The following is a 67,465-nucleotide window of genomic DNA, read 5'->3' on the forward strand; positions in this document are numbered from 1 at the left end:
GGCCTGTTGAGCTCCATAAAGTGGGATCTGTCAGCTCCTGCTCCAGCTGCTTGGGGTCCCTGGCCATGCTGCCATGGCCTGGAACATCACATGGTGGGGCAGAATCTGGGTAGGTGGGGAAGCAGTAGCTCTGCTGGGGGTGTGGGTTCTGCCATCAAAGGAGGCACAGGGACAGGGCTGGGATCAGGGAGCAGGGTGGGATCAGGGAGCAGGGTGGGATCAACGAGGAGGGTGGGATCAGGGAGCAGGCTGGGATCAAGGAGCAGGCTGGGATCAGGGAGCAGGGCTGGGATCAGGGAGCAGGGCTGGGATCAGGGAGCAGGCTGGGATCAGGGAGCAGGGCTGGGATCAGGGAGCAGGGTGGGATCAGGGAGCAGGCTGGGATCAGGGAGCAGGGCTGGGATCAGGGAGCAGGGTGGGATCAGGGAGCAGGGCTGGGATCAGGGAGCAGGCTGGGATCAGGGAGCAGGGCTGGGATCAGGGAGCAGGCTGGGATCAGGGAGCAGGGCTGGGATCAGGGAGCAGGGTGGGATCAGGGAGCAGGGTGGGATCAGGGAGCAGGGTGGGATCAGGGAGCAGGGTGGGACACCCCTTCCTGTAGGGTTGGGGTGGTGACCCTTGGCATCCCCAGCTTTCAGGTAGGGGCTCCATCCAGGCGTCCTGGCGCGTTTTGGGGCATCCTGGTGAATTTTGGGGCGTGCCAGCTCACTGTCCCCCTCACCTCCCGCAGGGCTGCGCTGCGGCAGCGCGCTGTTCCGCCACGAGATCGGCTACGTGCTGGGGCAGCTGCAGGACGAGGCGTGCGTGCCCCAGCTGACGGCGGCGCTGTGCAGCCGCGCCGAGAGCGCCATGGTGCGGCACGAGTGCGCCGAGGCGCTGGGCTCCATCGCCCGGCCCGGCTGCCTGCGCGCCCTGCGCGCCTTCGCGAGCGACGAGGAGCGCGTGGTGCGCGAGAGCTGCCAGGTGGCCCTGGACATGTACGAGTACGAGAACGGCGCCCAGTTCCAGTACGCCGACGGGCTCTGCAAGCTGCAGGCCTCCTCCTGAGCCCGGGCTGGGGGCAGCGAGCTGGGTGTGCCGCCTGCCGCCCCCTCGTGCCGCCGCCGGCGGATCCGTGCCTTGCCGAGCTGCGGGAGGGACCGGGTTTGCTCTCTGGCACAATTACAAGCACCTTTTCCCTCCAAATCCGGGCTGAGCTGCTACTTGCCTCCCCGGCGCTCCTCGCCAGCCGCTGTTTCCTGGATCTGCCCCTTTTCCCTGCCAGGATCGGCGCTGCCCGCCCGCGGCGTGGCTCGGGGCTCGGACCAGGTGGGCTCAGCTTGGCGCGTCGGAGCCTGCTGCGGCCCTGCAGGGCCTGGGCCTGCCCTGGGTTGGTGCTGCCCCGTTGGCAGCTCCGTTCTCCACAGCTGAGCTTTGCTGGGGGCTAGGATGGGCTTTGGGCACCCGCTCTTGTGGGCTGTGGTGTTGGGATGCTTTGAAATTGCTCTCGGTGGTGGTGCCGAGCTGGGGCCCTCCTCACCCGTGCTGTGGGTTTGGCTTCTCCTGTTGGGACAAGCTGGAGCTGAGCCTGTGGCAGCCTCTGCCCCAGGATGGGGGTTGTTTCATGGCAGAGTTGGGAAGATATGGCTGGATTTTTTTCTGCAGGGAAGGGCGCTGCCATTAGGGTGGGCAGGGTGAGGCAGAGCCTGCCTGGGCTTTCCACTGTGTTTAACCAGGGCCAGGAGAGCTGAGGCTGCTGCTGGCACCCAAATCCCTCAGTCAGCCCAGCCTGGGCACTGGGGTTTGGGGTTTGGCAAGGAATAAAGCACTGGCAGAGGAAGCTGGAGTGAATCGAGCTGTGATTTACCTGTGCCCAGGTGTGCAGTGCCCCCACTGCCATGGGGTCAAGCCCTGGGCAGGAGGCTGGGGGCTGCCAAAGTGAAGTCATAGAACCATTGAGATGGGAAAGGACCTTTAAAATCGAGTCCAGCCACATTGGGAGGAACAGGGAGTGGGGTCCCTGATGGCATGAGGTGAAACTCCCAGCCCTGGGGAGGAGGATGATCTGTCTGAAGTGCCCTGGTAGGTCCCACTGCCCTGCAGGGCCTGGCATCCTGCTGGGCATCCCTTTTCCCCTTGTCCAAGGGCTCCCTGTCAGTCACTCCCAGGCTCAATCCTCTTAGTCCCCAAAGCCAGCTCAGCATCCCCAGGGCTCTGGTGCTCAGGGCCACAGCCAAGGGGCAGCCCTGGCCATGGCCCACTCTGACCCAGTTCAAGACCCTGTGGAAAGGGCTCTTAGTCAAGATATGACCAGTTTTGGTCACCTGTACACAGCAAGAGTCAGTGACATGGACCTGAGTGCTGTGGGTAGGGTCACCTGTGTGCCATGTGGAGGGTGACGGGTTCCAGACTGCCCTTCCCCAGCACTGAGGACAAACATCTGATGTTTTCACACTGTTTGGAGTCAGCAGCTGTTATGGGTTGCTTGTCCCCCTTCCCTCACCCTCCGTAGCCCCTGGGTGATGGGCAGGACCCAGGTGGCACTTTGGGGTGTCCCCCCCGTGTCATATCCATGCCCAGCACAGTGAGATAGATGGGTGCCTTCCCCAAGGCCACGTTATCATTCCCACTGTTCCCTTGCTGGCACGTGGGCTCCAGCACCCTGGAGCTTGCCAGGCTCTTCTTTGTCCCCACTTCCCACCTCGGCTGCCCCCACCTTTGCTCCCCAGCTTTGCCACAGTGACTCACTCACACCTTGCAGGGTTGTTTCCCAATCATTCTGTGCCAACATTTGTCTCTGCTCTCCCAACACCTTTTAAGACAAAATCAGAACAAAATGCATTTCTGAGGCTGAGATCTGGGCAGGGGTGCCCTGGTGCAGCAGAGCTGGGAGGTGCTGGGCTGGAGCAGGACTCAGCCTTGAGCCTTGACTCGGGACTGAACTCCACCAGCACCTTCAGCCTCTGCTGGGAGGGTTTGGGATTTCTTCATAGCTGCTGCTGGTCTGGGCTAGAATCTGCACCCTCTTGGTGTGGGGGGAATTGCTTTTGGGGGAAACATGGTCCCCTCTGCAGGCTGCTCTGCCCTGGGGAGGTGACACTGGGTGCTGGGGTGACACTGAGTGACACTGGGTGCTGGGGTGACACTGGGTGCTGGGGTGGCACGTGGCAGCCATCTGGGAAGGTGACAGCTTCTTGCCACGGGCTGCTCCCCTGTACAGCAGAGGGGGCCCCGTGGGAGCTCCTGTGGCTGAGGCATCCCCAAATCCCTGCTCCCGTGGGCTCCAAGGGTGCTGTTTCCTCTGGGATCTCAGCCATCTGCTCCAGGGATCCGGGGCCTGCTGAGGGATTTTACCCAGCCCAGGGGAGGGAGGAAAGGCCTCGGGCATCCCTCCCCATTCCTGACTTTGGGAATTCTCCAGCTGTCCATGACTCCTCACTCCCAGAGGGGCAGGGGTGCCAGCGGTGCTCCCAGAGGAGCGGGATTTGGGGACCCTGACCCACATCAGAGCCCCCTGGTCACCTCCCATGCTGAGGCAGCCCGGCTGTGCCTGGATTAGCAGGTGCTAAGCTCCTCAGCAACGCAGCTCTGCCGCCGGGTGAGTGGCGCTGCCACCAGCTGTAGGGACACCGCTGTCCCCGTGAGCTGCCGGCACCGAGGAGCCTTGTGGACTCTGATGCCACCTCCCCCCCTGCAGTGGCTCGGGGTGGGGCTGCAGGGGTAGCTGGCCATGGCCCTGGCAGGGGGTGTCGGCCTCCCTGGCACCGGGGGGGCACCGGGGCCTCGGCACTTGCTGCAGTCGCCCCCCGAGGAGGACGGGGTGCTGTATGTGGACTACAGGCCCCCTGCCCTGGACAGCATCCACCTGCCCCGCTATGTGCTCTACCTGATGATGGCAGCCACGCTGGTGCTGGTGGTGGCATATGCCATCGTGGGGCACCTTATCAAGGACCTGGTGCACGACTTTGCCGGTGAGTGCTCCCCACAGCGGGGCCGGGCTTTGGGGTGGGCGGGGGCCAGGGGGATCCCCCAGCTGAGGCTGGGCTGTGGCAGGGCTGGGGCTGCTGCCAGCTCCCTCTGTGCCCCTGCAGACTGGGCATTTGGGCCCAAGCCGGAGGAGAAGGCAGAGATGGCCGAAGGCCCCGTGCTGGAGGCAGAGTGGCTGGAGGAGGATGAGGTGCTGGTGGAGCAGAAGGTGGAGGATGAAGGCAGCGGAATCCTGCCCGGCACGGACATCCCGCTGCAGCTGCTCGCTCCCCGCAGCTCCGTCTCCTTTGCTGACCCCCCCAAGAAGAGATTCTTCTAGCTTAGGGGACACCCCTGCCACAGCAGGACCCTGCAACCCTGCCTGGCCATCGCGTCACGGCATGGCCCTGGGTGTAGGCACTGCCCAGCCCTGGCACAGAGCCTCCCCCTCCCTGCCAGCCGTGGCGCTGCTCTCGGGCTCCCCTTGGGCTGTCACACCGATAAAGTGTGGCACCACTTGTCCCAGCCCTGCTCAGCCCTTGGGCTGTCACACCAGTGCAGTGTGGCACCACTTGTCCCAGCCCTGCTCAGCCCTTGGCCCAGCACGGCACGGGGGTGGCAGGGCTGGGGCATCCCAACCTTTGCCTGAGGTAACAGCACTCCTTGGCACAGCCATGCCAGCCCCGGCCATGGGCACGTGGGTGTATAAAGGGGGTGCCCCTCGGTGTGGGGGCACAGCCGATGGTGGCAGGGGGCACGGGTGCACACAGAAACATGGATACCCCTCTGGATGGGCCAAGTCAGCGTGGGCACAGGGGTAGGGACAGACAGATGGACAGCTGGATGCTGAGGCTGGCTGTGCCTCCACCACCCCCTCAGTGCCTTGGCACTGCCAGAGGTGGCCCCAAACCAGTCTTGGGGGACAAAGCACCCTGAAGCCTCACTTGGGTTCTGGGAGAGGGCACTGGGCATGGGGCTGTTTTATGGACCTGCAGCCCCTGACTTAAACCCAGCCTGAGGCTGGATCCCTGTTCCCACCTGGGATTGTCTGGGGGCAGCTGGCTCGTGCCCAGGGGAGGGCTGGGGGTGCCTGGCATTGCCCACCCCTCTGTGCCACCCCATCCCCATGGGATCTGCCCCAGCTCTGCCAGCTGGGATAGGGGAACCGGGCAGGGTGGGCACTTCTCCACCCCATCACCCATCTGTCCTTCCACCTGTGCCCCCACCCACCCACACCTGTCTGTCCCCGCCTCCATCCACCTGCCCACCCTGGCGTGGTCCCCAGCCCTGGGCACAGGGACATGCCTCTCCTTTGCCACGCTGCTCCCGGAGGTGGTGGCTGCTGGGTGTGGTGGGGTGCCAGTGCCTGAGCCAGGGGAGTGGTACCACCTGCCAGGGGTGACAGGAGTCACGTTGCCATGGTGCTTGCAGCCACTTTGTCCTCTTGGGGCCAATAAAGGCACCTGTTGCCCTGGGTGCAGAGTGCAGGCACGATAGCAGCAGGTGACAAAAGCTCAGCTCCAGGAGCAGGCTCCAGACGTTCCCCAGCCTCTGCCCAAAAATGCCGAAGCTCTTGCAGCCCCTGTCGCTCCTGCTCCTGCTCGTCCTCGCTTCCACCGCCCAGGGACAGACTGGTGAGTGCCCCCGTGCCACTCTGTGCCCTGGGGTACCGGGGGAGGTGGCCAGGTCTCCCCTCAAGCATCAGATCAGCTCCTGGGAAACCTGTCCAGTGGGACCAGTCTGTCCCAGTGCTCCAACAGTAACTTTTGGGGGCAGAGCAGGAAGATCTGGAGACACCCACCTGCTGCCCCAGTGCTCCCCACTGCACTGGGGACAGGTGAGCTGTGTCGGGAGTGCCTTCTTTGGTACCCAAGGGACACTGGGGAGCGGGAGCAGTGAGTGTGTGCCAATGTCCCATCCCATGGGGGGTCCCATCCCCTGGAGGATGGAGCTCCCCTGAAGCTGTCCCCATCCTGTCTTTTCCCTTGCCTGTCCCCTGGCCATGCAGGCACGGGCCCCAAGGTGCTGCAGCCGTGGCTCATTGGCCTGACCGCCGTGGTCGTCTTCCTCTTCGTTGTCTTCGTCGTGCTGCTCATTAACCGGCTCTGGAGTCTCAGGAAGAAGAGGTTGGATTGGTGTGGGGGGCAGGGGGTGCTGGCCAGGGGAAACCTGCGTGGAAAGTTGCCATGGGCTGGGGCAGGGCTGTCCCCGGGCACCGTTCAGCCTCTCTCCCCTCGCAGGAAGGAGAACGGCCACCAGGAGACCCTGGAGACTGACAGGTACCACAGCCCGGGTGCGGCGGGGCAGCACCGGGACCCTCCCGCACACCGGGGCCAGGGCGGCGGTGCCGGTGCAGCGCCCGGCTGACCGACGTTCCCTCCCTCCCGCAGGCTGGAGCGCTCCGGCCACGTCAACCCGGCTGCTGAGGACTGGGAAGAGCTGAGGGACGACAGGGAGCAGAGCAAGCCCGTGGCCACGTCGCTCTGAGTGCCCCCGCATCCCCGTGCCCGCTCCGGAGCCCCTCTGATGGGCACCGCGCCCTCCTCCCGTCCGCGGGCCGGGGATCCGCGCCGGGTTTCGGCGACAGCCGCGGCCACCGTGGCACCTCCCGCCCGCGGCCGGCCCGGCTGGGACCAAGACCCGGCGCGGATCCCCGGGAGCTGAACGGGAGGGTGGCGGCAGCGGGGCCTCCCCGTGCCCCCGACCCTGGCCCGGCGGGGTCCCGGCCCGGGGAGACGAGGAGAGCCCCATCCCCAAACGTGCCCACTAAAGGTGTCCCCACCCTACCCCGGCGTCAGGCGTGTCGTGTCCCCGCGCGGGGAGGGGGCTGTCCCGCAGCCCCGGGTGCCACTCGGGCGGGGGACAATGGCCGGTTCCTGGGCAGGGCGGGGCCGGTGTCCAGCCCCCATCGCTGCCAGGCCAGCCCGGAGCGAGGGGTGGGCACCGAGGGGACGCGTGGGGTCCTGGGCAGCACTTGGGCACCGTGGGCACTGTGGGGGTGAAGCGCAGCTTCGGCCAACGCCGATCTACGGGTGACGTCAGTGACGTCACACCACCAGGCGGTGACGTCACGCGCATGAGATGGTGACGTCCCGTGGCCAAGTCTGAGGCACAGGAGGCGGCGGCAGCTCCGAACTCCCGCGTGAGCCGCGGCTGCCCCACCCGTGTCCTGTCACCCGTGTCCTGTCCCCACCCGTGTCCTGTCACCCGTGTCCTGTCACCCGTGTCCTGTCCCCACCCGTGTCCTGTCACCCGTGTCCTGTCACCCGTGTACTGTCCCCACCCGTGTCCTGTCACCCGTGTCCTGTCACCCGTGTCCTGTCCCCACCCGTGTCCTGTCACCCGTGTCCTGTCCCCTGCGGGCTCCCGGCTCCGTCCCCTGCTCTGCCGGGCCAAGGGCGGCCATGGGGGGGTCCCTCCTCTGGGTGCCCCCCCCGGGGCGGGCTCTGCTGCCCCCAGTGCCCCCCGTGCCCCCCTGCCCCGCTGGGACACCCGTGTCCCCCCGCTTGGGCACCGCTTCCCAGTTCCCCCGGGGCAGCGAAGGAAGGGCGGAGGCGAGCTGGAGTTGAAGCATAGCTTGTTTAATTTTTATACATTTTTTTTTTTGTCTTTTTTTTTCGTTTTCATTTTTTAATCTTTTTTTGTGTGTCAGTTTTTTCTTTTTTGTTTTTTTCTTCTTTTTTGTCTCTTTTTTCTCTTTTTTGCATAGGGGAGGGGGGGGGAAACAACAACAACAACAAAAAAAAAAAAAAAGGGAAAAAAACCAAAAACAACAAAACCAAAAACAAAAGAAACAAAACTAAAAAGAAAACCAAAAAAAAAACCCCCAAAATCCGTATCAGGGTCAGTAAGTGTATGTAGGCAGGAGCGGCGCTATCGGTAATGGCTGCGTACAATGGTATAATCAAATATCGTGAAGCACCAGGGAGGCGAGCGGGGGTCGGGGGGTCCATGCGGGGCCGGGGGGCGCGGGGGGCGCGGGGGGCCCGGCCCCGGCCCGCGGCCCTGGTGCGCTCGCGGTGTGTATCGGCTGCGGCAAAGCGAAAGCGAGAATCCGGCGAACGAGTAAAATATAACTGCGGGGAGGGGGCGCCCCCGGCCCGGGGGAGCGGGGACCCCCCGAAAAGGCGGCCGGGGCAGCCGGCGGCGCGGAGGCACTGCGGCGGGATTTTTGGTTTGGGTAAGAGGCGCGGTCCGGCCGGCTGCCGCCTCGGCGCCTTTTTGGGGCGGTTTCTGTCCTTTTGCCGCTCTTTGCCCAGGGGTCGGATGTCCCCCAAGCCCGGCTCTACATCCCGCTGCCCCCGGGCATGGCGCGGGGCGCCCGGCGGGGCACGCGGTACCCAGAGCGGCACCCGTGGACCGGGCACCCCTGGGCATCGCCTGGGGCACCCAGAGGGGCACCCGGAGCGGCGTTGGTGGGTACGGCTCGAGGCACCCTGCGGGGCACCCGTGAGCACCACCCGGGGCACCCAGAGAGGCACCCGTGGGCATCACTTGGAGCACCCAGAGAGGCCCTCGTGGGCATCACTTGGAGCACCCAGAGAGGCCCCCGTGGGCATCACCTGGGGTGCCCAGAGAGCCCCCCGTGGGCATCACCTGGGGCACCCAGAGGGGCATCATCTGGAACACCAATGGGACCCCCACGGGCACCAGGTGGGGCACCCACAGTGATACCCACGGGCACCCAGAGGGTCACCATGGGCCTCTCCCGGGGCACCCATCACCAGGGGCACCATCCCAGCCGGTGGTGGGATACCCGGGGTGGGGCAGAAAGCAGCAAATTCCAAACTCCGAGTACAAAAAAAAAAACCAACCAAAACAAAACAAAAACAGAACCAAACAAAAACTAAAATAAAAAATAAAAAAAAAAAAAAAAAAAGGAAAAAGCCCAAACTCCACCAAACAAGACATATATATATATATACATATACATATATATATATATATATGTATGTATGAGATTTTATATATATATATATTCCTTTGCGATTTAAAGTACCTTAACTGTGTGGGGGCCCGCGCCCCCCCCCCGGCCCTGCAGCCCCATATATATATATGTGGAGATATATATATATATATATATGTACAGGTTATTTGTTTTATTTATAGGTCACAAGAACTATTTTTAATTAATTTTTTTAAGCCGACGAGCCCGACTAAAAACCCTCTAGGAGAGCCTGTAGTGCATGAAACCCCCGCGGTGATTGTCGAGCGGAGCCCCCTCGTATCCCCATCCTGCGGGGGACCCCCAGAGCTTCCCCAGGGATGGGGCGCTCTCCCCCCCGGCTTTGCGCTCACCCCCCGACCGTGGCCATCGAGGCCGCCAGAAGATAAAAAAAAAGAAGGGAGAATGATAAAAAAAATGGCAATAATACAAATGAGCGGTGCCCCCGCCCCCGCGGAGGGCCCGGGGGTGTTGCATATTCCCTTTGGGCAGAGCCGGGGTGCGGCCCCGGGGGTGTCGGGGAGCAGTGCAAAGCCCCGGGGCCACGGGGGGCTCCCCGGCCCCGCAAGGGGAAACCCCGGCACGCCCCCCCCGGTGCCGCCCGACGGGCTGGGGGGCGTCCAGTTGATTCTTTTTTGCCTTTTTGAATTTGGTTTAAGGTGCTTTTCTTGCCGAGGGCGGGTTTTGGTGCAGCCGGCCCGGGGTGGGGAGGCAGCAAAGCGGGGCAGGGGCGGCCCCGGGGGGACAGGGGGGGCTCCGGGGCTTCCTCGGGGCGGGGGTCCAGGCCCGAGAGGCGCCAGCGCCCCTCGCCTCCCCGGGGCTGGCCCAGGGAGCTGCCCCGGTGCCCCCGCTCCCTCCCTCCGCTGTCACTGTCACCGTTTAAAAATGCTTTTTTTATTTTTTTAATATTTTTTGCTTTGAGCTGAGCCTTCTCCAGCCTTAACCCCCCCTTCTTTTTTTTTTTTTTTTTTTTTGTTTTTCTATTTAAAAAACCCTCTCTCTCTTTTTTTAAAATTTTGTCTTCTTTCCCCCCCCCTTTTTTTTTTAATTCTAATATTTCATTCCCCCACCCCCCCAGCTGGACGCCGCCCCCATTCCCTCCTTGCATTGTCCTTGCAGAAATCAATACTGCACCTTGCATCAAGAAGCGTCTCCCAAGGCTCCCCCCAAGGGTCCGGGACCCTCAAACCAGCCTCAACTGTGGGCGAAACCCGGCGGGACACGACCACCCCGTCACCCCCCTTCTAATACTTTTGGACACCAAAAAAAAAAAAAAAAAAAAGAAAGAAAAGAAAAGAAAAAAAAAGAACAAAACCAAAACAAACAAACAAACAAAAATTCAAAACTGTTGACGACGACGTTTCTTCATGCCCGAGCAGCAGCGATGCCGGTGCCACCCGCCCACCGCTGTCACAACCCGCGTCAGTTCTCAGCCCCAGGGAGCTCGGGGGTCTCCAGCCGGCGGAACGCGGGGGTTTTAAGGCAAATTCAGGGGTTTTCGGGGGTGTCGGGCCCCTGCTCGGCAGCGGGGGAGGGGGCAGGAAGGCACCACCTGCCGCTCCTGCCGCACCCGGGCATGGAGCGCTGGGGTGGCGGCTGCGACCCCCCTGTCCCCAGCCCGGGGTGGGGGCTCAGCTACATTCACTCGGTTCCATTCCTGTGCGAGAGCAGCCGGGCTCGGCCCTGCGCCCCGCTGAACACCAATGTAAAACTGGGGGCTCCCCAATGGGGAGCGGGGGGAGCCGTGCCCGGCCCGGGCGGCCCCGCGGCTCCATCCCCGCTCCGAGCCCCGCACGCCCCGCTCGGTCCCGCCCGCACGGACACCGCGACCCCGCTCGGGGTCCCTGCCGCCTCCCGCCTCGCTGCCTTTGGTTGCTGGAAGCAGAAAAAACCAACTCAAAACCCCCCAAAAGGGAAGGAAAACAAAGAAAAGAGAGGCAAAGCAAAGGGGTGGCCGCCCCCCCGGCCGGCCCCCCCACAGCTATTGCATATTCCGGTGTGTTGGCGCAGAGGATGCATCGGTATTACCAACTGGAAGACGTTTCTGAGGGGGAAAATCGGTTAAAAAAGAAGAAGAATAGAGAGAAAAAGGGACTTTTCCGGCCGAGAAGAAGCCATGCAGGAGGCGAGGGGGGGGCATCGGCCCCCGGCCCCCCCGGCCCCCCGGGAGCCCCGGGCATGCAGCGACTCCCTCGCACTGATATCGGGTCCAGTAATACTTAGGCTTCGAAGGCAAGGCACATCATGTGGTATAAAATTTCGTGCAAATTAGGAAAACATGGATTTTTTTTTTTCTTGTGTGTTTTTTTTTTTTTTTTACGGCTGTTTTTTTCTTTTATACAGATTTTTTTGTTTGTTTTTTTCCTCTTTTTTTTTTTTCTCTTTTGCTGAAGGGGAAGGTAGAGCCGGTTAATAAGAGTCTGCCATGCACAGCATCAGCCAGCCGCGGCTGGGTTGAGCCAGGTCACCAGATCCTGTTAAAGCACCATGCAGTTTATTTGTCTTTTTTTTTTTTTTTTTGTCTTTTTGTCTTTTTTTATGTGTTTCTTTTCTCAGATCTTTAAAAAAAAAACAGGTTTCCCTCTCCGCCAAGCGCTTTTTTTGTTGTTTTTTCTTTTTTTTTTCCTTTTTTTTCCTTTTTTTTTTTTTTTTTTTTTTTTGGTGGGTTTTCTCCTTTTCTTGTCCTTTTTTATAATTTTTCTGTCTCCCGGGATTTCCTGCGTCAGCCCTTTCCCCGGTGTCTCGTTGTGCCATCCCGGGGGTGGGAAGCGGGGGGAAGCGGGGGTCGCTGGGATGGGGATGCGGTGCCGCTCGCTGCTCCTCGGGGCGGCGCTGGGGGCCAGGCGGGTGGCGATGGTGGCCTCGGTGATGTCCCCTGGAGCTCCTGGACCTCCGCGGTGGCTTCTCTCCATCAGCACCGTTCGGGTGTCCCCGGGGCCGGAGATGCTTGGGGGATCAGTCTCCTCATCTCGCTGGGACAACGGGCACCTTCGTCCTCTTCCTCCTCCTCGCCTGGGCCGTCGCGGGGGTCGCTCTGCTCTAAGGCACTGCCACGTCCCTGTGTCCCCTTCCCGGCCCCGCTGTCACCGCACGGGACGGGGGCGGCTCCTCCGGGACCCCTCCCCGCCGCAGTTCAGGCACTTGACGCGGGGCCGGGGGCTCCGGGGGGCTCCGGGGGGCTCCGGGGGGCTCCGGGGGGGGCTGGCTCTGCCCTCGCCGTCGCTCGGGCTTCTCTGCTCCATCCTTTTGTATCCAAAAAGAAAAAGAAAAAAAAAAAAAAAAAAAAAAAAAAAAAGCCAAACCCAAAAAAAAACCAAAACCACCAAACCCAAAAACCCCAAACCAGCCGTCCCGGCAAGTCGGTGCCGGGGACTCCACCTCCTCCTCCTCTTCCTCTTCCCCATTTTTTGTGATTTTGTTTTCTGTTCTCTTCTTCTTTTTCCTCCTTTTTTTTTTTCTTTTTTTTTTTTTTTTTTATGATGATTCCCTCTTAAAAGTGCATTTCCTACAAAATGTGCAACACGAGCGCACCCTGCCTCCCCCCCCCGGTACCTGTCCACAGGAATGCATAGCTCAAACACACGGACGCACGGCCCCCTGCCCCGTAACCCCCGGGCGCGGGGACACGGCTGGGGACACGGGGACACGGCTGGGGACACGGCTGGGGACACACGGGCCCGGGCCGGTGCAGGCTTGGGGGAGGAAGGCGACCAGAGAGATGGTGACCGGAGCCTCGGCGCGACCGTGGCCGCCGGGCTGCGACAGTCCCCGTGCCGCGTCCCCGCTGGAACCGGGGTGCCACCGCCGCTGTGACGCGTGGGGCGAGGTGGGAGCGTCCCGACACCGACACCGACACCGTGTCCGAGCGGGAACCGAGGTGCCACCGCCGCCGCGACCATCCCGGCCGTGCCCATGCACCCGCTGGGGTCACAACCCCCCTCCTCCTGCGCCACCCGCTCGATCCACTGTGCCACCGCACGACCGTCACCGCAGCGCGATGTCACCGTGTCACCGCAGCGCGATGTCACCGACCCCGGGGCGCTCGCACAGCACCGAGCGCCACCCGCCCGCCCGGGAGCGCGCCCGCTCTGCCCCGCGGGGCTGCGGCAGCGGGAAGGGTTCCCCGGGAGGGGTTCCCGGGAGGGGCTCCCTGGCCCAGCCCCACGAACCCCCGACAGTCTGGGCCCGGGGGGGTCGGCGGGGGAGGTTTTGATCTTTGTTACTCACATAGAGGCAAGAACGAGAGAGTCAAAGCCGTTTGCATATTCGGCGAGCGGCCGGCGGGGCCGGGAGGCAGCGCTGGCACCGCTCGTGTCAGGTCTCAGCGCGGCGCCGGCCCACGGGGTAAAGAATAGTGTTTTTTCTTTCTTTTTTTTTTTTTTCTTTTTTTCCTGTTTCTTTGTTTTCTGGCGCATCGCCGGGGTGGGGGGAAAGGTCCTCCTGGGAGGGGTTGTTGGTTTGTTTGTTTTTTTGTTTGTGGGTTTTTTTTTTTTTTTTTTTTTTTCTTCCATTTTAAAACAGTTTGACCCTTTTCCTTCTTCCTTTCCCTTGCTCTTTCCTTCGGGTGTGGGTTTTGCTTGTCGTCGTCGTCGTCGTCGTCGTGAGGCCGCGCTCTCCGTCGTCACCGCAAGGCTGGGCCTGGTGCTCGGGGACGGGGATGTTCCTCTGGGGGTGCCTAAAGCAGAGGAGAAGGGAGGCGAAGGGGCGGCACGGCGGCGATTATCCCAGGTACCAGGACTGCCGGAGAGAGGAGAGGAGAGAGGCCGGCGTTAGTGCTCTGCCCCCGGGGCTGCCCCGTCCTCCCGCCGCTCCCAGAGCCCGAGGCAGCCGCCCCTGTGCCGTCCCTGCGCTGTCCCTGTCCTGTCCCCGCGCTGTCCCTGTCCTGTCCCAGCGCTGTCCCTATGCCGTCCCTGCGCTGTCCCTGCGCTGTCCCTGTCCTGTCCCTGCGCTGTCCCTGTCCTGTCCCCGCGCTGTCCCCGCTCGGCGCACGGGGCTCGGTCCCCACTCCTGCGCTGAGTTTGTCCGTCCTCCGCACCGCGGCACCCGCGCTCCCCTGGGTCCCTCTGCACCTTCACGGCAAAGGGAGGCTCTTCCAGGGCCACCTGGGGCCAGGTAGGGGGTGGCACGGTTGGGGACCCCGCGAGGTGCCCCCCTGCCACCCTCCCATTGTTTCCCCCCCAGCCCCAAGTTCAAGTTCATTCCCGATTACCTCATGTCTGGTTTCCGTTGGAAACGAGACAGCTCGGGGCCGCTGCTTCCCTTAACCCTTCCAGGCCCCGCCACACATGACCAGAGCGCGGCAGGTCTCAGCTGCCCCTCTGGGACACCAACTCCTACCCCGTGCCTCAGTTTCCCCAGGCAGAGCATCCTCGAGCCCTGGGGAGCCTCCCTGAGCATGACTGGGGACACCCATTCACAGGGACCCTGGGGGTCCCGGGGCTGCGAGGGGCTCTGACCCCTATCTCTGGACAGGCACTCTGGCCCATGCTCCTCCAAGGCTCTTCTGGTGCTGCCCCAGGTCTCCTCTTTAGGGACTCAAGCCCACCCCATGTGCAGGACTGGGGAAACTGAGGCAGGGTGGGGGGTGTGATCAGAGCCGGGTCCCCCATGTTTTCCCTCTGGAACGGCACAGCACCCTCAGGTGTCCCAGCTCATGGTTCCCAAATCTCACAGCCTGGCACAGCACAGCACGCCCAGGTACCCTGTGTCACTGCTGACAGCCCCCAGTGCCCACCCGGCACAGCACAGCACCCTGAGTACCCCCCCCAAGCAGGGCAGCACCCCAGGGTGCCCCAGCATGGCACTGTCCACACCCCATCCCTCTGTCCTGTCACCTGTGTCACCTGCCAGGCAGGACTGCAGCTGCCCTGCAGGGAATGCTGAGGCCAGACCACTCGTGCCACAAGTGAGGCCAGGAGCTGCCACCCCTGTGCTGGCACCATGGCACTGCCTGCAGCACCAGTGCCAGCTCTGGAACCCAGGACTAATGCAAAGCCCCTGGAAAGGCACACACAACTCCTGCTGCAGCTGGCACAGCCACGGGCACAGCTGAGCGAGAGCAGTGCCTGTGCCCACACTGAGAGGGACCCACAGCCCTGGTGCTGCCCCTTTGGGGATGTCCTGGGCACCTAGGCAGGGTGGTGCCAGGTGGTGCCAGGCAGGACACTGCCAGAGTATGGCAGTGACCTTTCTCTATGACTCGTGGTGGCCCTGAGCCACCAGCAGTGCCTAAAGCCCTGGCACCGGGTGCCCGTAGTGAGGATGTCACGGCAGCAATGCCCAGGGGCCGCAGCGGTGATGCCAAGGCAGTGATGCTCACAGCAGCAAAGCTGGCAGTGGCAGTGCCAGAGCTGCAGTGCCATGGTGGTGATGCCCATGGTGGCACTGCACATGGAAATAACCCCACAGTGGTGACGTTCACAGCAGTGGTGCCCAAAGTGGCATTGCCACAGTAGTAACACCCATGGCAGTGATGCCGTGGCGGGGACGTCCACAACAGCAATGTCTGCAGTGGCCAGGCCGGTGGTGGCAATGCCCACGGTGGTGATGCCACTGCTGTGGTGACACTCCTCATGGCCTCAGACATGGTGGCAAGGCCACAGCAGCGATGGCCACAGAGGTCACATCCACAGCAGCAATGTCCCACAGCAGTGATGCCACAGTGGCGATACCCACGGTAGTGCCCACAGCAGCAATGCCAACAGGAGCAACAAACATGGCAGCAATGCCACGGTGGTGATGCTGTGGTGGCAAGGCCCATGGCAGTGATGCCATGGTGGCAATGCCCTCAGCAGCGATGCCACGGCAGTGATGCCACGGCAGGGGCGCCCACATCAGCAATGTCACGTCAGCGACAGCCACAATGGCAATGCCAGCACTGGCCATGCCCACGGTGATGCCATGGCGAGGGTGCCCGGGGCGAGGGCAGGAGGGTCCCCCCAGCAGCATCCCCGCTCTCACCTGTGCCTGATAGATACTCCCAGGATCCCTTGGTCCTAATCCCACGAAGGAACGGTTCGCAGGGGGCGTGCCTGGTGCAGAGTAGGCTGGGGAACAAACGAGAGCTCATTAACGGGGCTGTGGGTGGCACTGCCATTGTCCCCCCAGGGGCCAGGCCCGGCCCTCTCCCTGGCACTGCTGGGACGGAGCTCCCTGGCACCCGGTGCTGGCGACCAGGCAACGTCCCTGGCTGTGACCTGCTGGCAGGCGGATGGAGCCCAGGGTGCTGCACCCAGGGGTGCTGTGCTCGGACGGTGCCACCCCGAGGCTGGAGGGGCGAGGTGCCCCGGGGTGCAGGCGCAGATGGTGCCCTGGCTGTGCCCGCGCTGCGGCTCCCAGAGCTGAGCTGCCACGGGGAGAACAATGGCAGTGTCCAGTTCCACTTGGCCACGTCACCCTGCTGCCACCTCCATCCCTCAGCTGGGGATCCAGCAGTGGGACCTCCAGCCCTGCTGAGCCTCTGGGTTCAGTCCTGCTGGAAGCAGAGTGCTGCCAAGGGGAATGGGGGATTTGGGGACAGCCAGTGTCCTCCTAACGCGTCCTGCCCTGAGCCTGCAAGAACTTGCACTCCTCTGCCCCTCCCCAAGGCTGTGACCCCATAATCAGCCAGGCCATCCCATGCTGTTCCCTCCAGATTGTCCAGGCTTTGGCTTCTCTGTGCCATGGGATCTCCACACCTGCTGACCAGTTGCTGGCAATCAGCCATGGCCCATTACCCAGGGACAATGACTCGATCAGGCAAGGCTTGACTGTGTGGGGACACAGCAGCCACATGGGGTGCCATGTCTCATGGGTACAGCAGGATGGGAACAGGAACAACCCCTCACAGAATGTGGCGACGGCACAGTGTCCCACCACTGCAGCACACACCCCCATGCCAGGCTGGAGTGACACCAACTCCCCTCTGGCTGTTGGGCCCAGCACCCAAAGCCCTCCTGGCCAAGGCACTTATGGCCCCTGAGGTGGAGGGGAGGCCAAGGAATTTGTCACCATGCTGACAAACCCCCAGGTGCCACCTGCAAAGAGCTCTGGGGACCCACACACAGTCCCTGCTCTGGCACCACTCACACAGTCCCTGCTCTGGTGCCACCTCACATCCCCAGCCAGAGCAGAATCCCCAGTGCCAAGGACCCCCCTGGCAGCAAGAGTCCAACAGCCCACACCACGCACCAGGCACACTGTCCCTAGTCCCAGTGCCACCCGCGTGCCAGCTGCTCCCCGCTCCCGGCAGCACAGCCACCACCACGGTGGGACAAACAGACACGGAGAGACCATGGCCTCCCCCACAGCACTGCCCACACCGAGGGTCTGGGCAGGACACTGCTTTGGAGAGCCCTGCCACGGCTCCACTCATGCTCAGAGGGACAAGGAGCTCGAGCTGGTCCCCGGGACCAGCACACAACCCCTTGGCTCAGCGGCCACGGCGGCCACCGGCCCAAGCCCTGTCCGCTCCGACCTGCCTGAGACCCAGCAAACTCATGGCGTGCCGGCTGCCGCCCTCTCCCCGGCTGCGGGGAGGCCACCTCCGCCAACATCCCCCCAGCCCGGGACAGGGGGACACCCTGGGGGGCTGTGAGAGGAGGGGCCAGCCGGGCCGGGGAGCAGGGGGGCGCCGCGGGTGCTTACTGGGTGATGTCGGCGAGGTCGTCCCTCCCTCGGAAGTTGTCGTGGTGGATTTGGTGTCAGGAGAGACGGCCAAGCGGGGCATGCCGGGGGGAGGTGGCGGCGCCAGCATCTGCGTGGGCAGGTAGTGGCTGGGCACTTTCACTTGACCACTTCCATTTAACTGGGGACAACACAGACAAAAAACAAACAGCACAAGCCATTAGGATGCACGCGCACAGCAGCACGGCCGGGGAGCCCCGGGGACAGCCCCGGCACAGGCACGGGGTGTCCCTCACTGCACATATGAGTTTGGTGGGTCTCAGAGCAGCCCTGAACGGTCGGCGCTGGCAGCAGGCAGGAAATGACGGCGGGACAGGAGGGGTTTGGGGGCTGTGGGGGCCATGCTCCGTGGGGTCATGGCCCAGAGTGGCGCACGCTGCAGCTGGGACCCCTCTCTACAGTGACGGGGGGTCTCTGAAGCACTCCTCGGAGGGGTAGGGGCACCCAGAGCCTCCAAAGGCTCCTGCACCAGTGCTCCGTGCCCAACCTGGCCGTGGGCTGCTCCTGATCTGGTGTCCAACAGCACAGCACGGAGCCACTGCACAGGGGAACAGTGGCCATGCCCCTTACCCTGCCATCAGCCCCTGCTGGAGAGGGGAAAGAGGCAAGTGGGGCTCCCCAAGAACTCTGCATCTGGGAGGACAAAGGGGGACACAGGACAGTATGGGAGCAGGAACACCCCCAGGCTCTGGCTTTGGGTATGAAGGGTGCCCTTCATGGGGTGTGTGGGGTGCTGGGGTGAGGGGTGTGTTGTGTGCTGGGGGGTCTGGGTGTATGGGGTGATGGTTTGGGTGCTGCACTCACTGGGTGCTGTGTGTGTGCACGGTGCTGGTTACAGAGGCTGTTTGGTGATGGGAGCGTGGGCTGTGGGGTGATGGCAGTGTGGGTGTGTGGGGTCCCATGTCTGTGGGGTGCACTGGCTGCATGGGAGTGCAGGACACTGTGGCAAGGGAAGGCCCACAGCAGCACAGTGTGGCTCTGCCACCCCTGTGGGGACACTGGGGACATGGGTACAGCTCCGGAGGAGCTGACAAGTCACCCATGGGCTCTGCAGGTGGATGGGGCACGTCAAGCCCATCACTCTCCAGGACACGCCGGCAGACGGTGACTCCAGGAGATGGTCACACACCCCTGGCACACACCTTGCTCCCCCCAACACCCCAACACCGGCTGACGGCTCAGCCCCAGAGCACCCCAACACCCGCGGTGCCCCGTGCTGGGCAGGGGCACAGCACCTCCATCGCCGCACACACGAGGCGCCAACACGGAGCAGGCGCGGCAGCGCTCCCGAACCAACGCACGGCACGGCTGGAGCTCAGCCCCACAGAACACCCGCCGGTGCCACCGGCACACCCCGACCCCCCCGTGCGGCGGCAGAGGTGACAGCGGCGGCGCCGGTGCAGGGGACTCTCGTCGGGCAGCCCGGCTGGCAGCAGCCCCCGGTGCCCACGGACAAGGCTGCGTCCTTACCGGTCCGGGCTGCTGGTTGGACGGGTCGCAGGCCAGCGAGACGAGATCTTTGAGCGGGTCCTGCGGGTTGAGATGAGGCGGGTACCGGATGGCCGTGTGCGGGAAGTAGGTGGAGGCCGTCTGGGGAAGGATGGAGGTGGTGGGGAAATGCAGCGCAGACGATGGGTGCGGGCTTCGGGCGATACCTGCGGGCGACAGCAAAAGGGGACACGCAGCTGTGTCACTGGCTAGTGGCTGCCCCAGCCCCCCGACCCCTCAGCGCTCTCTCTGTGCCTCGGTGTCCCTGGCAGGACGCTCACCACTGTGCACAGCGATGACGGGACGGTGGTGCTGCGTGAAGCTGCTCAGCCGGGGCGAGGAGTCCTGGGGTGATGGGCTGTTGAAGGGGGACTTGTCCATCTCTGTCTTCTTCACAGTGGGGGAAATGCCTGGGGAAAGCAGGTGCAACATCAGGACCCTAAATCCCCAAATCCCATGGCTGCTGCCATCTCAGTGCAGTGTTGGGGGAGCTCATTCTGGGGGCAGGGGGCATGCCAGGGTCAGGGTGGGCATGGGGAGGGTGGTGGTGTGAGCGTGTGTGTGTGCTGGCAGGAGGGTGGGCACACCTCTGGGGGCACACCTGTGTGCATGAATGAGTGTGCATGTGTGTATGTACAGCACAGCTCCGTACCTGTGTGTGTACTCAGGTGTGTGCTCCTGCAGGTGTGTGTATGTGCGTGCACACAGCTCTGTGTGTGTGTGTCCCACCCTGGTGGCAGAAGTAGGTGCCCTCATGCATGACCCTGCAGCCCCCACATGGCACCCACCTCCCCTGGCACATGGGGCTGGGGGCTACAGGAGCTCCAGGGGAGGCAGAGAGGTGCCAGCAAGGGGGTGACCACCCCAGAGCCCCCTGGCAGCAGTGGCTGCCCAGGTCCCTGAGGCCACCCCAGGGCACAGAGCTGAGCAGGGGGGTTGGCAGCACGTTAATCCCCTGCCTCCGTGGCTTTAGCTCTGGCCATTTGGCCCGGGCCTGGTAATGGGTTTAGCCCTTTCTCAGTCGGGCGTTAGGAGGATTTCCCAGAACATCCCGTACAGGATTGCCAAGCCCCCTCCCCGCCGACAGGGCTGAGCCCCCCCTGCCAGCCACCCTCACCCCTGCCCGGGTCAGGCCACAGATGCCCTGGCACAGCTCCCTCCTGCCTCCATGCACCATTTTGGGGAGGGGGCTGCACTTTCCCCAGGAACCCCCCTGCACCAGCCCCACGGGGCAGGATGGGGTACAGTCCCTGCACACATAGGACATAGTTTGGGGGCTGGACCTGCATCCCCTAAACCTCCTTCCAACAGGATTGGTGCCTCCAGCCCTCCAGCCAGGCACCCCCAGGCTCTGGCAGGGCTGGGGGGCTGCTGTGGAGCCCACCCCGCTGCTGGGGGAGGCAGGAGAAGAGCCAAGGGAGGAGGAAGAGGAGCAGCTTCTTTGCCTGCACCTCGGGGTGTGGGAGCTGCTGTGCCAGCCCTGCAGCATCACTTTAATTAGCCCAGCCCCCCCTTTCTTAATGAACAGCTAATTGGGGCTTGTCTAGACAGGAAAGGGAAAAAAACCGCCAAGCCAGAAAGCTGTCCACAGTGATGTGGGGCTGGGGGAGCTGACTTGGGGCTGGGAGAGGCTGGTGTGGGGTTGCCAGACCAGCCATGGGGCTGGAGGCTGGGTTGGCCCTACAGAGAGAACCCGTGTTAAAGGAGGGATCCCTGTAGTAACACCACAGTCCCCACAGAGCCCTGCCCAAACTGGGGGGCCACATACACACCTGGGCACCTATGGAAAGCCTGTGCCTAAATCAGGGGGGCTTGACAGCAACCCCACAGACCCCATGGAAAAGCAGCAGGAATGTTCTGGGGGATTTGAGGGCGGCACTGCAGCCCCCATGGCTGGTGTGTCCTGACCTTAAGGCCCATAGGGACACTGGGGCACAGACAGGGCCCAGATGGTCACACGGGGTTCTGGCAGTGGTTTGCAGAATGCTGGGAGCAGGATGGGGGCCCCAGGGCACGGGAAGGGCACTGGTAAGGAGCTGGCACCTACCCCCTTCCATGTCTTCTGTCCAGTTGCGGCTGCTGCTGGTGGGGGAGTTGGAGGAGGTGTAGTACTCGCCCCCAGGGCTGGTGTCAATGTCATCCTCCATGGACCCCGACTTGTGCCGTTTGCTCCTGGGGACAGGGAAGGGTCACAGAGTCATGGAGTGGTTTGGGTTGGAAAGAACCTTAAAGCTCATCCCATTCCACCCCTGCCATGAGCAGGGACACCTTCCACTATCCCAGGCTGCTCCAAGCCCTGTCCAATCTGACCTGGGACACTGCCAGGGATCCAGGGGCAGCCACAGCTGCCAAGGCCTCCCTACCCTCCCAGGGAAGTGAACCCATCTAGCCCTGCCCTCTGGCAGTGGGAAGCCATTCCCCCTTGTCCTGGCACTCCATCCCTTGTCCAAGCTTCCTCTCCAGCTCTCTTGGAGCCTCTTTAAGCACTGGAAAAAGCTCTAAGCTCTCCCTGGAGTTTTCTCCAGGCTGAACACTCCCAGCTCTCCCAGCTTGTCATGGGTCAGTGCCAGCCCATGGCAGGACCTGGCTGCCCCTTGCCTTCCCCATGGCCGTGCTGGGGCTGGCCCTGGCACCACCCTGTGGTGGCACAGCCCCGGTGGCACCTACCCGCTGGAGGAGGTGCTGGGCAGTGTCCTCCTCATGCCGGTGCTGGAGGGGTTCAGGTCATAGGCCAGGTGGCCCTGCAGCTCCCCCAGGGAGAAGTTTGGCCCTGTGCCCGTCACCACAGGTGCTGCAGGGAGAGAGGGAGGGGGGTCACTGGGGCTCGGTGGGGAGGGGAGCCCCAGCCCATTGCAGGGTGGGGGGGCTGTTGGGACACTGCTGTGCCCAGGCAGCCAAGGGCTGGGCTGTGGCATCACAGTCACACTCACTTCGGGACACCTGGATGAGCTCGGTGACACTGAACACCCCCGAGGTGACGAAGCTTTCCTGGAAGTCTGTTGAATCTGTGTGAGAGAGAGGAGGGGGTGCTGAGGGGGCAACAGGACCACCCCTGCCACCCTGCATGGCCTTGTAGCGATGCTTGAGGGCATCCCAAATCCCATCTGTCCCCCTCCTCAGCTTCCACTCCACTCCCTGCTCCAGCAAGAGACCACCCCAATTGGTTCTGTCTGCTGAAGATGCCCTGGACCTGCTCGGTGCCTCAGTTTCTTTCCCTGTGGCTAAGAGAGCTGGCAGGGCTTGAGGCTTCACCCTCACCATGGGCGCTCCATGGCAGCTGCTGTCCCCAAGGGCTGTGGCCTCTGTGGGACTCTGCTGGGTGTAGGACAAGGCTAAGGCTATGCCCAGCTCACTCCAGGGGCCAGGCAGTGGCTGGCAGCTTGGCCATATGTCATTGTGTGTGTCCCCCCCCCCCCGCCATGGCAGGGACCCTGGGGACAGTCTGGGGTGTCCCTCGTCCTTTTCCCAAGCGCTGCCCTCTGCACTCACCCAGCGTGATGGGTTTGCTGTCCTCCTGGTCCGAGCCAATGCCTGTCCGGGGGCTGCTGCTCTGCTCTGCATCTGCAAGAGGCAAAGCCCAAGGTGAGCCCCCTGTGCCAGTGACAGCCTCCAGGCTGGTGTGAGCCAGGGGTGCCACCAGCTGACTGCCCTCCCGTTGCCCTGCTGGGGGAAACTGAGGCACAGGCTGCCCAGCAGCTCTCACCACACAGCAGGGCCATCACCAAGCTGGCATGTCCCCAGCCACTGAGGAACAGCCACCAACCAGCCCCTCTTGCCCTCCCTGCCAATGACAGGAGCAGGGACAGTCCCACATGCAGGGTCTGGGCAGTGCCCCCCGCAGGAGGGGAACCCCAGGGCAAGGATGGGTGATGCTCCCCTGGCCCTGCTCTTGCCTCCTCTCCTCTCTCCAGCCACAGCCGTGACCCAGTGCTGCCCCACCAGGCAGTGTCACCGCAGCATGGCACAACCTGTGGCACCTTGTTCTGCCTCTGCCCAGCTCCTGCAGGGCAGCAGGGCTTGGGACAGCACCTGCTCTGACCCCTGGAGCCCTGTCCAGCCCTGCTCCCTCTTTGCTAAAAATATCCTGGCTCAGACGCTGAGCTCAGCAGCCCTGGCACAGCATGGCACAGCCCAGATCCTGCAGTCAGGAGCATCCTTCGTCACCTGGCTGCTCCCAAAGCCCCTCCATGACTTTTGCCATGCATTTCTCCCCCATACTCTTTCTTCTCCCGGTTTCTCCATTCTCCTCCTCCTCCTCCCACCCCTTGGCCTCCAGCATTTCTCTCTGGCAGCCTTGGCAGATGTCAGGAAAGGGCTGAGACAATCCAAAAACACCAACAAAACCACGCAGCTGCAACTGCCAGCACATGTGCCCGCCTTGGGATTTTTCCCTTTCTCCCTGCTTTTCTCCTCCTTTTTCTCCCCTCAAGTCCCTAGCACTCACATGGGGCTCCCAGACTGGCTAGGCAAGTTATCAATGTGGGCCCCATGCCAGCCTCCACCCTGACACCCCTGTGTGCTGCCCACCAGGCAGGTTATCCATGGGGGCGGTGGGACTGCGCCACCTCCCAGCCTGACACCCCGTTGTGCCCACACCCCCGGGACTGCTCAAGGCCGCTGCCAAATCAGCCATTTTGTCTCCCTGCCCAGGTGCCGCCATCCCCTCCAGCCATCCCGTGCCAGCCTGGCACCACGCTGGCAGCGCCATGGCATCCTGCCCTGATGCCGCTCACCGCCACCAGCCCCCCCCCCGTGCCCGCACCCCAGGCTCCCTCCAGGCAGCCATTTTAGGGAGCAGAAACTCCCCCTGGAGACGGGCGCAGGGTTCTTTCCTTCCCTTCCCTCCATTTCTCTTTTTCTAGCCCTATTCCCCCATTTTGAAGCGGCTGCACGCCCAAGTATCGGGGTGTGGGTGGTGGGAGCGAGCGGGGCACAAACCAGCGGGGACGGGGGAGTGGCTGGGGACCCCCCCGCGCATCCACGGGCACCGCGTGGCCGGACACGGCCCCTCCTCGCCTCTAAAAACAACAAATCTGGCGGCAGCTCTGGAAGTGGTTAGCGTGGAGCCCGGCCAAGGCGCGGGACGGAGGCTGGCGGTCACAGCCTGAGGCCGGCCCGGCTCCCCACAGCCCCCAGCGTGGCCTCAGGGCTCCCGGGGACCCCGATGCCTCCCAATGGCCCCACCTGCCCGGCCCGGGGTGCTCGGCCTCTGGGTGCCTCCCCAGGCCGTGCCCTCACCTGGTGCCTCTGAGGGGCCCACGCAACACCCAGGGACCCCCACCACTCGTGCTGAGGTGCCCACACGGAGCTTTGCCCACACCAAACCAGCCCAGCCTGGTCTCTGTTCTCCCAGGGCACTCGGGACGGCATCACAGGCCCTGGGTTCCCCAGGTGGGCCCCACGGCCCTGGACCCCCACACCACCCCACAGCACCGCCCTGACCCGGCACTGCCAGTGCCCCTCACCGACCCCTGCTGCTGAGGGACCCTGGGGAGCTGTCCCCAAACCGAGCACTCGGCTCCCCCGAGCAGCAGCCGGGACTGTCCCGAGCTCGGAGCTCCGGGAGCAGGGCCGGCCCCTCGCTGCCCCCTCAGTCCGGGCTGATGGAGGCGGTGGATGCGAGGCGGGGGCCGGGGCTCGGCACCCCCGGCGCTCCCCGTGGCTGGGCGGGCGAGCTCGCCAGCAGATTTCTGGCTGCCTCCTCGGCGCGGGGCGGCCGGGCCAAGCGCTGTTCTCACCGCCATGTGACGGCCGCCTGCGCCGGCTGGCGCGCTAAAATGGCGAAGGGAGCCCCGGGCTCACGGGCCGCGCTCCCCACAAGGGGTGTTTGGGGGAGACTCCAAACCCAGGGCCCAACAAGTGGCCCCACTGCACCAGAGAGGAGAAAGAAGCCTGTAAAGTTCCCCCATGCCCCCGCTGCTTCGTTGATCCTGCGCCCTCCACTCCCCCTTCGGGAGGCCGGGATGGGGGATGGAGGTGGGGGTGGTCCTGCTGCCAAACTGTGGGGAGCTCAGCGGGGAGGGGGTTCAGTGCCGGGGTCGTCTCCGGCGAGGCAGAGTGCTCAGTGCCCAAACAGGTCGATTCAATCTCTTTTAAAAATAGCCAAGTGTGTGCCCGGGGGGGCGCCTGGGCTGCCTGGGCTCCGGGCCGCGCTGGCAGCCTGGCCCGGTGCCACCCATTGAATTACGGATCCCGCACCCCGGCACCGCTGGCTGGCACGGTGCCCCCGGGCCCCAAGCGACACCCGCCCGCGGTCTCAGCGCGTGGGAACGACCCCCGGGCAGCAGGGCCGGCCCCGGGGGGTGTCACTGCAGGCCGGGTGCCCCCCGGGGCTGGCGCAGCTGCGGGAGAGCCCTGGCTCGGTGCCCGAGCGCTGACGGTAACAGGGCACGGTGTTACCGGCAGCGGCGCGGGCGCAGGCGCAGAGCTGGAGGATGCCGGGGGCTGGGGGAGCTGCTGGCGCCGGTGGGAGCAGTCCCAGCCCCACATCGAGGGCAGCAGCCTTCCCCCTTTTCCCCAGCTCTGCCAGCCGAGGGCAGGGGATGGGGGAGAGTTGAACACTGCTGTCTGCAGGCTTCTGCCCCGTGCCTCAGTTTCCCTTGGTGCTGGCTGGGGGTAAACTGCCCCCCTGCCTCACGTTCCGTGCCACAGCGCCCCAGCACCTCCTCAGGTATCACTGCACTCCTCTGGCTGCCCACGGCGACAGTAAGGCCTGGAGTGAACAGCGTGAGCAGGGTGGAAGAACCCTGGAGACCGGAGGGAGCCAATGTGCCGTGGGGCAGATCCCACTGCAAGGGCTGGGGTGAGCGAGGCTGGGGGAAGGTGTGATTTGGGGGCCCTGCCCTGTCAGACCCCCAGAACTCCTCATCCCAGTCTCGCAGTGACCCCAGGCCCGAGCGGCACCGCCTGTTCCGCTGCCCGTCCCACTGTCCATCCCTCTGCCGCCAGGCTGGGGTGGCCCTTACATAAACCCGGAACAGTCCTGCTTGTGTAACCTCCTTTATATAATACCCTGAACCGCCGCGTGTGCCGGGTAAATCCTGGCTGAGCCGGGCCGGCCGGCGCGCCGGGGCGCGGGACCCCCTCCCGCTCCGTGCCGCGGCCCCCGCCATGCCCGGGGCGCTGCGGGGTGAGGCGGCTCCGCTGGGCCCCGGCCACCAGCGCTGCGGGCGCGGCAGCGCCTCCTCCCCCCGCCGAGCGGAGCCCCGGGGAGGTCCTGGCCGGAGGCATCCCCCGAGGTGGCGGGGCGGTGGCGGGGGGGACGGACGCGCCCCGCTGCCACGTACGCCGGCCGCGGCCAGCTGGCCCGGGCGGGAGCCTGGGAGGCGCGAGCACGTTGGCCGGCGGCTGCGAGCGAGCGGCGCTGGGAGCGAGCGCGTTTGTCCTCGGCCGACCCCGGCCGGCACGGGGAGATGGCAGCGGCCGGGGGGAACCCCCCCAGGAGGGCGGCGCGGCCGCCCCCTCGCTCAGCCCTGCCAGGCCTGGGCTCCATCCAGGGCTGCCGGCGTCCGCGGAGGCGAGCGGGGACAGATGGCAGCGGGGAAAGGGATGGGGAGAGCGGGACAGACAAAGGGAAGGCTGAGCCCCCCTTTCTCCGGGACTCTCCCCTGCGGGGTGCTGGCATCCAGCCCCCGCGCCCTGGGCTGGGGGTACCTGGGGGCGCAGCTGCAGGGAGGGGGTGGGAGAGAGGACAGACGGATGGGAGAAGGAAAGGAGAGAAAGGAAGGGAGGGAGGGAGAAAGGAAGGAAGAAATTAAGGTGGAAAGAAAGGGAAAGGAAAAGGGACAGGGAAATATGCTGCCACTATCTTGCTGCCCCAGCAATTCCAGCCCCGTGGCAGAGCCCCACAGCACAGCCAGCGTCCCCCCCACGTCCGATGTGCCCCCAGCACGGCCCCTCCGATGCTCCCCCAAAAGCAGCCCCTGCACCACCACCACGCAGGGCTGAGGCAGCAGTTTCCAAGCCCTTCCCCAGGACTGGCCGAGACTCCAGTGCAGGGACCAGTGTGACAGGGGACCGTCCCCCGCCCCAACTGGCAGTGCCAACCCTGATCGGGGGTGTAGGGGCACACAGGGGGCTTGCCGGCGTCTGTTCCCCCCCTCCCGCGGCCACGGGCGGGAGGGAGCACCGTGGGCATCTGCCGCCCCAGCTGTCCCTTGCCAGCGCAGCACGAAGCCGGGCACCCGGCCAGGATGGCAACTGCGGCCCCGGGGAGGGCACGGCGCTTGCCAGCGCGGGGGGACGGCGGGTGGCGAGGGCGGGGGACGGCAGGTGCTCGTGAGAGGAGCTCGCTCATCTTTTATTCATCGGGTGCCTAACGGTGCGCGGAACCGCTCTGGCCCCTTGTCCCCTCGGGCGGCACAGGACGTGGCACCCCGTGCCAGGGCCCGGGCAGGCACCGCTCACGCTGCCGGGCCGAGCACGGCCCCGCTCGCTTCGGCGGTGACGCGAGGCCGGGGCTGGCAGCGCGCACTGCGGGGAAGCCGTCCGGCTCCGGCACGCCGCCGGCTCGGCGCACTGCGGGAGAGCCGGGGAAGCCCTGACCTCCCCAAGGTCGCCGGCACATCGATCCTGAGAGCTCGAGCACATGGAAACCGGCCCGGCCGTGCCAGCGCCGGGCTCGCAGCGGGGCCGCGCTCGGCAGCAGCGGCACCTCGGGCAGTGACGCTGCACAAGACGGGGGTGGCACCTGGGGAGCCCCCTCCCATCCCGCTGCTGCAGCACACAGCCGCGGGGCAGGAACGCAGCCCCTGCGGGTTCTCTGGTGTCTCAAACCCTCCTGCCCTTTCTCGGGGTTCTCCTCCTGGACTCGCCTACCCCGTTCCCCTCAACCCCGGCCTCCCTGGCTGTTTGGCTGGGAGTAGGGATACCGGGAACAGGGGAAGGCTTTGCTCGTGTTCATCTGTGTGCTGGGGGGTTCTCCAGCCTGCCTGCCCACCGGTGCCCAGCTCTGCGAATGACAGATCCCAAATATTGTGAACCCCATCAATCTTCTCGTGACCCTGGCGATAAATATTTGCGCGGGGGCTGGCGGAGCGGCGGTGCCCGGGGAAACGCCTGCCCCCTCCATCTGGAGGGGCTGAGCAGACGCTTGGCACGGCCGGCCTGGCACGGCCGCAGCGCGCCTGGGACGAGAGCCCTGGCACGGGCTCCCCGGCAGATTGGTGCCATCTGCCTCGCGCCGCACCCAGCGGTGAGGCTGGTGGGGGGAGATAAGGGGCTGCCAGGCGGTGGGAGACGCAGATGCTGGCACAGCGCGGGGGTCCCTGCCTCCCCCCAGGTGCTGTCCTCTGGCGGCGGCACGGCCGGGGCTGCCAGGAGCTCGATGCCACCCTGGGGCCCACGGCCTGCTTGCCCTGGGCACCCATCTGCTCCCACCCCGCTCGGCCTGGGGGCACTGCCGGGAAAAGCTCACTGCAGGACAGAGCCCCCTGAGCATGGGGGTGCAGAGAGCCTCAGAGGGTGTGAGGGGCCAGCACCGCCCCTGCTCTGCCTCTCGCCGGCTCTGGGAGCCTGGGTGGGAGGGAGTGGGGTCCAAGGATGGGGGCTTCCAGCACGGGGATACAAGGATGCATAGATGGGGCTGCAGGGATGGAGGCAGCATGGTGAGGGCGCAGCAGGGGAGCCCATGGAGGTGGGGGGCACTGGTGGGAGGTACAGGGAGGGGGGCACTGTCCCCCCCACCCCCCAGACTGGCTGCTGCCGTCAGGAGCTGCTCGGAGGAATCTCTCCGTAATGCTCCGAAGGTCCTGGCACCATCGGCTAGGGAGATTGATTACCATTTTACTGCAATGCTTTTGACTTTCACCGGCGACCTCCGAGCTCCCCCAGCCCCCCCGCCCCCCCCCGCCGCACACCCAGCTCTGGGCTGCAGCGCCGTCCCCTCCCCCACTGCGGTGTGCACAGCCCAGCCCTCACCCAGCCCCGCACTCATCCCGCATCCATCCTGCATCCTGCATCCAGCCCTGCTCCCATCCTGCACCCATCCTGCATCCAGCCCTGCTCCCATCCTGCATCCAGCCCTGCTCCCATCCTGCCTCCAGCCCTGCTCCCATCCTGCCTCCAGCCCTGCTCCCGTCCTGCCTCCAGCCCTGCTCCCGTCCTGCCTCCAGCCCTGCTCCCGTCCTGCATCCAGCCCTGCTCCCGTCCTGCACCCAGCCCTGCTCCCATCCTGCTCCCGTCCTGCATCCAGCCCTGCTCCCGTCCTGCATCCAGCCCTGCTCCCGTCCTGCATCCAGCCCTGCTCCCGTCCTGCACCCAGCCCTGCTCCCGTCCTGCACCCAGCCCTGCTCCCGTCCTGCACCCAGCCCTGCTCCCGTCCTGCACCCAGCCCTGCTCCCGTCCTGCACCCAGCCCTGCTCCCGTCCTGCACCCAGCCCTGCTCCCGTCCTGCACCCAGCCCTGCTCCCGTCCTGCACTCATCCTGCACCCAGCCCTGCTCCCGTCCTGCACCCATCCTGATCCCATCCTGCCCCAAAGGTGCCGGGGGTGCTGTCGCAGGGCTGGGTGCAGGATGGGAGCAGGGCCGGTGCTGCTCTGGGAGGACCCAAGCGCCCGGCACTCCCTGCACCCCACGGCCACCTCCGGGGCCAGCAGGGCTGGGACGGAACCTCCCCGCGGCCTGGCACAGCTCCTGCCTCAGTTTGCCCACCCGGGGGCACGGAAAGCCGAGGACAGGGGGAAGAGCCGAGGGGCAGAGCTCGCCTTTGCCACGGGCCCGGGGGGGCCGTCCGGGCGCTCAGCCCCTGCCGAGGCTGCCCCAGCCCGCGGGTGGGGAGCGCAGGGCCGGGGGCTCCTCCATCCCCCCCTCCCCGGCGTTGCCAGAGCAGCGGCTGGGAAATTGTGCTGACACCGGCAAAACCGGGCGGCGGGGGCGGGGGAGCGCGGGCGCACGTGCTCGGGCTGATAACGGCGCTGCGGGGGCTGCGGGGAGCCCGGAGCGCCCGGCCGGGGGGGCTCTGAGCGGGACGGAGCCTCCCAGCCCCGCCTGGGGGGCTGCGGATGCTGCGGGGGAGCGGGCAGGCACAGGGAGCGGGGAGGAGGCAGGAGCAGGCAGGAGGGGGCAGGAAGGAGGGAAGATGCAGAATCGGGCAGGAGGGGGCAGGAAGGAGGGAAGATGCAGAATCGGGCAGGAGGGGGCAGGAAGGAGGGAAGATGCAGAATCGGGCAGGAGGGGGCAGGAAGGAGGGAGGAGGCAGAACCAGGCAGGAGGGGGCAGGTAGGAACGGGCAGTGTGCCGGGCAGGAGCAGGTAGGAGGGAGCAGGAGGACAGCATGTCAGGCAGGGAGAAGCTCCCTGAGCCCACCAGGCTGTGGTACAGAGATCCCCAGCACCCCTCGAGTGCTGTCGGCAGCCTGGCCATGCCATGCACGGTCCCATCGATGTGGTGGCTTCTGTTCTGCCTCAGTTTCCCCACCAAGGTGGGAGGCGGAAACCCCTCCCATCGGCCACAGCCTGACAGAACATGCCCACTGTGGGCTGGGACCAGGCCACGCCGAGCACCCAGCACCCTGCAGCACCCCAGGGGTCCCACGCTATTGCTCCTGGCCCACGCTGGTCCCCCTTAACCAGGGCCAGAGCGACCTTAACAGTGAAAGTGAGAGGCTGCCAGGCCTTATCAGGGAGTATTTACAGCCGCTGTGTTCCCAATTAGACAGTCAGGTGACTGCGGCTGCTGGGGACCCAGACACCGGGGTCAAGGTCGCCGCTGGAGGGGCGGGGGTGGGAGAGGGGCAGCCACCTCCCGGGGACAGCAGCTGGACATGGCACGGCCAGCGAGGCACACCAGGTGGCAATGGGGACCCCGCTGCAGAGGCTGTGGGGGTTCTGCTCCCTGCCTTCAGCTTGGCCACTGTAGGGCTCCCAGTCCAGCATCAGGGTGCCCCCAGTTCAGCCCAGTTCAGGGTGCTCCAGCCCAGTGTGACGCTGCACCTCCAGCTGAGCCAGCACAGCGTGTCCCCAGTCCAGCCCAGTGTGCAGCAGCCCCATCCCAGTGAGTACAGGGTGCCCCCAATTACAGCATGCAGCAGCCCAGCCCAGCACACACACCCCACTCCTGTCTGGGTGCACAGGGCACCCCCAGTCCCAGCCTGCACCCTGGGACCCCCTTCCCAGCAGGGCACCCACCTTTCCCAGTGCCCTGCTGGGTCCCTTGGTGCCACGGTGTGGGCGAGTCACGTGTGTGGGCACAGGTCCTGGCAGCGCACGTGGGCAAGCAGGTCCTGCCGCAACCACGGATGTGCCCCACGCCAGCCCAGGGTCCCAGCTGGGCCCTGGGGCAGGGTCTGGCCCTGGCTATTCCCCGCTGGAGGCTGTGCCCCACCTTTCCCCAAAGCCATGAGGGCCTGGCAGTCCTGCCAAACCCCTTCCCTGGGTGGTGGGGGAGGTCACTTGCCTGCCCTGCCTCAGTTTCCCCAGTGACACCCAGCATATCCCATGGATAGCTGGGCAGAGAGTGTGCCCACCGTGATTCACAACACTGGCACCTGATTTGCTGGCACTGCTGGCACCACAGTGGCCTCTGTGGTGTCACTGTCTGTCCCTGGGCTCTGGCCAGTACCAGGCAAAGAGCCACAGCCCCACATTCCCCCTGCCATGGTGCTGATGAGGGTGAGCTCACAGAGCTGGGGGACATCACCTGGTGCTGTGGGCATGGGCAGGAGGTGCTGCCAGGAGGGGACCAATATCCTGCCACCCCCACACCCCTGGGTAGCTTGGCCTGGCCAGAGGTGGCCACGAGACCCTTGATCACCCCTAGGGCTGCAAGTCCCAGACCCTCCTGTCTGTGAGCCAGCCCCGTGCCACAGCCCAGCCCTCAGCTGGGATCACACAGCAGCTCCCCTGGCCCCTCACACACCTGGGGGTGCTGGAGGATGGCAGGGTGAGTGGGGCAGCTGCTGGCAGGGTGTCTGTGCCAGCATGTCACCAGCCAGGGACAACAAACCTGCCCAGGTAAAATCCCCACATCTGAGCCTCCCCTTCCCAGCATGTGGGGAGGTGATGTGAGCTGGTGGAGAGAACAATGGCTCAGGGATCTGAACTGAGAGACAGAGCTGCTGCCTGCGCTGCACTCCATGACTCAATTTCCCCCTTTGAGAGCAGGTTTGACCCTCCTTGCTGCAATGAAAGCAGCCAGTTCTCCCAGCAAGTCCATGGCACCCCCAGGCTGGTACCACTATCCACAGCAGGAGCTGCCCCCACCATTATTGCTGTGCCCTCCCCAGCCAGCCTCGCTGCCCAGTCCCTGCTCTGGCATCGAGGGGTTGGCACCGTAGTCCATGGCAAATGGGCACTGCTGGACCTCCTCCAGCTCCAGCCCTTGGGGATGCACCAGGAACAGACTGCCCCTTCCCTGCCCACGCTGCCCACCCACTCCGCTCAGCTAGGCACAGGATGTGGGGTTAGCTCTGGGTTTAACCCCCAAAACTCCATGCTGGGAATGCCCAGAGGCAGCAGCATCCTCAGGCACCTTTGTGTGCTGCTCCTGGGCAGCTGGGATCAGCCCTGGCTCGGGGAGAGGGGCCAGGGTGTGGGGCAGTTTGAGAGGGAAGCACTGCGAGGTCTGCAATGGGAAAGGTGTTTGGGAGCGGTGTCCCCAGCTGGAGACGGGGATGGGACAGGTGGGGAGGGACAGCTAAAGCACAGCCAGGCCCTGCCCTGCAGGCACACAGCACCCACCTCTCTCACGGACGAAGTAGGCCAGGTAGAGGTCGAGCTCCTTGACGGAGACGCTGATGTGGTGGGGCTGGACGCAGAGGATGGGGTTGGTGCACTGGCCCGACTTGACCAGGCGCTCGCCGTCGGTGCTCTCCAGCGGGATCCCTTTGAAGAGGATGACCATGACCAGGTCCAGCCGCCACACCTTGTCCGCCTGCCGCAGGCAGTCGATGCGGCGCATCTTGCCCTTCTGGTCGGGGTTGGAGAGGACGCAGCACGAGGGCTTCTTGCCCGTGATGGAGAGCACGAAGTCCTCGCGGCACTCGGGCCGGATGTCCTTGCGCAGCTTGGCCAGGAGGCGCGAGGCCCATTTCTGCTTCACCTCCGGCTTCTCGCTCAGCAGCTCGTCCTTCACCGCCCTCTCCTCATCCTTCGTCATCCTCTTCTCGTGCTTCTTGAAGTACTTGCGCTTGCGGGCCTGCAGGTTGAACCAGGTGTAGGCAAAGGCCCTGACGTGGGGGAGCAGCGCCTCGATGAAGGGGTGGAACTCATCCTGTGGGAGCAGAGGGACAGGGGTCACTCCTGGCCGAGTCCCTCCAAGCTCCCTCCCGAGGTGGCTGTGGAGCCCTGGGGACCTGCCAGGCTCATTCCCACTGCGCTGCATTCCAGTGCAACCAGAAGGAAAAGCTGTGGCAGAGGCACATGCCCACCAGGGTCAGGGATCCTCTCACCGCCCAGCGAGGTTATCCCCATTTCAGCAGACCTCCATAAATCCCACCTGCAATTTTCCCGAGCCAACAACCTGCAGGGAGTGGCTGGGCAGTACAGCAGCCAGTGCCACAGAGACGGGCTCCTGCACAAGGTTGGCCACCTCAGCAGCTCCCAGACCCTCTCCCCATTGCAGGATCTGCTCCCACCAGGTGCAGAAATCCCACCTGGAATCCCAGCTGACACTGTGCCCACCGGAGCCGCTGTGCGGGCGTCAGGTGCTGCCACAGCACAACACCCCAGGGCCGGCTCCCCCACGCCTGCAGCATTCCGGGTGCTCCCACCCGAGCTCTGGGTGCCTTGGACCTCTCCACTCCCTCTGGACCAGTGAGAAACTCCCCCAGTTTGCCCCAGTTGCAGCCAGCCCGGCGGCTGGCGCCTGGCCCGGCACACAAGACGTGCTCTGACTGCCTTTTTCCATTTGGTGAGCGCTGCTGGATGAGTCCAGCCCCAAAAAGAAAACAAGGAAAATGCATCCCCATCCCGGGCCCCTCCTTCTCGCATCCCATTTTTTTTTTTCCAATTTGGAAAATCAGTGCTTCCTGGCTGGGGGCCCACAACCCCACCATGGGATGGAAAGGTGTTGGGAGCCTTCCTGGTGAGGAGCAGCACAGCTTGGAAAGCAGCAGGCAGAGGGTTGGACATCGCTGTGTGGAGCCAGGGCAGCACCAAGCTGGTCCCCAAGGGCAGGATTTGGCCCTTGGGGTCCCTCATGACTGTGGGGAGGAGGAGGAGTAGGAAGGAGCTCAGCTGGATTCCTGCTGAAAGGGGGGTGGCTGGTGACAACTGCCACTGCCGTTCCACAGGGTCATGCCTGGCGAGGGTGCCAAGGGCAAGTGCTGCTCTGAGGTGAGGAGGTGGCCACAGGAAAGGACAGAGCTGTGGCTGTGGGATGGGGTGAGCACTCCAGATCCAGCCCCACTCATCGTAGAGCAGCGATGCCATTCCCTGGCTGAAGCAGCAGTGTCCCAGAGTGACCCTGCCTGGAGGGAACAATGTCCCCTGAAACAGCTCCCGGCAAGGATTGGCCCCATGCAGACCCTGCTACTCCCACTTGTTCCCAAGTCCAGCACAGATCCCATTAACCCTAAATGTGCTCCCCCAGCACAAACCCTGACAACAGCAAGCGTGGCTCCCTGGGTGTCCCCTGAACCAGTGACCCCTGCACAGACCCTGCTGTGAGCTGGCACGGACATCCCAGTGCAGACCCCACTGTCCCTGAACCCAGCACAGACACCGGTAACTGCCCCCCCAACCCTCAGCACAGCCCCACTAACCCCCAAAAAGTCCCTGCACGCACAGATCCTCCCTCATGGGACAGACCCTGCCACCTCTGGGCCTGCCCCTCTCTGGACCCAGAGCTGTGGCCCCACAGGTGTCCCTGCCATGCCCAACAAGGGACAGGGGACTGTCCCCTCACTGGGAGCTCCACAGAGACCCAAATCTGCAGGCAAACCCACCGTAACCCTGGGGACCCTGCCCAGGGGACTCATCCTGCCCGAGGAACCCCTCCTTGCCTGGGGAACCTGTCCCCACCGGCTGCTCCCGGGGCCACCACAGGGTCTGGTTCCCTCTTCCCTCCCCAGCAGCAGCCGCTAATTCAGTGCAGCTGGGCAAGGGCTGGGCATGTGTCTTAAATCAGGGAAGAAGGTCAAAGAAAAGTAAGACAGGAGCCGAAAAAAGCAGCAGTGAGTTCCAAAAACAATACTTGGCCGGGGCGGTGGGCGGCTGATCTTCCTTGGTGGCCGGTTATTCAGACGAGCCCGACAAATTGCTGCCATCCCCTGGCCCCGCCACCCTCCCCAGGCAGCCGGCGGCGGGGCTGGCCCAGGGACACCGCGCCATTGTCCCCATCGCTGCTGTCCCGCTCGGGGACTGCCACCCCTGCAGGGAAGCGGGGCAGGAACCAGGTTATCCGGGCTGGGCTGGGCGAGGCAGCACCCGAGGGTGCCGTGGGGGCCGGGGGCTGCTCTGCCCAGGTTCTGTGCCCTCCCCCGCCACCGTGCCAAGAATTCACAGCTCCCACTTGGAGCCACAACTGAGACCCTCCAAAAACCCCTCTGCGTGCAGAAACCCCCGCAGCCCTCGGTGCCCCCGAGGCCGTGGCAGCCCCCCCGCCCTGGCCGGGATTAGGGCAGGCCGGGAGCTGCACCCAAAGCCAATCAGCCCCTCGCCAACTTTCCCTCCCGCCCGGCTTAACCCGCGCCGCGATGCCGCCGCTAAGCGGCTTTAGCAGGGCAGGCGAGGGCGGCTGGGGGGCATCGGGACAAGCACAGGGGAACGGCGGCGGCTGCGGGGCCGAGGGGACGCGCTGAGGGACGGGGGGACCGTGCAGCAGCGAGCCCCGCAGCCGGGCACACCATCCCCGCTGGCACCGGCCGGCTTCACACTCGGGAAGGCAGAGGCAGGGATGCGCTGTCTGCCTGTCCGTCCCAGTCCCAGTTTCCCAGACCCTGCTGTGAGCTGGCACAGACATCCCAGTGCAGACCCCGCTGTCCCTGAACCCAGCACCGACACCGGTAACTGCCAGCCCCAACCCCCAGCACGGCCCCACTAACGCCCCAAAAGTCCCTGCACGCACAGATCCTCCCTCATGGGACAGACCCTGCCACTCTGGGCCTGCCCCTCTCTGGACCCAGAGCTGTGGCCCCACAGGTGTCCCCCAGCCCAGCAGCCCGAGCGCCGGCAAAAGACTGGTTAAGTGTTTCTCCTGCTGTTTTTCCTTTGCGGGGCTGGGAAGCAGAGACGTGCTGCAATACCCCAGACGAGGCTGCTCCCGGGGCATTTCCGGATGGGAATCTGGCAGCAGAGCCTGCGCTTGGGCCTCATCCAAGCCAGGCTTGTAAAGCCCTGCAACCCAGGCAGGAGCACGCCTGCGCCGGGCGCTGCCGGCCCCGCTCCGGGCCCCCCTGCACCCCCTTGGAGGGGCTGCGGAGCGCTGGCTTCCCATGCCAGCTGCTGTCAGGGGAAACTGAGGCACGGGTCAATCGGGCTCTGTCCTGCGGTGGAGCGGGGAGAGGAAGGAGGGATACTCTGTGTGGAGCTGGGCATGCCATGGAGGATTAACTCCTCCGCAGCCCAGGGTTTGGGAAGGGGCACAGCTGAGGCGCTGCCTCTCCCCGTGCTCCTGCCACCGGCTCGGCAGCACTGGGGACGCTCTGGGGACAGGGGGATGCTCCGTGCCACGCAGGGACACGGCAGCTGGCACGGGCACCGCGGCATGGGCTGGCCACCCTCCGAGCATCCTCTGCTCCAGCGCCTTGTCCAAACAGGTCGGGCTCAGTGAAACAGCCTGAATTTTCCAATGAAAAAAAAAAAAAAAAAAAAAAAACCAACCAAAAAAACCCACGTTTCCTCAGGAAATTCCCGAGCAGTTTTCACGGGGGAGGCGCTGGGGTGAGGGGCGGAGGAGGAGGAGCGGGACGGGAGGGGTCAGACACCTCGGCAGTTGGTTTTGCTCTCCCACCAGCCCGGCCTGGGATGCGGGACAGCCCTGCAGGGACCACACAGGGCTCGCTCCATGCAAGGATGCTCAGCCGCACGCCTCCGAAGCGCTGCCGGCTCCTGCCAGGTCCCCGCGGCCCTGCGAGCCCGGGCAGGGGCTGGCAAGTCGGGCCCCCTTGGGAAGCCTTGGCGTGGTGGCAGCGGAGGGGGGGATGCGGCTACAGAGGTTCCGGTAACCCTGAAAATCCCGGTACCTTTAAAGGGCACGGCGGGGACTTGCTTTCTCCTCACCAGAGCCCACAGATACCCTCAGCACGGACCGGAGCCTCCGGTAGCCGCTTATAACTGTTCGCCGAAGCGGCTCTGGGTAATGAGTTAACCTGGTAATGAGACCTGTTGCCGAGACAGATGCAAATGATTGGGAAGTGCTCATTAGAGGGGATGGAAGGAGGCACTTAGGCCCTGAAAGGCACCCAGCCCTTCCCGGGGCCGCCCTGCACCCTATTAGAGCCCATTTTGCAATAATTGCTCCAGAAGAGGAAATCTATTTGGATTCATCATAAAGTATTTATTAACAAGAGCTTATTCATAATTTTTGCTGCTCGCCGGTGTGGCGCGGCCGGGCGTCCCGGCCTGCTCTGCATCGGAACGCGTGTCCCGGCCCGGGACAGAGAGAGAGCGGCAGGGCTGGGGCGGGGCAGGAGGGGCACGGGGGCACCGAGGCTCCCGGGGCAGGTACGGGCTGTGCGGGCCTTGCTGCGCTCACCCGGCCCCACGATACATCTGCCGTGGGGCAGAACACTCTGTTACAGCCGCGTTCTCCCCCAGCTCCTGGCTGACCCAGCCCCTCGCTTGCAAAACCCCTCCTCGGCCCACGCCGGGGCACAGAGCCGGCGCCCAGGGCACCTGGCTGGCACCCCCGGCACAGGTGGAGGTGAAGGCAGGACACTGTGCAGCCTCCTCGCAGTTTCTCTCTCCAGATCCTGCGGTTCATTTCCCCCCGGAGCCAAGAGCATCCCCCAGCCAACACCCACACACGGCTGGGGGCTGTGGGTGGGCTGGACCGTTCCCACTGCGGGTTCTGGCGGAAGGGTGAGCACAAATGGCGCAGAGAGAGAGGCTCAGCCCCTGGTGCTCACCACGCACCCCTCACTGAGCCGCCCTGGGGTCCCCACACCTGGCGCTGCCCAAACCCCCAGCCGGTGCCGTGAGCCCCCCGGAGCGGGCAGGTCCCGCCGCCCCCGGGCCGGGCCGGTGCCCACCTGCCCGCGCCGACGTGCCGGGGCGGGAGCGGAGCCGGCGCTCGCCCTCGCAGGTGCTGCGGCTGCGAGCGGGGGCGCGGGGAGCGCGCCGAGGCCGCGGGTCACGGGAGGCCGCGGCGGCACAGAACCCGCCAGTTGCTTTGGAAAACAGCAGGAAGAAAAGCAGCTCTCTTGGCAGCCCCGGGCTCCGGTGCCAGCGCTGCCTGGGCCCCCGCCAGCCTGCGCAGCCCGCCCCGCAGCCGGCAGCCGGGGGTGGCCCAGGTGGGATGGAGCCGCGGGGGGCTCGCGGTACGTGCCCCGACACCGTGCCCAGCACCGCCTCTGGTCTGCCCGCGTGCACCCCCGCCCCAGCAACAACTGGCACTGCCGGTCCCCGCTTTCCTGAATGCGCCCCAAAGTGGGGAGCAGCGTGCCCAGCGTGCAGGGAGGGGCACGGATGCCCCAGGGATGCACCCGGGCTAGCGCTGGGTGGTGGAGGGGCCAGGAGGGTTCTGCTGAGGGAGACTCGACAGTGTGAGAGCCCAAAGCCACTCGCTGCCTTCCTGGAGAATCACTTCCCACGTGCCTCGGTTTCCCCAGGTGCCGTCTCTGCGCGTCCCCTTTGGGGTTTGGGAGCCGACGGCTCAGCCACTTTCCCAGGGTGACCCCACCTGCCCCCAGGGTGAGGCGCTGCCTTTCCAAAAATAAGGAAACTGAGGCACGTCACCTGCCAGGCCAGTCCACAGAAGAGGCGGGATGCGACGGTGACTGCTGAGCTCTGGAGAGGCCTGGAAGCGGCACTGGGGGCCCCAGCCCGTGGCCACGGAGATGTCCCCTCGTCCTGGGAAGCATCCCGTGGCCAGCAGCACCAGAGCCACGTGGCTTCCCAGCCGAAACCCCCCCGGGGCTCCAAGAAAGGGAAATGTTTTATGGAACTGGGAAAAAAAAAAAAAAAAAAAAAAAAAAAAAAAAAAAAAAAAAAAAAAAAAGCGCTTTGCCAACGGGTCCTGGCGCTGCTGCTCCTCCGCCCTGCCCTGTGCCAGCGCGGGGCCCTGGGGGTGGCCTGTCCCCCATCCCCGCTCCTGGCACACGAGGGGCTGCAGTGTCCCAGACCCAGAGCTTTGCCCATCCCAGAGCCCAGGGTCAGCCTGGGAGCTGCCAGGATGTGACCTGGGGACGGAATTTGTTCCCAGCAGCACAGAGGGAAACTGAGGCAGGAGATGTGCTGGCAGCACTCTGTTCGCTCTGGGGAGGGGGCACCACCACAAACGGTGCCCCCAGCCCCCCCATGCAAGCCCAGGGCTCTGAGCCCGGCTTTAGCCCCTGACGCAGGAGGTTTTATTTCCCTCCCAACATATTTTTAGCCCTGCCTGCTTTGTCCTGGCCTTTCCGAGGGGGATTAATGGTGCACCATTAAGTGTGGGGGTGCAGAGAGGTGTCCCCAGCTCCCTCCTGGGGGGGTGTTGGTGCTGGGGGTGTCTCTGCACCCCATGATGGACAGTGCTGTGATGGGTTTATGGGGCTCACTGCTGCAAATCCAATCCCGGGAGCAAGTCCGTGGTTAAAAATAGCCCCGGCCTTTTCGGCGACCTCGCAGGAGGATCGGCCACCCCGGCGCCCTGGAGGTGAGGAGTTCACGGCCCCCCCGGCCCAGCTGTGCCTTTGCTGTGCCACGGATGTGCCAAAGGCTCAGCCCCTCCTGCAGCATCTCATCGGGACAACCTGCCAGGACCCTCCACAGAGAGAGGAGAAACTGAGGCACGGGTGGGGCCTGGAGATCAAAGGGGCCGGAGAGGGTCAGCTCCGAGCCTGGCCACAGCCTGCGCTGAAGGACGGGACTGGTTCAGCGGGGTGGAAGGGGAATGTTCATCCGCTTTCGGCAGCTCAGCACAGCCTTCCTGGGCAGATTCAAAGGCTGAGCCCGGCCGGGTCCTATTTCGGGAGGGTTTTGGACGCCTCCCAAGTGACAGAAGTGGGTGGGGGCTGACCTGCACAAAGGGACTCTGTTCGGGCCTGGGCTCGGCGGTGCCCGGCGCGGGGCCGGGGCTGTGCCGGTCCCTTGGCTGCCCCCGGGCCGGGTCCGCAGCCCGGGCTGGGCCGGGCCGGGCCGAGCGCCCTCCTCCCGTGCCGGTGCCGGTGCCGGTGCCCACCTGGCTGTAAACTGAGGCGCGGGGCGGGACTGCCCTTGCCTCCGGGTGCTGCTGTAACCGCTAAGTGACACTGCCATACCGCGGGGACGGCCGTGCCAACCTGCCTCGTGACGTGGGCTCAACAGCCACCCGCCCTGGGCTACCTGCCCAGGCTGGCCCCCAGCCATCCCCTAGGGGAGTCCAAGGTCCTGCCGTGGGGTCGGCGCTCTGGGAGCCAATCCCCCTGTCACAGCTCCACGAGGGAACAGGAAAAACCCCCGGACAGGCCGGATCCCAGCGGCTCCGCGCCACCACAGCGCACACCGGGGCACCAGCACCGCTGGCCCTGGGACTGGGAGCCCTCCTGCATCACCTCACCCTGACCCCGCTCAGGGGGGCTCCAGAGAGCTCCGGGGCCGCCGTGCCACCACCGAGCCGAGCACATTGTCACTGTGCCTGCCAGCAGGGCTGGGAGCGCCCACGGGCACCGGCAGCACAGAGCCGGGATGGGGCTGAGTCCTCACCAAGGTCATGCTGGGCAAGCTCCCGTCCCTGTCCCCACATGGGACGCAGCAGCTGCGGCTCGGCCCCGGCTGCCGCTAGTGACTCCTCTCTCCAACCAATTCCCCACCGCAAGGCGAGGAAGCTGCTGAGCGCGTCCCGGTTCCCTCCGGCGGTACCTCAGGATGCGATGCAGTCATCGTTAATGCATCTGGACTCATTTATGGGGATGAGAAAATGTTTCCAGGTTTCCCACAAAGTCCCATTAAGATCCCAGTCCCTCTCTATTTTTAGTGCCCTCATCAACAACGCCTTTCCCAGCCACCCCGGCGCTCTGGAGCCCCATGGGGCCGGCAGGGGCACCCTGGGCACACACCCTGGGCACACACTTGCCTGGCTCTGAGGGGAGATGAACTGCACCCAGACCGGGCAGCTGGAGGGGCAAACCCTCGCCCTGCACTCCTGACCCAGCAGCTTTGCACCCATGGGTGTGCCCTGGGGGTGCCCCAGCCTGGCATTTGCCTGGGAGCACAGAAAGAAAGAAACGTGGTGAGAAGCAACAGAAAAAGCCACCCCAGGTCACAGCATCAGTGGAGGCTGCAGGACCCCACGGAGGATGGAGAGCAGCTGGGTCTGAGCATCGCTGCAGGTGTGGGGTCAGGCCCTGCAGCACCAGATTGTCACCTGGCCATGGCCAGTGGCTGTCGCAGCCAACCCGTCCCTCAGCAACCCCCGGCGCCCTGGCAGCGTCTCCTCGCAGGCCGCGGGTGCCCACAGGGCTCTCGGTGCAGCTGGCAAGGGCGCCTGGATCCTGCCCTCGGCGCTGCGCCCTCCCGGGCTATCTATAGCCATGACCTCAGCGGGAACCGGGGCAGGACCCGGCCGCGCATCGTCCCTTCTTGGCAGGGCCACCGCCTCAGCCCCCGCCCGGCACAGAACCGCCGCCAAGCCGAGCCTTTTATCCCGTACGTTCGCTAATCCGGCGGGATTCGATGTCAGGGGCTGCCCACGGGAGGCTCACAAAGGCCGTTTCCAGGGGTGCCCAGCCAAGCCATGGAGAACGCCAGCGGGCAGGGCAGGGCAGGCAGCGGTGCCGGCTGTCACCGCGCTGGGTGACGGGCTCTGACCCCGGGGCTGGACGGCAGGGAATGCGTGTGACCCGGCCGCGAAGAGGTCGAGCAGGGGACGTCCTTGCGTAGGCAGGGGTGACATGAGGACACCCCGCAGCTGCGCCCCGCAGGCGTCGGGGTCACAGCCTCCCGCAGAGCCGGGGGTCGTGGGGAGGACCTGCTCGCTGTGCCCCGGGGGAAGCGGGAAAGGGGTGGCCCAGAGGAGGGGAAATTCCCCAGCTTTTTTCTCCAACAAACTCCTTGGCTTGTGCAATTAGAGAAATTTGTTTAACAAACTCCCGGGGGAGCGGAGCGGGAAGGTGGGGTGGCGCGGGGCCAGGGCGCTGCTCACACAGGCCCGCGCCCTCCCCGCCTGCGCCTTTGATCAGCGGCGCACGGCGCAGGGGGACGGGAGCCCTTCCCCGATGTGCCACGGAAATGCCACGGAAATGCCCCGCACCCTGCGGACACGCTGCCCGCGGCACCCTCTGCCACGTGTCCCCTCAGCCGCTGCTTCGCGGCCCCCTCCGCTCGTCACCCCCATTGCCACCTCCCCGGGGCTCGCCGGGGTGGCACGACCCTGGCACCGTGCCACGCTCAGCCTCCGAGCCCGCGGCCGCAGGTGCGCACACGTGTGTGCCCGCCGTGCCCGCGCCCAGCGCAGGCTCCGGGCGCGCACCCCCCGCTCGCTCCCGCTCTCTTTCTCATGCGATGCCATTTCCATCAAAAACTCTTTACTCGGCACTTTTCCCCTCATTGGTATTCACGCCGCGCTCTCGCTGTCCTGGCGCACAGGTTACTAAAGGAGATTTTGCGGCGCAGCGTGGCGGGGGTCACATTTCAGCCTGCGCCGTCTCGCTTTCCCAAATCGCTGGGCAGCAGCCAGGGACGGCGGGAGGGGGTGCAGGATCCGGCACATCGCAGCTCCCGCCCGGCAGCCGTGGCACCGAGCGGCCCCGTCGCCCGTGGCAGCGGGGCGAGGCGGGCTGGCGGCTCTGCGGCACACAGTGATGGGCGGCTCCCTGGGGACAGCCAGCAGGTCACCGGCGCTCGCCGTCCTCCCGGCAGCCCCGCGGGCCTGTGCGGTGTGCGAGCACCTCAGAAAGGGGGTCTGAGCAGAGGCAACTTAGCGTTGCCACCACTCGTCAGCACCCAGATGAGCCCCGGGTGACATCCACCGTGAGACTGTACCCCCAGAATGACATCCTGAGTGTGGGGGGAGCAGTGGTGCCTCTCTTTTTCAGGTCTGGTTTGGAGAAAGGGGAAATGTCTGGGTGGAAAATCAACATTTCTCCCGTATGGGCTTTTTTTTTTTTTTTTTTTCCTTTGAAAGCAAAAATATTTCTTGGTTTTTCGTGATCAGAAACATGTTGGGGGTTTTTTTGGACAACAGCCGGTCAAATACCATTTCCCCGTGAAGGGAATGCAGGGGCCCTTTGCAAGGAGAGCGAAAACCTTCTTAAAAAACAAAGTAAAACCCACAGTTTGAAAAAAAAAATCCACCCGGCTCTGGACTTGAATGAGCTCCCAGGGAAGAGGGGTCAGCAGGAGGGCCGGATCCCAGCGTTCCTGTGCCAGGCAGTGCTGCTGGAGTGCTGCTGGTGCTGGTGGGGAGGGCAACGTCCACGGCAGGCAGCCCAAAGCCCAGACCTGGGGATTTCGCCCAAAACGCTGCCCAGCGCTGGCTGCCGGCCGGGGAAGGAGGATTAATGCGCTTTTAGAGCAGTGGTGAGTTAACCGAGAAATCAATCCTTGGCAGTGGCTGGCCCCAGGTCCCCCAGCGCGTGAGCGCTGCCGCACCTGAGCCACGGGATCCTTTCCCAGCTCCTCTCCAGGACTTGGGAAGCTCCGGGTCTTGGCGGGCGGCGCAGGGCGCTGGGTCCCGGCCAAGCTGGCACAGAGCGCCCGGCCGCGGGGGATGCCCGCCCAGGGCCGACGTGACGGACGGCGGGCGCGGGTGCCAGCCAGGCCCGGCATGCCCGGGGGTACCCTGAGCATCCCCTCCCTGCAGCTGGCACGTCCCAGGGGTCTGCACACCCCCCCTGGAGGGTGAGATCTCAGAGTGCCTGGCTGCCAGGGCAGGGAGGGAGGCTGAGCCAGGCTTTTGCCTGCACCGATTTGTTGCATTCAAAAGCATCTTGGTACCGAAAATCCATGGGTGAAGCTTTGCCCCACTCAGACTCAGCCCCAGCAGCAGTCCTCAGCCATGCCGTGTGGACGTCACCAGTGATGCCACATGATCCTGGCAGGGCTCGGCACCCACTGATGCCCTGGCTGCTCCCATCGCCCTCGCCACCCTGCCTCGACCTGCCCGGCACACCCCAAGGTGCTGTGGGAGAAATCCTCTCCTCATGGGTCCCTAAGGAGCACATCCCCGCCACCCCAGGGCCCTGCCTGCACTTCCCAGCTTGGGTGCAAGGACTGCTGGGGACAGCAGCCCCCCCAGCCCCCTCCCACGGGCTGCCAGCCCCCTCGGAGATGCTCTGTGCTGGCACTGCCATCCCTGCACTGAGGAGCCACAGCACGGCCGGGGGTGGCAGGCAGCGTGCCAGCTTCACAGGGAGGGATTTTACCTCCCCAACAACTCTCCTTCTTCCCTTCAGTGAGGGACTGTGGGGATGCTCCCCACCATCATCCCCATCCTGCCACCAAGGGCTTGGCTTGTGGCTACAACAGGTGCAGGCACAATGGCAGTGATGGGGGGAAAGCGGGCACCCCTTGGGCTGCAGGGACGTGTCCAGGAGCCAGGCACGGGGATGGCTGGCACAGGCACCATCGGGCAAGGAGGGTGGGTGAGCAGACAGGGCAAGCTGTCCCTGTCCCTGGGGCCATTCCCAGAGAGCCCTGCCTGGCAGAGACCTGCCTCCACCTCCAAAGACAGGACACACTGACCCTCCCTTTCCCTGGCAGTACCAAATCCCCACTCAGGCCCTCCTTGCCATGCACAGTCCGGGGTCGGGACGGGTCCCTCGGTGCCACCGTGGCAGCTCTGCCCCGGGCCCTTGAGCTCCCCACTGCAGGGCTGCCCAGGGCTCCTCGGGGAGCCGCCTTTCTCTCTCTTTGCTGTGCCCTGATAAGGGCCAGCTGGGCCAGCCCTTGCCTGGTTCCTCTGCCCAGCGAGCCTTGCCACGCCAGCACCGCCTTGGCCACACCGTCCCCGCCACAGCCACCCCTGCAAGGGGAGAAACCGCCGGGTCCAAACAGGATCAGGCTCCTGGCATCCATGCCCAGCCCTGCCAGGCTCAGGGGAATAGAAAAGGGAGCTATTCCCAACTGCTCCAAGAGCTCCGGGCAGGGCTCCGGGCTCTGGCAGCTGGGCTTTGTTCGGCAGTCTGCAAAGGCGTGCGCACACCCGCAGCGCTGGGATCGCTCCCTGCCCTGGCACACAGGGAACCGTGGGCATGAGGGGCCTGAACCACGGTCAGGGAGGGAACCGCGGGCAGGGCGAAGCTGCCCAGGGAAGGGAGAAATCGGCAGGTACCTGGAGAAAGGGCGGCAGATTTACTGCACGAGGCCCCAGACAAGTTCAAGGTGATGAGGGGGAGAGCGGCACAGCGTGAGCGCCGGCCAGCAGCCCCTCACACAGCTGCCTTCATCCCCTCCCTCCCCGTTCTGGCCCTCCAGCCCAGCATCAGAAGCCCCCTGAACACAGGATCTGCTTCTCCCGGGTGAGGATTTAAGCTGGGACCGGGCAGGAGCAGCGGGCAGGGCTCGCCAGGGCAGGCGGGCACGGCGGGCGCCGCGGGGAAAGCGAGGATCTCCCGAAGGTTGCATTTAAAGAACAGCCTCATTGTTTTTCCCAAACAATACTCAGCAGATGGGAGAATTGAAAGTGTGTTGCAACCTTCCCTCTCTTCCCCCGCCATGCCCGGCTTGCTGCTCCCATCCTTTGGCAGCCGATCTGAGCTCCCGGCTGGAAACCAGTTCTCCGGAGCTACTGGTGGAGGGGGTGAGCACAGGGGCTGAAAAGCCTCGGCGCTTTTGGGAAGGGGGTTTGCCAAAGGATGCCCCACGAGATGTGCCCAGCGGGCAGCTCCCAGCCCCGGCCACAGGCCTGCAGCAGCCCAGGGGGGTGTGGAGCGGGCCGTGGCCGGGGAGAGGTGGGATCCCCTCGGATGTCTGGAGATGTGGCTGTGACCGTGCCACGTGGCTGCAATGCTTCTGGCAGCCCAGCTCCACCCCCCAGGCCCGGAGCTGTGCCCGTTTGCTGGTACCAAGGGTTGTGCCAGGCCAGCTTAGCCAGGCCCTCCCCGATGCCCCTCGGATCCCGAGGCACTAACTGGGCACACACGGGGGGCTGTGCCTGGGCACTGGCTCTCGGTCAGGCAGCGCGGGTGCATCGCCATCCCAGAATCACCTCTGCACCCTGGCATGGAGCCTGGCAGAGGGAGGAGGGTCTCTGACCAGACCCTGCTGGGATGCCCGGCTTCCAACATTGCGGCGGCCTTGGAGGACGGCGCCCATCTCACTTCATTCCCATCCTGCGGGGACCAGGGTGGGGAGCTGCGGGTGTGCTGGGGGCACTGCCAGGTACCAGGCACGAGCCAGAGGTGTAGGAGCATCGCCAGTCAGAAAATGTGCAATATTCCCCCCCAAGAAGTATCCCAAATGTCCCCCAGCGCGGAGCCAAGGATAACTGTTACCGCTTTGGAAATCCCTTCGGCTTCTCGGGAGCAGCTCCCGGGGGACACACGTGCAGGCCCTGGCAGGGGCTCAGCTCCAGGGTTATTTCGGAGCCCGGGCAGCCGGACCCCCCCGGCCCCCGCCCCGCTGCCCGTGGGCAGGGAGAGGCCTCGGCGTGGCGGCGGTTCCGGCGCTGCTTCCCTGCTAATCTCGGCAGCTCCCTCCTGGCTGCCCGGCCCGGCCCCGAGGGGGACAGAGGTGAGCTGCGGAAGCGGGAGGAAGTCCCCAAGCAGGGACACAGAGCGGGGAGGGCACAGAGCCACCCCCAGCCTGGCGGGAGCTGCGGCCGGGGCCGTGGCCAGCAGCGTGTCCCGGGCTCTCAGCCCTTTGCCAGGGCTGTTTTTGTGCCGCCGGGCTGCCCAGCTCGGGCCCGCTCCGGCCGGGAATGTCGCCTGCGGGGTCCCGCGGTGCCAGGGCCGTGCCGGGCTCCGGGGCTGGCGGTGCTGCTGGCGGGGAGATGCGCAAAGGCCAAGGCAGGGCGGCTCCCGCGCACGTTCCAATGTATCCACATCACCATCCGCAGCTCCCGAGCCCGGGCGAGCCAGCCCGGGTGGGATGGGAACGGGAACGGGAACGGGATCGGGATCGGGATCGGGAACGGCTGGGCTGGAGCTGCGGACCAGGGCTGGTCCCAGCCGAGCCGGGCTCGAGGGGGAGACACCAGAGCCTGCCCCGTGCCCGGGCAGAGAGAAAAGCCGGGAGCAGAGCTGGGAACAGCGCGGGTTTGTGAGGAGAGAGGCTCCGGCCAGCCCGGCCCGGGCAGCGGCCGCACGGCTTCCACAGCACACCAGCACCGAGAGCTGGCAACAACCGCGCTGCCAACCCAGCACCAGCCGGACACTCGGGGGGCTGGGACCCCTGAGAGGGATGGAGTCAGGGTGGGAAAGGCGGGTTGGTAAGGAAAAGGAAAAAAAAAAAAAAAAAAGAAAGAAAAAAATGGGAAAAAAAAAAAAAAGAAGAGAAACAGCAAGCAAGAAAGCAAGCAAGAAAGAAAAAAGAAAAAGTACAAATAAAAATAGAAAGAGAAAAAGAAAGAAAAAGAGTTAAAAAAAGAAAAGAAGAAAAGAGAAAGGAAGAAAGAGAAGTAAATAAGCCAGATTGAGGTGTGACCCTTGCCAAGTCAACCACACAACAGGGAGCACCACCTCAGGGTCATCTGAGCAGCCCTGGCACTGCCCACCCCGGCCGTGTCCTCACGCTGCGGCCGGGGGGGGGGCCGGGGCCGGACCCCGCGCTGTCCCCGCAGCCCAGCGGGCCACGAGGGGACCCCCGGACCCCCAGGGACCCCCAGGGACCCGCACGAACCCCCGAGGGCAGCGCAGCCCCAGCCCCGAGGCAGCCCCAGCCCGTGCCGAGGGAGGGGGCCTGGCAGGGCAGGGCAGGGCAGGGCAGGGCGGGGGTCCTGCAGCAGCCCCCCCATCCCCTCCCTGCCCCCCCAGAGCACAGCCGGGGGCGCACACGAGGCCGGGCCCCGAGCGGGCAGCGCTGCCAGCAGGGAACACGTTACGAGGCAGGGAGAGCTGCCTGCTCAATAATTAAATAAATATCGGCGATCAATAAGCGCGATGCAAAGGCAGAGCCGCAGTGGTCGCGCTGTGGGCAGGGCAGGGCAGGCCAGGGGGGGTTCCTGGGTGTCCCCCCCGCTCCTGGGGGCTGCAGGGACGCCCCGCTCGGCGGCACCGCGTGCACCGGACCCCGCCGCGGCCTGCGGTGACATCGGTGTCCCCAAGCCCGGCCGGGGCTGCCCCTCGGCACCGCGACACCCCGGCGGGGGCTGGCATCGCCCCTGCCTGGCACAGCGCGGGTGCCCCCACATCCTGCCGTGCCCGGCCCCCTGCCCTCGGCGCAGCGTGGCACGGCCGGGCGCGCTGGCCCAAACTCGGGGGGTTCTGCACGAAACGCCCGTGCCCCCCCAGCCCCTGCACCCCACCATGTGCGGCCAGGCTGGGGCAGGGAAGGAAAAAGTTTCGCGCTACGCAAGAGGCGGCACGGCCGAGCCCGAGGCTGCAGCCCCGACCCCCCCCGGGCTCCCCGAGCCCACCGGGGACCCCCCGCGCCCCACGGAGCCCCCCAGAACCCGCGGCTTCCCCGCACCACCCACCTCTGGGCGCAGCCACCAAAAAATAAAACCCAAACCACAACGCAATCTTCCAACCCCCCCACGCCCCAAGTGAAAGTGAAGGCTGAAAAAACCCAAAAAGCACCAGAAACACCATAAAAAAAAACCCTGCAAAAGGCGAGGGAGGGGGACAGGAGGGGAACGCGGCTCCTCTGAGCAGCTCTGCACGGCCCCAACCCGCCTTTCTCTGTTATGATTATTTTTAGGGAGGGAGGTGTTGCATTTTCTTGGGTTTTCTCTTTTTTTTTTTTTTTTTTTTTTTTCTTTTTTGTATTGCAACTGCTAAAGTCTGTTGCGGCGAAAGGAGCAAATTGGGGGGAGGGGGACGCGGGGGGGGGGTCCCGGTTACCTGGGTCAGGCAGAGAGGAGACGAATACATCCCGAGCCGTGCTGGGAAAGTGCCTAATTGCAGGGCTGAGACTCGAGGCGTAAAAGTTACTGAGTCATTTCGGAGGCTGGAGCAGTCCGGGCGTTTTTTCTCTCTCTCTCCTCCGGAGCGGCTCTGCGGGGCCCGGGGGGGGGGCAGCCGGGCACGGGGGGGCGGCCCCGCGGGAGGGGGGGCCGAGGAGGAAATAAAAAGATTCCAACTTCCACCCCCCCGCCAAAAAAACTAAAAAAAAAAAAAAAAAAAAAAAAAAAAAAAAAAAAAAACGAAACCAAACCCAAACAAACCAACCTCTAAAAAAAAATTAAAAATAAAAAGCAAAAATCTCCCCCCCCCCCACTTGGAAAATAAAGCGCTTTTTTGTTGTTGTTGTTTGTTTGGGGTTTTGGGGGGGCGGTTTAAAGAGGCAGGAGGGTCATCCTCGCCCCGGGGGGGGGTCGGGGGTCCGCACCCAGCCTGCAGGCACGGGCGGCGGGGAAGTTAGAAGGGAAGCGGCTCCATCCGAGACCCAGGCAGCGGAGAGAGAGAGGAAAGAAAGAATGAGAAAATGAAAAAAAAAAAAAAAGACAAAAAAAAAAAAAAAAAAAAAAAAAAGAGCGAGGAATGAAGTGACGTTATGAAAAAAGCCCATCCCAAAATATTACATCCCATTTAAAGATGTAGGAACCCCCTTTGGCTCGCAGGGCCGAGGCGCTGCGGGGCAGGGGGGGCGGGGGAGGGACGGGGCCCCCGCGGACGGCGAATCCCCCTCGGCCCGGCGCGGAGCGCGCCCGCCTTTGCTTCTTTTGGGGGTTTGATTTTTTAATTTTTTAATTTTTTTTTTTTAACTAAACGGAGCCAATCCGGCGATGGGAGAGAGAAAAAACCCTGCAGATTCATGTGCAACTTCTGAGCAGCGGCCCCGGCGCGGGGGGGGCGTGTTGGTGTTACTGCCCGCACCCAGCCCCGGTGCGGGGGGGCCCCGCCGCATCCCGCTCATCCCGCGGACACGCTGATCCCCCCCGGCCGCGTTACCCAACCACCGGCAGCATCGCGGAGCCACGGGGGGAGAGAGCGCCACGGGCAGCCCCGCGACACCCCCCGCGTCCCGGGGAGCCCCGCAACCCCCCCGCACAAAGGGAGCGGGAGGGGGAAGCAGCGGAGCCCGAGCCCGGCAAACTCCACAGCGCGAGTTGCGGCTCCGCACCCCCCCGGCCGCGGCCGAGCCGGGCGCTAATGACGCTAATTAGAGAGCGCGCGGGGAGCGCCACGGGCGGAACACAAAGGGGATCCCCGGGCACCTCCCGGCCCGGAGGGGCCGCGCCCCGCTCCCCTCCCGCACCGGGGGTCGCCCGTCCCCGCAGGGACCCTGACCCGCAGCGCGGCCGCTCCCGGCGCGGGGCCGCGGCTCCCGCGCTGCTGCTTTGCCCCCAAAAATAAGAAAACCGCTTTTTTTTTTTTTTTTTTTTTTTTTTTTTTCCCTCTGAAGGGACGAGCCCCCGCAGCGCCTCTTCCCGCACAACTCATTTCCTCTCTCAACTTCTGCCGACCCCCGCGGCCCAACCCCGCCCGGGTTGGGGTCACCCAGCGCCCTCCCCCCGCAGGGACATCCCGGTCCCCCGGGATGCGGCGGCTCCGCGCAAACTTGGCCGGGCGGGCCCGGTCCCCGCATCCTCCCGTGGCCTGGCAGGAGGAGAAGCGGGCGAAGCCCCGCACAGCGGGGCCGGGGGCAATGTTTTTATTCTCACACCGAGCACGGTGATTCCCTTCTCCCACCCCAGCACGGGCAGCGCGACCCCGCGCAGCACGGACTTGAGCGCGACCCTCCCGGGCGTCACTTCCAAGTTCAAGTCGGTGCGGCTGGCGGCCTCTCCGCCCCTTTTTTAGCGGCCATTTTCAGCTCCATCCAGTCCTCCGCTGGCTGCGGAGCTCCCCCCGCGCCGCGCCGCGACCTCCCCGCCGGGCGGCTCCCGCCGCCGCCTCCGCCCCCCGGTACCGCGGGCGGGTGGGCAGGGGGAGGAGAGACGGCGGCGGCTCCCCCCGCCCGCCCCCGCCGCCCCGCTCCCCCCGCCCCACACCGTATTAAACTCGCCCCGCCGCCCCCTCCCCGGCTGCAACTTTTGCTCGTGGGGGCACCCGCAAACACACGCACGCGGGGGGGTGAAGGGAGAGGGGGGAAGTAGAAGAGAAAACGAAAGTGTCATGGGACCTACCATCGCCAAGTGCAATTAACGGGCTCCAAGTTGCTGCGAAGCGCAAAGCAAAGAGGATGGATGGGCTGGTTTGGGATTTTGGTCTAAAACGTGTGTTTTCCACCGCGCCGAAGGAGGAGGAAAAAAACCCGCTGCCCCGCGAAAGAATTAAAAAATTAAAACCCCAATAATAATAATAACAACAATGATGGCAATTATAGTAAAAGTCCTCCGAGGCCAGCGGCGCGGTGTCCCCCGCGGGCGGTCACCCTCGCTCCGGCTCCGCGGCGCTGCCGGGGGCCATGCCCGGGCGGGGGCCGGGCTGCGGGCGGGGGGCGCGGGGCGGCGGTGACGGGAGCGCGGAGCCCGCGCCCGGCCCGGCCTTGTGCGCTGCGGGGGTGGCGGGGCTGGGGGATGGCGAGGGGGGTGCGATGGGTATTTTTGGAAGGCAAGCAAAAAAAAAAAAAAAAAAATTTTTTTCTAAAAATTAAAAAAAAAAAAAATTAAAAAAAATTAAAAATAAAGCCCGGGAGCGGGGCGGGCGGGCGGGCGGCGCCTACGGCTGAGCAGCGCGGGCATCCCCCCCGCGCCCCCCCGGCGCAGCCCCACTCCGGCCGGGCACGGCTCCTCCTCGCAGCCCGCAGCGCCCCGGCCCCATCGCCGCCGCCCCCGCCTCCTCCTCCTCCTCTGCCTCCTCCCCTCGCCCGGGGCACCGGCGGCGTTGCGGCGGGGACGCTCCCGGTGCGGGGGCGGGGAGGGAGGAGGAGGAGGAGGGAGAGAAGGAGGCGGAGGAGGAGGAGGAAGGCTCCGGCCCCGCTCGCCCGGCAGCGCGACGGCGGCCCCCGGATGGTGCGGGTAGGTGGCGGGGGCTGCGGCGCGGCCCCCCCGGGCCCGGCTGGCTGCGGGGCCGCCCCTCCGGCCCTGCCCGGCGCGGGGGAGGCGGGGGGGGCGCGGCCCCGGTGCGGAGCTACCGCAGCGCGGGGAGGAGCCGCGGGCAGCGCTGGGCCCACCGCCCGCCCCCGCCCCGGGCATCCCCCGGGCACCCCCGGCCCGCTCTGCCCCCGACGCGGGCATTCCCCGGGCACGGCCCGGCCCCGCGCCGCGGACACTCGGCCCGGCCCTCACCCTCAGCCCGGCACACGGACACCCCCGTCCCACGGACGCAGCTCTGCACCCCGGTGCGGTCACCCCGGGCGCTCCACACCCCGTGTGTCCCCCCCGCCACCCCCGGGTGCGCGCACTGCCCTGCTCGCCCTCCCTGCCACCCCCTGTCACCCTGGGGGCAGCCACCCCCGGCTGTGTCCCCTGCAGCCCTCTGGAGCGCCCTCCATCCCCTCCAGGGCTGTCCCCCACGCTCCCGCGTTCTGTTCCCTTCACCCGGGAACACCCCCGGGTCCCCCCCGTCTCCCGAGGCTGCTTTGCACCGGGGCTGTGCCCCCTCCCCATGCCACTCCAAAGTTGGCAGCGACCCGGGCACCGGGCTTGGTGCGGCTGTGGGGGGGGGAGAGCGATTCCCTCATTTCTATCGACCCCTTTTGTGTCTGGACCTGGATTTTTAACCCTTGTTATCGAGTAATCCTTTAATCTCTTAATCCTTTCAAATAACCATATTTTTCTATAGGAAGGCAACAAAAATTAGATATTTTTTCAGTTTGCTGAGGGCCGAAGCGTGCATCGTGTGCCTGGATTTTTCGGCACGCTCCGTAGTCCTGAACAAACAGGAACATAATCTCCATCTGCCTTGAGCTCAAATGGTTTCAGTGTGATAAATAATATGCTAAATAATTTATTGTATATTTTAAAAATAAAATTAAAGCAAACTACTCAGTCATTTCACTAGTTTTTGTTCCATAATTTTTTCCCTCTTTTATATATATATATATATATATATATATATATATATATATATATATATATTTTTTTTTTTTTTTTTTTTTTTTTTTTTTTAGGGGGGTACTCTGAGCCTGTTCATTTTTACAATCTCAGCTCAAATTTAGCAGGGATTTTGGATACACGGGAGGTTTATTTTATCCATCCCCATATCCCCTTTGCCTGCTAAACCCACCACATGCATACCAAGATACTGGACATTAATTTGTACATTCACAGGGTATTATATTATATAAATATATATAATATATATGCATATATTTACTGAGTTATTTGTCAAACACAAGTACGGCCATCGGCCTTATGGAAATGAGGTCTAATTTTATTCCAGCTGTCTATAAAAAAAAAAAAAATCTTTAAATTTAAAACCTCTCGAACTTTTTTCACGTTGTTTTTTGGGTTTTTTTAAATCACCATCTGCTCCCCCCCAAAAAAGCCACTTCCCCGTTTTAAAGCTTTAAAAAAAAAAAAAAAAAAAAAAGGCTGAAATGAGCAGTTCCCTCGCCTCATCCCAGCTCCAGCAGCCTCGAGGAATGTAAACTCGGCGGTAACTCCGCTCGCCGAGCACAGTTTGCATTTTCTGCCCGGCTCTGAGCGCGATATGGCGCAAAAATAAACCCTGGGAAGAATTTGCCAATTTTTAACCGCTTCCAAGGCCGCCGTGGTGCCCGCTGGCAGCTCCCTCTCCCTGCCAGGGTTTTATTTTTCTCCAGTGATTCCTCATCTCCCCCAGCCCAGCGGGTTTGGGGGGACATTTGGGGATATTCGGGCTCGGGCCGTGCCAGGCTGGCACTGCCAGGGTGGGCGAGGAGGGACAGAAAGACAGGGCTGGGATTTTCTTTTCCCTTCTGCGAGGCCCTGGGGTGCAGGGTAATGGGGAAGGGGTTATTTATTTCTTGGTGATAAAGAAGTTATTATTTATAATAAGTAATTTTTTGTATTTATTTATTATAAATAAACAACTGCCGTGGTTATTTATTTTTGTAGTGCTGTTAAAAGTATTTCCTGGGTGATTCAAAGCTGGGGCTGAAGAGCTGCTGGCCTTGGTTTTGAGATATCCCCGTGGGCTTCCAGTGGCCCAAGGCACACCTTGTGTCACCCCAAATTCATCCTGCAGTCTGTCCCCCCACAATGATCCCATTTCTCCTCTGGCAGTGGGGACTCATCCTGCAGGAGGCGAGGGTGGAAATAATTTTAGTGCAGTGAGTGGCACCTGTCCCTGGCACGGGCAGGGCCTGAGGCAGAGCAAAGGGCACCCCAAACGCTGACCCCTGACCCGGGGGTGCTGCAGGATTTGGGGTGCTGCAGGATTTGGGGTGCCGTGGGCTGTGCTGCCCATGGGGCTCAGGAGCTGCCACCAGACCCTGCACAAACCATCCCCACTCCCCCTGCTCCCTGCAGCCCCTCAGCCTGAACCCCAATTCCTGGTGTAACCCCCAGGCAGACAAACGCTAAAAATACAAAAATCCTAATTTTTTGTGTGTTTCCAAGCTGCCTGCAAACAGTGTTTTGAGGATGGGGGTGGAATCCAAACCCAATTTAATTTTCCTGTGCAGGCCATCCCTGCTGCCTCTAATAAAACAAAAAGAGTGGGGTGGATTTGGGGTGCAGTTCTGCTCCTCCAAGTGGTTTTTCGCAAGGATTAAAGCCTGGAGGTGGAAGCTGAGTTACCCTGATTCCAGGGAGTGGCTGGATCAGGCCCTTTGTTCATGCCATGGGTTTTTATCCCAGCCTGTTTGTGAGCTCACGACCCCCCGTTTATAAAACCAGGGCTTGGAACAAGTGGGAATTTGTGGGGCCCCCCTCAAAGCTGGGTTTTATTTCTAAAGGGCATTTCATGGTTGATTTGTGCTGCTAAGACACCTCGATGCCAACTTTTGGGCTCAGCCAAGGGGGTGCAGACACCCATGGAGCAGCACAGGCCTGGATGCCCCCCCATTGCCACGGCAAAACATCCCCCAGCCTCATTAACCCTTTTTTTGGGCTCATTTTTAGCATTTTTACAGGTTTTTTTTCCAAAGTCCCATTCTGCTGGGTGCAACAGCACGGCCGAGCCACGTCCCTCTCTGGAAAGAGGGAGAGAAAGGGAAATAATCTATGTTGGGATAGTTTTGTTGCTGCCTTTCTTTGCTTTTAAAATAACTTTTAAGGAGAATATTCTGGTTTTGACCAGAATTTATTTACTTTATTCCTGCATATGGCTCTTGGCCTGGGTCCCAAACAGGCAGAGGTCTGGCCTGGCTCGATTCAAAGCCAAAACGTGCAATGAAAAGAGATTTTTTTTTTCCTCTTTTCTCTTTCTTTCTAAAGCAGATTTTTAACTAGTGAAATTGTTGCTGACAAGGGGGGGGATTTCAGTTTAAAAATTGCTAGCAGATTTCAGGGAATTATTCTGCAGGAATTTCAAGGGGGTTTCGGATTTTTGCTGTGGCTTTTTATTGTTTTTATGGCTGCAAGTTGGATGTTTTAAAAAAATAATATGAATCCCCAGTTTTCCCCCCCACTCTGTATTTTTTCCATTGGCTCAAACATCACCTTTTCCCCCTGGATTTGTTGGAACCAGCCCTCAAAGAGCTCGTGTAGCCCTTTCTCTGTTCTCACACAGGGAACTGTGACCTCACCGGAGCAAAGCTTCCCCAAAATGACCCTAAAACTTGGTTTTACATCAAAAAGGGGCTTTAGGGGTTGCCAAATAGCTTGAAACACCACCAGGAGCTCATGCTGCTGCTGCCCTCCCTGTGCTGGGGGCTTGGGCCGGGACTTTGCAGCCACACGTGGATGGAGGCACCAGGAATTCTTGCAAACACTGAAATTTCATTTGTTAAAAAAAATTCCCAACAACAACCAAGCCCCAAATGCAAAATGCAACCAGGAAACGTTTCCTCACCAGTTTTGTTTTTTTTTTTTTTGTTTTTTTGGTTTTTTTTTGTCCACAAAAAGACATAAATCAAATCTGGCCACTCTCCCAGGGCTGGTTTGCCATGTTGGTGTTGGGGAATTTGGGGAAATTTCTGGAGTGGGAGGAATGGGGAGGAATATGGCCCTGACTCTTTGTTTGGAGCGAGTGAATCCCAGTTTGGTTTTTGTGGCATAGCTGGCACAGGGGGGTCCTGCCACTGTCCCCATGCCATGGTCACCCTGCCATGGCAGCCCCTCAGTCCCTGCACCTCAATTTAGGGAGCGGGAGCACCCCAGTGCCACCACCCCGGTGACATCCTGGTACAGGGACGTGCTCTGTGCCACCACACCGAGCCCAGCTGTACCCCAGAGCCAGGGGGGCTCCCCAAAGTGTCTGTGTGCCAAGGGGAGCGGCACCCAGGGGAGAGGGAAGGACAAAAATCCCCTCAAATCTGGCTTTGCTGGAGGGGAGGGCAGAGGAGCAGGGGAGCTTTGGGAGCTGAAAGTGAAAGCGGCGAGCACGGCGCGGGTTTGGGGACCCAGCTGGCACCCTGTCCCCTGGGGGGTGCAGGAGCTGGGCCTGGCCAGGGCAGAGGCAGCTGCCGGTGGTGTTTGGAGCCCCAGCAGAAGCGGGAAGGAATCCTGGGGGAATTTTAATCAGTTGCCAAAGCAAACAGAAGCGCGGGGAGGTAACGAGGGACCTGCTCCCGCGCGGATCCAGCACCTCCGGCTCTGCCCCAGCCCAGCCCCTTCCCACGGTGCGTGCCCGGCGCTGCAGGGCCATGCCAGGGCAAGCGCCTGGCAGCAGCCATGGCAAACCACCGTGGCCCACTGCAGCAGCCCCACAGCGGGGCCAGGTGTGGGGCTCACACTCCCAGCACAGCCCCGGACCCTCCAGCGGCCCTTAGATGAGGCCTTTGCTGTGGTAGGAAATGGTTTCTCTGAGGATTTTGTTTTGCCAGAGGAGAAAACCGGGCTGGAATTTGCAAGAAGAAAGTTTGAGGGGAATGGCAAAGAATTATTATATTAGTTTTCCAGAAGGAGCTTCCAATTGTGCCGGCACACAGCGCCGTGTCCCGGAGCGACACAAGTGGGGGCAATACCCAAAAGTGATATTAGGTGAAGGGTCCCTTTCCCAGGAAAAGTTTGGCAACTTGCAGACTCTGTTGCCAGCCTCTGTCTGCAGCTAAACCAATTACTGCAGACAAATTGGCATGGACATTCGCCTCACTGAGCTCTGGGCCGCACAAAGGGCTCGCCTTCCCTCCCTGCCTTCCCTCTCTGCCTTCCCTCCTTGCCTTCCCTCCCTGCCTTCCATCCTCACTTTCCCTCCTTCTCATTCTTTCCTTGCTTTCCATCATCACTTTCCCTTCTCTCTTTCCCTCCTTGCTTTCCCTCATTTTCCCTCGCTTTCCCTCCTTGCCTTCCCTCCTCATCTTCCCTCTTCGCCTTCCATCCTCACTTTCCCTACTCTCCTTCCCTCCTTGCTTTCCCTCTTCTTTCCCTCCTCATTTTCCCTCCTTGCTTTCCCTCATTTTCCCTCGCTTTCCCTCCTTGCTTTCCCTCATTTTCTCTCCCTTTCCCCCTTCCCTGACACGATTTTACGAGAGAGGAAAATTACTCGGATGCTGAGTGTACTGTAAGTAATAAGGGCTTTGAAAATAGGCTCCTAATTAAAAATGATACCACTGCTCGTTTGTTTTTAAGCACATATTAAACTTTTTTCCCTTTCCTGCTGCATTCAAATGTTGGGGTTGCTGGCTTGGGTCTTTTTTTGTGAAAACTGGCTTTCCATGCCGTGATTCTGGTTTGATTTGATTCCCCCCTTCTGCCCCCCCCCCGGGGTCTGCTTCGAATTAACGAAAGCCAAATCCAAGAAGCTGGAAAGGGATATTATAGAATTTTCCATGTCCTTATTATTTTTTTTATTAGCGGGACCAGGCAGCTCGGCAGAGCGGGGAGTTTGTGACTGGGGGGGCTGCGTGAGGCACTGTGGGGGGACAGCAGCCCCCACCTGCAGCTCAGGGCCTCAGCCTTGGGGGGCACCGAGTGTTTGTTAGCACAGGGCATTGAGCTGCACCAGGAGAGGGGATGTTCTGTCTGAACACGGGGTTTGCAGGCTCACCCCCCTGCAGCACCCAGGCTGGTGCCAGGGCACCCCAGAGCTGGCGTGGCACCCTCACCGTGGTGTCCTGGCGTGCGCCAGCCTGGGCACATGGAGCAGGCACCCGGGGATGCTGTGACCTGCCAGGGGCTCCCTGGGGGATGTGCTGGCACTCGGGGATGTGGCTGCTGGCTGTGGCAGGGCATTGTCCCCAGGTGGGTGCCCAGTGGGCGGTGGGCACTGTGAGACCCTGTGGAGTCAGTGCCAGGGCCAGGCACCCTCTGTAGGGTGGGAGGCCTTGGATAGCCCTGGGGAGAGGGTGCAGGAGCTGTTTCATGGTCCTGGTCCAGCCTTGCCTCACAAACCCCAATCGCAGTGCCAGGGGCTGTGGGCATTAACGAGCTGTGCGGTGACAAACACCTCACCGTGCCAGGGCGAGGCACTCGGGTGGGTTTGGGTTTGTTCCCCGCCTGTTTCGCGCTCAGAGCAGGGCCTGGAGAGTTAACGCCAGCCACGCCAGCCCTTGGCCGCCGGCACATGCTCTGCCCGGCCCTGAACCGCCGCCAGCTCCCGCTCCGGCAACAACAGCCCCCATTGTGTGCCAGGCGCCCGCGCCAGCACCCAGCTGCCGCCCGGGCCCAGGGTGCAGCGCAGGGCCACAAGTGGACTTTGTATCCCCGCTCTGGGCTGCTGGGTGGTGCTTTGCTGCTTGCTTTTTTTTTTTTCTTTTTTTTTTCTTTTTTTTTTCTTTTTTTTTTTTTTTTTTTTTTTTTTTTAATAGGAAGCGAGGAAAACAGGGCGTTCGGCTCCCGGCGTTTCGCCCAGCCGCTCTGCAGCGAGCCGGGAGGAAAATATTTTTTTAAAGACAATTGCTTGGCTCTTTTTGCATTTCATTTTGCTTTCTTTTTTTTTTTATTTTTATTTTCTTTTTTTCTTTTTTTTGCCTTTATTTTTCCTTTTTTTTGGCCTTTCATTTTGCTTTTTTTGCCTTTCATTTTCCTTTTTATGCCTGTTTTTTTAAACTTTCCCCCTCTTTTTTTTTTTTTCACCTTTCCCCTCTTTTATCCCCCCCAGCTTTTTTCTGCCTCCTTCTTTTTTTTTTTTTTTTTATTTATTTATTTTTTTTTTACTGCTTTTTTCCTGGTTTCTTGGGTCTCTCCCTACGGTGGCCCCGGGTGCGTCGCCTGTGAGGGGCTGTGTTTACCCAAGTGGCACCATGTTTGTCACCGGGGCTGGCTTGCTCCGGTGTCTAAATATGTGGTGGAGGCACGTGACAGAGGGAGCAAACATCCTCTGCTGGCTGCCAGCATCAGGGCTGTTCCTCCTCCCGCAGGACTGGGGCTGAAGCCTCCCAGCTGCTGCACCCAAACGCCGCCTCGGGGCTCAGCCCAACCCTTCAGCTGTTTTGGGGTGAGGAAGGGGATTTGTGCTCCCCACCCCAGGCAGGATCTGGCCCTGCTGTCCCATTCCCATGGGTGCAGGGGAAGCACCACGTCCCTCTGTGTTCCAAGTGGGGAAACTGAGGCACAGCTCCCTGCTTGCAGGGGGAAATCAGGCTTGTTGGGGAGGATTTTCCTGCTGGATCCTGAATATTTTAAAATCAGCGTTTTGGGCCTTTTGGGGTGAAAACTGTTGCTGTGGCAGAGACAGGGGTTCTCACACACTGCTCCTGCTCCCGTGGCACTTTGGACATGCAAGGCACGATGCAAGGAGCATCCCTGGCCGAGCAGGGGGTGGTGGGGAAGGTGCCCAGCCCAGGTGTGCAGAGGGCACTTGGCAGCACGGAGGCAGCAGGGCCAGGCTGGCACTCCCCACCTGCCCAGCCAGCCTGGCCCTGCTCCCAGAGCAGGAGGAGGGGGAAGGCAGTGCCACGGGCCAGGAAGCCGAGCCAAATCTCAGCCCAGTGATAATGTTGAACATTGATTTCTGTATTCCCCTTCCTCCGGCCTGGCAGGACTGTGGGATGTGTGGAGCCAGCAGCTCCTGCAGCCGGAGCCTCCAGCGCGGGGCATCCTGCATCCGTGTGTGCCCTGCATCCCAGCCAGCTCTGAGGCCCAGACCTGCCAGGGGGAGCTTCAAGGCACAAAGAGGCCCCAAACAAAGGGTATTTTGGAGGAATGGAGGCACCATGTCTGAATCCAGGGGGTTTTGGCTGCGAGCAGGCCCTTCTGGGTGCTCTGCTGTGTCCAGCGTGTGCCAACCTGGTCCCGAATCCCAGTCCTGCCCTGGGATCTGGATACCCCAGACACCCCAAACACCCCCAATACCCCCCAGACACCCCCATGCTGCACCTGTGTCTGACGCTGAGATGGGAGCAGGGCTGTGGGGAGTGCAGTGCAATCCCTGGGCTCCAAAGTGTCTCAGAAATGTGGGTTTATGTCCCATTCCCCAGTCCCTGCAGCCCCAGCCTCGTGCACACACCGTGGCTCTCTCCAGGCTGGTGCATCCCAGACCTGCCAAGGTTCTGGTGCAGGTGTCACCCTGCTCCTGGCCCACCCTTCCACCAGCCTTGCAGGGGCCATGGCAGCACTGGCACCCCAGAGCAGCCCTGCAGCACCATAAACCCAGCTCCAGCCTTGGAACTGGGAAGTCTGTCTCGAAACCAGTCCGACTAGAATAACTGGGAAGGCAACTGTGGTTTCTTTTCAGGAAAAAAGAGATCTCGAAAAAGAACTGAAACTGTTTTCATTTGGACAAAAATATTCCTAGACATTTTTCCACATTTTGCCAGCAAGAAAGAGCATTTGCTTTTCATTTTTCAATGGAAACCCAGAGAAATGTAATTGAAAATGATGTTTTCCCTGAGAAAGAAGAAAAAGGCAATTACTGTTAAAAATCCATTTTGGTAAAAACAAAGCAACTTGGTGAAAGAAAACCCTCCCCAAAGCAGCGTGGCCTGTGCTGACACAGATCCCCCTGAGCTCTCACCCTGCCGTGTGCTGGCCGCTGGTCACTCTGGCTCCCTGGTGGCCGGAATGGCCGGGAGCTGGCCATGGCCAGGAGCCAGCCCTGGCCTGACAGCAGCAGTGGGACACAGCAGGACACCCCACCACGTCCCACCACGTCCCCACAGCCCGCCTGCATTTTGGAGCGGGGTGTGAAGCAAACATGAGACGACCTCAAACACTCAGTCCCATGGTGCTTTTTGGAATAGTGATAATTAAATTCAGACTTTTTTCCTTTCAAAATGCCCTGGAAAAATCCAATCACTTTGCAAATCAAAATAAGCATTTCCAATTAATCCTCTAACTTGAACCACATGGCTTTTAGGGAACGCGGTTGCACTCTGCTGAGACGCTATTTTTAAACCGGTGACGGCTCCGGCGATGTTCCGAGCGTGCTGCAGACAGGCACGGCACGGCCCGGCCTGCTGGGGGCTGCCCAGGCAGCTCGGGGGGTTCAGCTCCCCTGGCTGTGCCCCAGGGTTCAGGGGGTGCCCCCCGGCCAGCACAAGGGCAGGTGACAGCGCTGCCTGCAGGGACACGGCTGAGGCTCCCTTTGCTCTGGTGGTGGCCGCTGTGGCAGAGGGGACGCACAGCCACAGCCTCCTGTGCCCTCCCTGAGGTGTCCCAGCACTTCCACATCCCTGCCCTGCTTGGGGGCTGAGGCTGCACAAACCATCACAGGCTGCCTGGGCACAGGGGTGGTGCCAGGGAGGGTGGGGACAGTGCCCATGTCACAGATGGAGCATGAGGACACTAAAGGGTCCCCCCAACTCCCTCCTGGGTTACTGCAGAGACTCTGCCAGCGGGGAAAAGCCCCTCTTGCAAGGCCACTATGCCTGGCACCACTCCCAGTTGTGCCAGTGGGAGGAACTGGTGGCATACTGGATCACCCTCCCCTCTGACAGCTCTCATGTCCCCAGGGACAGCAGCCTTGAGCCCGTGGTGGGCAAAGGCACCCAGGTGAGGGATGGGGCCAGCTCTGCCCCCCGGTCCCTGTCCCTGCCCCACTCCAGCAGTGGCATTTCCAGGGCCCCTCCCTGGCGGTGCCAAGGCAGTGCTGAGCGGTGCCAGCTGCCACCCGCCGGGCCTGGGGGGTTATTTTTAGCCCTGGTTGGGGATTTGGGTGCTAAGCAGCCGGCACCTCACAAGCTGATTTGAGCACTAAGCTGAAAAGCTGGGGACGTGGCCAAGGCAGGCAGGGATCCGGCCCCGGCCCCCACCTGTCCCCAGGGCTGGGGAAGGGGAGCTGAGCCCTCTGCGAGGGGTGATGGGAGAGCCTGAGGAGCTGCGGGCTGGTACCCCCGTCCTGCTGCCTGATGCCCAGGGGTGCCAGGGGCACTGACAGGGGGGAATGGGGCTCTTGGATCCCCTCCAGGCCTGGGGGCTGGCGCTGGGAAATGCCGCCGTGGGCTGGGCGAGGTGGGAGCCGTCCCCAGCCAAAATCAACTCAGGCACTGCCATTCCCAGGCTCCGTGCGCTGACGGACGCCCCAGTGCCCGGGGCCAGGGCAAACGGGGTGCCATCCACCCCCCCAAATCCTCCTCTTCCTCACACGTGTGCTCCTGCACGTGTTTTTCCTCTGGGACTGTTTTGGGAGCCTGCAGCAGCATCCCCTTTGCTCAGAGGCTGAGGCTGTGGCGGGGCCAAGGTTGGGTTTGGCTCTGCCTTGGGCACGGAGCCAGCACCTGGAGCTGGAGCCATGGAGATGCTTGGGGCTGGTTCATCCCACTGGGGGGATGCTGGGCAGCACCCACAGCATCTGTGCAGGGCAAAATTGGGGTGCTGAGCTGCTCTGGGAGCTGTGGCAAAGGAGGGATGGCAGGGCGAGACACTAGAGTGCTGAGAGTGCCCTTGGCCTCAGCCCAAAATTCTCGCTGTGTCTCCTAACCAGCTCTTTGTCACCTTCATCACCTCCTGCCCATTCCTTGTCCCCCATGCTGGGGACACCAGCACGGTGACATGCTGTGGGTGGCTCATCACAGCAGTGAGCGGCAGGAGGGCTGACCTTGGCCTGTCCCCCCATCGCCCCTCAGCAGCTCCAGGGTGGTGCCCGCTGCTCGCAGAGCCCGCAGCCTCTCTGCCGTGCCAGCTGGCTGCCAGCCCTGCCTGGCACCGGGGCCTGCCCGCTCCTGCCCGCACACGCCAGCGGCAGCGCCGGGCCCGGCCCCGGTGCTCAGCACCTGTGCCAAGGAGGGCAGCCTAACCCTGCCAGCCCCTCATGCCACACTTGGCTCTCGCACCACCATGGGCTCGTGGCACCCAGCACCGCCATGCCTGGATGGGCACTGTGGATGCAGCCGGCCCCGCTCCCCTCCCGAGGGAGCCGCAGCATCTCCGGCTGTGCCCGGGCTGGTGCTGGTGGGTGTTTGGCAGACGGGCTGGAGGCGGCTCTCGGCACTGTACCTGTGCCAAGCAGGCGGCTCCAAATGCTGCTAATGCCAGCGGGGCACGGCTGGACCCCAGAGGGAATGGATGGGGGTGAAAATGAGGAGCAGCCCCTGCCCTGGTCCTGCCAGGCAGGGTTAGGGGGGTTCTGGTCCTGCCAGGCAGGGTTAGGGGGTTCTGGTCCTGCCAGGCAGCCTTAGGGGGGTTCTGGTCCTGCCAGGCAGGGTTAGGGGGGTTCTGGTCCTGCCGGGCAGGGTTAGGGGGTTCTGGTCCTGCCAGGCAGCCTTAGGGGGGTTCTGGTCCTGCCAGGCAGCCTTAGGGGGGTTCTGGTCCTGCCAGGCAGGGTTAGGGGGTTCTGGTCCTGCCAGGCTGGGTTAGGGGGTTCTGGTCCTGCCAGGCAGGGTTAGGGAGGTTCTGGTCCTGCCAGGCAGGGTTAGGGGGGTTCTGGTCCTGCCAGGCTGGGTTAGGGGGTTCTGGTCCTGCCAGGCAGGGTTAGGGGGGTTCTGGTCCTGCCAGGCTGGGTTAGGGGGTTCTGGTCCTGCCAGGCAGGGTTAGGGGGATCTGCAGGAGAAGGAGGCGGCGGCGTCCGGCCCTGCCGCGTGGGCTTCCCAAGCTGCTCGCCGTTCATTTCAGAGCTTATTAAGAGCTGGGCTTTGTCAATAAGGCACCATATAAAGCACATTGTTGTTTCTTAGCAACCTTAACTAGTTTAAGAAGAATTTTGTTTGGTGTTTTTTTTTTTTTTTTTTTTGAATATAGAAGAAATTCACCAGGAAACGGCTGCGCCAGCCGGGTTCATCCGGGAGCACCCGCTCTTCCCGCACGAGTCAGCGGCTCAGCACAATGGCTTGGCCACAGCTCCAGCCCCGGCTCCCGGCGAGCAGGGCCTGCTCCCAGTTACAGAATGGGAGCGCAGGGAGCACTGGGAGCCTGCTGGGCGAGGACACAGATCCAGGACGGCGATGCTGGTGATGGGGACATCACCAGGCTCTGCCAGACCCCCCTGGGCAGCCTGCAGGAAGGGAGGGGGTGTGGAGTGATCCTGTACCAGGTTTGAGGACAGGAGGGAGCCCAGGCCATGCCCCATTGTCCCCTGTGTCCCCAGCCCTGGCCCAGCACAGGAGCTGATGGGGTGGGTGCCGTGGCCAAGGGCACCAGGCAAGTGGTGGCAGAACCACAGGTCCTCCACTCCTGCCAGACTGGGACCAGAATGGGTGGAGACAGGGCTCCCACCACATCCCTGCCCGGGCTGGACTGGGATAACTGGGCCCCAGCCTGTCACTCTGCGTGGTGCTGGAGCTGGTTAATGGCAAACGGCGCCTGGGAGCATTAACCCAGGCGGGGGGGTGGGAAGGGGGGGTACAAACAGGCGCTGAGGGTGAATCTGCAACCGCAGGAAGTCAGTTATTAATTCGAGGGAGACGTTTTGCCCCTTGATTTACTGTCATCAGGCCTTTATGTAACGGCAGGGCACGGGTGGGCAGTGCTGTGGGGAGGGGGTGGAGGAGGTGGGGTGCAGTCCAGCACCCCCCAGTGCTCCCTTCTGCTGCTTCCTGAGCCCCCCATGTGAAAGGAGAAGGGCACCAGGGTGGGAGCCCTGTGTGCCACTGTGTGCCAGGGGAACATGGGGACCCCGAGAGAGCCCTGTGCCTTCCCCTGGGACTTCCTCCTCCCCACCCCCCGGTTCTCAGGCTGGGCCCGGCAGGCTGTTGACATGGCCGGGGCCTCGTGTCCTCATGTCACCTCTGGGCCGGGGGACAGGAGCTGGCAGAGCAGCTGCCGCCTGCGCGGGGCTGGCGTGCAAACAGGGGGGTGTTTGTGCACGGATGCACTTGCACATGTGGATGGAGGTGCACGTGTGAGCACGTGGGCACGTGCACATGCCTGTGCGTGTGCAGATGCGTGTGCACACGGGGGTTTAGCACGCGTGTTCAGGTGTGCGTGTGCGCGCACACACGTGCAGCACTGTCCTCTCAGCACACACCACCGCGCACACGCTGAGGAAAGGAACACGCGTGCACACGCAGGGGACAGGGGACACGCGGGGTGTGGGACCCCCAGCAGCCCTGTGGCAGCGCTGGGGCACACGGCAGCCCTGCGGCAGGGGCCGTGGGACGTGTCAGAAGCCCAGGGCTCTGTGGCAGGGCGACACGTGGGGCTCCAGGGGACACAGCAGCCCTCGGTGCCGGCTGGCGGGTGGCCCGGGCGGGAGAGGGCTGGGGGATGCAACACTCCCCTGCCTTCAATTGGCTGAGCGATAAATAAATAAAAGGGAATTAAATAAATAGAGGCGAGTCGGTTTATATAATCGCTGGTACAGTTTGTCCTGAACCTCTGCACGGATTAGAGAGCTGGCACCGGCCGTGGGTCATTAGCAGCTGGGCTGAGCCCCCCCAGCGCGACTGCCCCGGCCCCGGCCCCGCCCCGGCCCCCAGCCTTGCCCCCTATTTACCGATCCGGGTACTTTTTAACGAGAAACCTTGGCAAGGGCCGAGCGTGTGTGTGTGTGCATGTGTGAGCTGTGCAAACGTGCACAGAGGGGCACAGGGCTGTGTGCGGGCACTGCCTGTGCCCAGGTGTGCCTGAGCAGGTTGGTGTGCGTGCAAGGAGCTCTGTGTGTGTGTGTGCGAGTGTGTGTGTGTGTGTGGGTGTGCACAGAACTGTGTGCATGCACATGTGTTTTCAAGTTTGGGTGCATGGGGGCCAGCACACACATGTGCCTCAGCACGTGGTGTGCATGTGCAGACGTGTGTGTGTGTGTGTGTGTGGGTACCTCACACCTCTGTGTACAAGCACGTGTGGTTTTTCCCCCTTGCTCAGGAAAGCACCTTTCTCCCACAGCTCCAGTTTCTTCCTGGATGCTGGAGTGTTCCTGCAAAACCTTTTGGTTTCTTCCCCGCCTTTTGGAGCAGCGCTGGGAGGTGTTTGTTGGGGTGTGTGGGGAGCCCCCTCACAAAGTGTGGCACCCAGGGCAGGAGGCATCAGTGGGCCCCAGGACACACTGTGTGCCAGCTGGCCAGGGTGTCCATTTACCCCCTCCCCAAACGCCCCCACACCCCCCGGGGCCCCCTGTCACCCACACACCTCGACTCCCCTCCTCAGCTGCCCCAAATTCTCCGCGTGGCCATGGCCGGGGATGGCCAGCGGGAACCCCTGATGTCCTCAGCTCATCCCGAACTGTCCCCGCAGTGCCCCACGGGGTGCGCCGAGCCCCGCACTGCCGTCTGGTGCCGGGGCTGAGTGTGCCCGTGCCCATGCCTGTGTCTGTGCCCGTATCTGTGCCCGCGTCTGGGCCTGTGTCTGTGCCACCTCTGGTGCTGGTGTCTGTTCCACTGTCTGTGCCTGTTCTCATGCTGGTGCCCGTTCCCATGCTCGTTCCCGTGCCCATTCCCGTGCCCGTTCCCATGCCCATTCCTGTGCCGGTGCCCATGTCCGTGCTGGTGCCGGTGCCCGTTCCCGTGCCAGTGGCCGTTCCCATTGTCGTTCCCATGCCCGTGCCCGTTCCCCATGCCCGTTCCCGTTCCCCGTTGCTGTTGCCGTTGCCGTTCCCGTGCCCGTTCCCGTTGCCGTTCCCGTGCCCATTGCCGTTCCCGTTGCCGTTCCCGTTCTCCGTTCCCGTGCCCATTGCCGTTCCCGTTCCCCGTTGCCGTTCCCGTTCCCGTGCCCATTGCCGTTCCCGTTCCCCGTTGCCGTTGCCGTTGCCGTTCCCGTTCCCGTTCCCGTGCCCATTGCCGTTCCCGTTCCCCGCTGCCGTTGCCGTTCCCGTTGCCGTTCCCCGTTCCCGTGCCCATTGCCGTTCCCGTTCCCCGCTGCCGTTGCCGTTCCCGTGCGCGCTCTTCTGCCGCCACCTAGTGCCCCGCACGCCGAGTCCCCGCTCATCGCCCGTGGCCTCCCCGCCTGGGCAGTGCCCCGGCTCGCCCGGGCCTGGAGAAGCCACCTGCGCCTTGGGGACACCTTGGTGCCCTCTCTGGGGATGCCAACGGGCCCCAATGGCT

The 67,465-nt window shown here is 63.3% G+C and overlaps 4 protein-coding genes across 7 annotated transcripts in view; 3 read left to right on the forward strand and 1 right to left on the reverse strand.

Moving 5' to 3' along the window:
* Positions 1-1,810, forward strand: part of DOHH (deoxyhypusine hydroxylase) — a 3,718-nt gene extending 1,908 nt beyond the window's left edge. The window contains exon 5 of the mRNA XM_058821134.1: positions 731-1,810. Within this exon, the coding sequence (XP_058677117.1) occupies positions 731-1,047 (317 nt within the window). The 3' untranslated portion in view covers positions 1,048-1,810. The remainder of the gene's footprint in view (positions 1-730) is intronic.
* A 1,899-nt stretch (positions 1,811-3,709) lies between these two features.
* Positions 3,710-4,285, forward strand: SMIM44 (small integral membrane protein 44). The gene is made up of 2 exons (XM_058821323.1): positions 3,710-3,950; positions 4,071-4,285. The coding sequence occupies exons 1-2, from the start codon at positions 3,710-3,712 to the stop codon at positions 4,283-4,285; spliced, it is 456 nt and encodes a 151-aa protein (XP_058677306.1).
* A 61-nt stretch (positions 4,286-4,346) lies between these two features.
* Positions 4,347-6,432, forward strand: SMIM24 (small integral membrane protein 24). The gene is given in 7 exon segments (XM_058821324.1): positions 4,347-4,358; positions 5,377-5,422; positions 5,425-5,496; positions 5,499-5,579; positions 5,954-6,071; positions 6,186-6,224; positions 6,336-6,432. Coding segments are annotated over 7 exon segments (465 nt in total).
* A 6,908-nt stretch (positions 6,433-13,340) lies between these two features.
* On the reverse strand, positions 13,341-51,584 carry NFIC (nuclear factor I C). 4 transcript variants are annotated; one of them, XM_058821219.1, is made up of 11 exons: positions 51,270-51,584; positions 32,720-33,251; positions 22,532-22,603; positions 21,973-22,047; positions 21,710-21,833; positions 21,090-21,214; positions 19,324-19,452; positions 19,025-19,209; positions 17,516-17,675; positions 15,851-15,936; positions 13,341-13,627 (listed from the first exon to the last, which is right to left on the reverse strand). In XM_058821219.1, the coding sequence occupies exons 1-11, from the start codon at positions 51,270-51,272 to the stop codon at positions 13,610-13,612; spliced, it is 1,509 nt and encodes a 502-aa protein (XP_058677202.1). In that variant the 5' UTR covers positions 51,273-51,584; the 3' UTR covers positions 13,341-13,609. The 4 variants fall into 4 exon arrangements, with proteins under 4 accessions (XP_058677202.1, XP_058677201.1, XP_058677203.1 ...); XM_058821218.1 differs by lacking the exon at positions 51,270-51,584 and adding an exon at positions 49,042-49,239; XM_058821220.1 differs by lacking the exons at positions 17,516-17,675; positions 51,270-51,584 and adding an exon at positions 49,042-49,239.
* Between the last annotated feature and the right edge of the window lie 15,881 nt (positions 51,585-67,465).

The sequence above is a fragment of the Ammospiza caudacuta genome, chromosome 28 (assembly GCF_027887145.1).
Source record: "Ammospiza caudacuta isolate bAmmCau1 chromosome 28, bAmmCau1.pri, whole genome shotgun sequence".
NCBI classification, from domain to species: domain Eukaryota; kingdom Metazoa; phylum Chordata; class Aves; order Passeriformes; family Passerellidae; genus Ammospiza; species Ammospiza caudacuta.

Excerpts from the sequence above, each read along its gene's own strand:
- SMIM44 (XM_058821323.1), top strand. The coding sequence starts at position 3,710 with ATGGCCCTGGCAGGGGGTGTCGGCCTCCCTGGCACCGGGGGGGCACCG. Across the intron at positions 3,951-4,070 it reads CCTGGTGCACGACTTTGCCG|ACTGGGCATTTGGGCCCAAG; the intron begins GTGAGTGCTCCC and ends GTGCCCCTGCAG.
- NFIC (XM_058821218.1), bottom strand. The coding sequence starts at position 49,071 with ATGTATTCGTCTCCTCTCTGCCTGACCCAG. Across the intron at positions 33,252-49,041 it reads CTCCTCTCTGCCTGACCCAG|GATGAGTTCCACCCCTTCAT; the intron begins GTAACCGGGACC and ends CTGCTCCCACAG. Across the intron at positions 21,215-21,709 it reads CCCAGCACCTCCTCCAGCGG|GAGCAAACGGCACAAGTCGG; the intron begins GTAGGTGCCACC and ends CCCTGTCCCCAG.